This window comes from Poecile atricapillus, chromosome 15 (genome assembly GCF_030490865.1).
Source record: "Poecile atricapillus isolate bPoeAtr1 chromosome 15, bPoeAtr1.hap1, whole genome shotgun sequence".
NCBI classification, from domain to species: Eukaryota; Metazoa; Chordata; class Aves; order Passeriformes; family Paridae; genus Poecile; species Poecile atricapillus.
Genome location: NC_081263.1, coordinates 9,133,922 through 9,204,949, shown reverse-complemented (window position 1 = coordinate 9,204,949; position 71,028 = coordinate 9,133,922). Strand labels below are relative to the sequence as shown.

The 71,028-nt window shown below is 45.9% G+C and overlaps 1 protein-coding gene across 1 annotated transcript; it reads left to right on the top strand.

The window, feature by feature from the left end:
* Positions 1-15,758: 15,758 nt before the first annotated feature.
* RIMS4 (regulating synaptic membrane exocytosis 4) lies at positions 15,759-63,419 on the top strand. Its single transcript, XM_058850552.1, has 6 exons — positions 15,759-15,855; positions 46,505-46,646; positions 59,740-59,852; positions 60,498-60,599; positions 60,845-60,984; positions 62,905-63,419. The coding sequence occupies exons 1-6, from the start codon at positions 15,759-15,761 to the stop codon at positions 63,121-63,123; spliced, it is 813 nt and encodes a 270-aa protein (XP_058706535.1). The 3' UTR covers positions 63,124-63,419.
* Positions 63,420-71,028: the final 7,609 nt, after the last annotated feature.

Here is a 71,028-nt window from a genome sequence, read left to right as displayed (position 1 = left end):
GGCAGTAGAAAACATGAGTTTGCTTCTGAATTTTGGTGTCTGCAACAAGCTGTAAGCAGCAGCAGCAGCCCTGTGCTGTGTTTGCCTGGGAAGAGCTGGGCTGAATCCCTGCATGCAGAGGGGCTCAGCAGGAGGCTGCATTTAAGGGCCAGATCCAAACCACAGCATGCCAAGGACTGTTTATCCATCCCCCAGGCTGGAAATGGATCCAGAGGCAGTGAGTGGCTGCAGAGCTGGGGCAGCCACAGCCCCGAGCTGCTGCAGGGGATGGGGCAGTGCTCATCGGGGTTCAGAGCATCTGGGACATCTGTGCCATGCAGAAGGGAGTGACAGCTTGTGACATGGGGTTGACACCAGCCAGAGCAGCTCAGGGCAGGGCAGCAGAGCAGGCAGGACCCAGAGGGTGCTTAGAGGCACATTTCCTACCCACCGTGGGGTCTGGCTGAGGAAGGACATTTAAAGCACATCCTTGTTCCAAGGGGGAGGAGAAGAAACCATGGCAGAGGGGGAAAGAGCTGGTTTTGTTCCATCTGCAGTGCCTGGGGCAATAGATGGCTGATGTGTTTAGCTTCTGAATTACCCTGATGAGATGTATAAGCTTGTTATTTGTTTTAATTAATGTGAAAGAAACTGTTAAGAGTGCCAGAAAGTGTGAAGAGAGGGGGAGCAGAGAGGGGAGATGGGGACATTTGGAATTGAAGCATCCTATTAATATCTCTGCTGTTGAATGAAAGGTCATTAATGATCCAAAGAAAAACGAGCGTGGAGAGAAACAAGAGAACAAAATCCCTCTCTGCCTCCCATCACCCATGTTGTCAACAGAAAATCTTCCAAGCCCTGCTGCAGTCCTGCTGCCCCTTGTTCTCTGCTTTTTTTCTGCTCTTTTTAATCTCCCACCCTCCCATTGGTGCTGGATGGGGTGGGAGAGTTGGTGCCTCACAACACTGACATGAAGCTCCTAAAAACTGCACCCTTCTGCTGAGATCCAGAGCAATGTCTCCTGCCTTTGTTCCAGGACCCCACCTGGACACAGCAAGTCTTGATCTCTGCTGAAGACATCAAAACACCAGCCTTGGAGTGATGTTTGACGGGAAGAGGTGCTGCAACAGGCAGAAAAGCCTTATCTGGTTTATTTGGCCAATTTTTTCTGCTCTTTTCGAGGTTACCATGACCAGTGTGTGTTCCCAGCCCTGCACTGAAACTGTGCTTGCCCAGGAATTGATTTGCCACACCTGAGGTGGAAGCAAACACAGATTAAATTTAAGCTATTTGTTCAGTATCTCAGTTACGCAATTGGACATCACAGATTAGGGAAGGTGACCTCCTGTAGCACAGGGGGGATTTACCGACATGTTTGAGCAAATATTAAACTTCCTGGGATCCAGCACAGCTCAGGATAAAGGAGAAAAAGGAACTGGCTGTCTGCATCCCTGCACAAGCACCCCAGCAATCTCTGTCTTCCCTCAGAGCCTCAGGCTGGAGGACCCAGCATCTCCAAAGCAGGGCCAGCCCTGATTCCTCCCACAAGGAGGAAAAGGAGAAAAGGAAAGAAAGAGAAATGGAAGGATAAGGGGGAAAATGAGCCTTTGCAGGGTCTCAACTACCTGCTAAACATGACCAGCCCCAGGAGATGCAGGATTCTGTTCCAATCACCATCGCCCACACTCCTGACTCCTGAGAGCTTCATGGTGTTGGTAAATCCAAGGCTTGAGGCTCTTGCTTGCTGCAGGGAGGCTCCCAGGTCCAGGGCTGGTCCGTGGCTGTGGCAGTGAGTGGGGCAGAGGAGAGGACACAGCTGTAGGGACCACGGGAAGGTTCATTCGCTCAAGAGGCCAGCAACGGACCAGCAATCTAAAATTTAAATCTGTGTCCTTAAAAAAGAAAAGAAAGGCAAGGAGCCAGCCAGGATTGGTGGTTGCACTGCAAACTGTCAGTGTCTGTTTGTGAAAAGGATTCTGACTGACAGCAAAGTTGTCAGAGGCGCCTGACGTCAGAGCTGCACAGCGAGGTGTCGAGGTATCGGAGGGCACAACTCGCCAATGGCAACAGCAGCAGCAGCTGCCTCTGGTAGCTCTGAGCTCTCCTCCTCCTCCTCCTTTCCCTCCTTGGCTCGAGTTTGGAGCAGACAAGCAGGCTGCCCCAGCTCTGACCCGCCTGCTGCCTGTGGAGCTCCCAGGTGGAGGAGGAAAGGGGAGATGCTCCCTGGTGCCACATGGCTCCAGAGCTGTTGGACCCCTGAGATGAAGATATCCTGTCTCTATCAATGCCCAGTGCCACCTCCTCCTCCCTGAGCCCTGACTTCCATGGGCAGGGACAGGCTTGGCTCAGCCTGCAGCTGGAAAGGGAGTGGGAAGGGGAGCTGGGATCTCACAGCAGTAGGGTGCCAGAACAGGGTCTGCCTTGCACTTCCTACATCCCTCCCACTCCTCCAAACCTCACTCAGGGTTTTACCTCCCCAAGTGCTCTACAGTCCCTTCTCTGGCTTCAGAAAATTCATGAATATGCCAAGTGCCAGTGTAACACTAACCCTGGGCCTTCCCACTCTCCTTGCCTGGTTCTGTGTCACGTCCCACACAACCTGGAGAAAGCCAGGGCTCTACCTGAACAAACCAGGCAAACCAGACAGAGACTAAGCCTGTTTCTGCATGCTTTGGCACTGAAAAAATAGAGTAGCTCTGGCTCTGGCAAGAGCAGGGCAGAGCTGGGACAGAGGGGGAGGCTGGGGTGAAGGGTAGTACGGATGGCTCATGTTTGCTCTCTTGATGTGAGGTCTTGCAAATGGAAATGATTTTCCAGGAGCATCTGTTCCTCAGGCAGGGGCTATACCATTGCAGGCATCCACCAGAGACATCACTGGCACATTGTGCAGATGAATAAATCAATAAAAGCAGTGGCTACAGGAGAGGATTTGGCCTTCTTGTCTTGGAAACATCTGAGTCACCCAAGATAGTCATCCTGTGGCCTTGGATGAATTTTCATAGCCCTGAGACACCTGCTTGCTGCTGAAGTGGTTTAGCCCATCTGTTTAATGCTGTGCTAGCTGGGAAATTGTTTCTCTGCTTTAGTTTTAAATGATGAATTGTTGCCTGAAAGATTATCCTTTGTTTATCTCTGTTCCACTGACCCCCTTTGCTGCCTCTCCTCTCTCCTCTGCTTGGGTGTTGTAGCAGCAAGGGCAGAAGGAGCGGGAGATGTGATCATTCCCAGCCCTGAGTATCAGGCTGTTGATCTTTCCTCTAAGCCATCTCCATTTCCAGATAAAATTCTGCCTCTTGTCCAGTTCATAGTTTCTCCAGAACACAGAGCAGGGTCTGGCACTCCTGAGACTGGAAAGGAGCATCTGAAATGTGGAATAGCTGGGATGAAGAAGGTGGGGAGGTAAAGGACCCTGTGTGGTAACTGCCTGTGTCACTCCAGCACCCCAAACCCCAGCACTAAGGGCACCTCTGTGGCCCAGCTCAGATGATTTCCTCTGTTTTCCCTGTGTCCAACAGAATGGTCTCTAGAGCAGGATTTTGCCAGCTCGATTTGCATTTTAGATTAATTCCCTTAGACAAATCCTTGGGCCATAACTCTCTTGGAAGGGCCAAATATTTTCTCTCTGAAATCTGGCATAGCTTGCTGCTCTGTCAATGCAGGTGTGAAACTGTTAAACATCCAGAGCCAGCTGGGCCTCCGACCCTAAACTGATGGGAGCAGCAACCCCAAGTCCCAAAACCACTTGTGAGAGCTCCCATTTCATTTGTGTGTTCCTGAGAACTGCAGCCTGAATTCCCCTCTACTTCCTGACAACTTGGACCAACTCCTCGGGAACCAAGTTTTCATGCAAATAAATTCAGAGAGGAAACGAAGCCATTATGAAAAGGATCGAATCTCACTGGGGAAGATTTGTACAAGAATAAAGTGATGAAGTGACAAGATGGATTAGCCCTTAACTTGGTTAAAGCTGGGGTGGAAAATCTGCAGAAGGTCACAGTGACACTAAACAAGTGTCTTGTATTAAACCCAGCTCAAGTTTTCATGTCTCAGTAAAAGAGCTGGAGCATCTATAACTAGTAACAGGTTATTTTTGGCATCCCAACCTATTTTGTAGCTCCCAGGAGGACAAAACCGCTTCTCTTTGACTTTGCAAAGCCTGGATTTCTTTTTGTGTCGGCAGGATGCTGGGATCTGCATTTAAATCCTTCTGACACTGCCTGTCTTAACAAAAACTCACAGGTCCAGGCAATTACTGCTCTTGCTTGCTTTGCACAGAGCAAAGAGCCCAGTCTAGATGTGGGCTGTGTTCAAAATAACAACACAAAAGTAATGTTGGGTGATCAGCTCTGAGGAGATTTGAAAGACATGTAGATGTGGCATGTCTTGGGAACACGGGTTAGTGACAGTCTGGGCAGTGCTGGGTTAAAGGCAGGCTCAATGATTTTATAGGTCTCTTGCCACCTGAGTGATTCTATGATTCAATTAAAAGGTGTCACAGCTCTAAAAAAGCCTCAATCTTTAGTGACTGAGAGACACAGAGGTCCAAGGGGTCACTTTGTTATTGCCTCCTCTCAGGTCACAGGGGCTCAGACATTTGGTCAAGGTCACTTGGGAATCAGCAGCAGAGGCTGGTGCCAGAACCAGACCATCAGTGGTTTACGTGGCCCTGTCATCAGACAGGTTTCCATGACTCTCCCTCTTCCTTTGCTGTCCTTCCTGAGCCCCAGCTGCACCCACACCATGTTCCCACTCTTCCTGAGGCTGTTTGCCGGATGGGTGCCAGATCTCCAGTTCTGCCACGCATGGTGTGACATCTGCTCTGCCTTCCCTCCCGCTTCTCCCAAATGGAGATAGCCGGAAAAATATTTAAGCCAGCATACACACAACCATCAAAATCAAAGTACTTCACAGAATTTACTGCGTTTCATTGGAATTTGGTTTTGAAATGAAACAAACAAATAAAAAGTCTGGCAGAATCAAAACATCTTGTTTCAGTGTTTTCAGAAGAAAGAAAACCTTCCTGTTCTATTCTGAAAAGGCTTTTCACTGCTGAGATTGTTTCAGAAAATAGCTAAATCAAGCAGAAAGTAAATTAAAAAATCAAAGTCTCTTGGAGATGGACCCAGTTTCCGGATTTTTCTCTAACTTCTTGGCTTTCTAACTGGAAGCCAAGAGGAGCAGTGTCCCTTGGGCATCCCACAGATGCTGGTACACCACTGCTCTCCTCTGGCTCCCTGGGTGTTCATGGAGGGGACAGGGAAGAGCAGGGATGTGACCCAGGGCTGAAACCTGGGAAAACCAACCAAAATCAGGGAAACCCTACTATTGATGAGGAGCTTCTCCTCCTCTCATCAAGGACAAGCCTCCAGAATAAAGTTGTGCACTGATGAGAGACAAAGAGGACTCAAGATGTGACAAGAGCAGATGTCCTAGAGGTGTTCAGACAGCTCCTGCCTCTGTTTCCTGCTTGAGGAAGAACTGGGTGGGTTCTTCCATTGCAACAATGCACAAAACACCCACAGCAGATATGTGGGGACAGGAGTGTTCTCACACTGGGTTCTGTGCCAGCAAGGTGGGGACAACAGAGCTGGTGCTGCAGCACCCTGCAGCCCCCCCAGCAGCCAGGTGATGGGAGCAAACCCTTCAGAGCTGGGGTACAGCTCACAGGCTGCACAGGTTTCTGCTGCAAAGTCCATTATGGGAGAATTTGCATGGAGTTCAGGGCTCTGGCTTAACCCTGGTTTTCAGTTACCCAAACATCTCACCATTTTCCTGTGTCAGTATTTCACATTTCCTTCAAGTATTTGGATGTGTAGGCCCCTCTAACACTCGCTGGCCCTATGGAAAGCAGCCTTGTTAGGAAGCAGAGCCCCTGGCACAGGAAAGTTGGGCAGATGCCTGCAGAGCCATCAGCTGGAGATGGGGAAAGTGTGTACGGGGGGAGCACTTCCTCCTGTCTGTCCAGGGCTCCACACTGTGTGCATTTTGCCTTGAAAAACAAAAATCAGCATCTGCTCCAATAAGTGATTTGCCCAGGGCAGCAATGCATCTGCTGGAGAAGGAGCACATCTGTGCTCAAGGTAGAAGTGGAGCAGTCAGTAGAGCTGGGATGCTGCACAGGAACAGAGCACAGTCCCAATGGCCCTGGGCAACAGGACATCTCCTGGGTCCACACACCCAGGGTACATCTCTGCAGGAACTGACACATACAGGTTGAATCTGGCCCTTTGTTCAAGGAAAACAAAAGTGGATTGAAGGCACTGGACCCCTCCAGTGAGCTGGTACAAATGCTGAGGCGTGTGTCATCAGCCCATTAAGACCTTGGGCAGGTGCTGCTGGATAAACAAAGTCACCATCTCCTTTAGTGATGTGAATTTTAGAGAGACAGGAGAGAAGGAAACTAACAAGGTGTTTACAAAAATTTTAAAAAACCCCTAAAACAACAAAACTAAACCTGGACCTCCAGGGAAGGGATTGTGCTGTCCTCCCAGTCCATCGGGGATCCAGCCAGGAGCTGGAACAATCTGTGCTGATGCATTATGAGCAGTGAATCCCTCCTGCCCATATTTCTACATCCCCCACAATTTAACTGATATAAACTAAAAGCAATCTCAGACCTTATAAGACAAGGTAGTTATCTCTACAGCCAGCCAGCAGCAGATTTATTGACCTCTAAGATCCATTCAAACCATATTTGCTTTCATATGACAAGTGTCCTGTTTTATTGAAGCAGTTTTTCAGCAGTCCTGAATCACTGCTGCAACTCCATTTTGTCAGAGGCAAACTGAAGATGTTTTCCACTAGAGTCAAGGCAACTCAGCACAATATCTTTGTAAAATGGGGGACATCAAGCCATTAATGATAAGAATTGAAGGAAAAAGGGTAGATTTTCAGGCAATGATGATAAATACTTCAATAGCTGAACTCAAAAGTGAGAGAGTCTTTCTGGCAGCAAAAGCAAAATATGGTAAACTGTTTTACAGTACTTTTACTAAGTATTTGAATGAGTAGGCCTAATATTTTGAAGATTGGAAACGATCTGAATGAACTTGAAAATTTTTCCTTGTGAAAAGTGTGAAACGCAGCCTGAATTGCATTAGGAATGCTGGCAACCATACCCTGAAACAGACGGAAAAAAAGGTGAATGATTTGATGAGACTGCAAATGTAAAAAAGAGATGAAATTAAATGTGAAGAGGGGAATAAAAACAAGATGGGTGAGATAAGAAATGGAGTGATATATTCCAGTACTTGGGGTGAAATATAGTGTCAGTAAAAACATGAAAACATTATCTGGATTTTTTCACTGGAACTACCAGTGTATCTTTATAGGCAGATGATAAGAAATGTAACTCTGAGAGTACTAAAACAATCAATGTAAAACTATATTTCCAAGACATGCTTGTAGTGAATTTCATCGTGTGCTGCTTTAATTTTAAACTTCCAGAAGATACACATTCTGCCCAGTACAGAATCCCCTACATTTCCTTCTATAGTTTTCTATACTTAGAGATTTAAGAGAGGAGTTACAACACTTGAATGAGCAGTCTGTTGATGGCATATATAGATAAGGCATTTTGAAAGGTAGAGGATTTTTTTTTTATTTTATTTTGGGACTGTCAGAAGACAGAACAGAGTTGTGAAGTTAAATGTGAGCTTGCTGGTGATAACTACAACAGGTCACAGATCTCTGTTTATTTTCAAGCAGATGCCATGTTTTAGGGTATTATGATTAAACATGTGTTATCACTTAGTTGATCAGCACTGGTCTTGCTTTCAGTTTGTAGTTCCACAGTTTGAGTCACAGCTTTGAACTATTTGTCTTGTATAGTGTTCTATAGACAATCTGTTAGGGGCTTCTTATGTAACATTATTCCTCTCAAGTTCAGTGAAAAATGCTGCATCGTGAAGAATGTGCATAATGTATAACAAATTTAGCCCCTCTGCTAACTGCAGACAAGTGAATCTTCCTTTCATTTGGGGACAGAGTTATTGCAGCCTGGAGGAAGGAGGGAGAGAAAAGGCAAGGCAAAATGAGAGAAAGGGTTAAAGCAGAGCCATAAACATGGAAACACATTTTGCTAAACTGTTGTTAGCATTTGAGATGAAGAAAAGGCATTTTCTCCCTTCTCCATTGGCTTTTAGTGCCTTGCCCAGCACTGTAGGGCACAAAAACCCTTTAGGCTGAGACCACCCCCAGCCCAGGCCCAGGCACAAGATGGAAACACATCTGAAGTACCCTCAAGTGCTTGGAGGGATTTGTCCCCACAAGTCCCAGTTGTGCTGCAGCTGCATCACCCCATTCCATAAATCTGACAATGTCCATCCAATCCCAGAGCAAATCCATTTGCTACAACTTTTTCAGGTACTAAAGCCCATCTGTAGGAAGCCCCAGAGAGGATTATTTCTGTCCTCCTCTTCTTAGAGACTCAGCAGATTCATTCAAAAGGGATATTTCACAAACTGGTTGCCTCTCAGGCTGAGAGCTGTGCGCAAAGGGGCTGTGGTCCAAAAGTCACTGACTTCAGCAGCATCCATAGCCCTGATGGGCCTCTCCTGCAGGGGAGCAGAAATGCTGAGATGAGGCAGGTGGCAACGAGGAACATTTTTTCCACATGATTATATGTTCTGGCAACTGAAGGACCCAAATCCTAACATTAAAACGAAATTAAATTACCACTCATTGGGCTGCTGAGAGGTCTCTGCTCTAAGGGACATTTAGAGCAGAGATTGCAGCAAAACCAGCAGGCTGAGGGTGGTTCTCTCCCTCTGCTCTGCTCTGGTGAGACCCCACCTGCAGGGCTGCAACCAGCTCTGGGGACCACAACATAAGAACATGGAGCTGCTGGAGTGACACCAAAGAAGGTCTCAAAGATGCTCCAAGGCCTGGAGCTCCTTTGCTCTGGAGACAGGTTGGAAGAGTTTGGGTTATTCAGCCTGGAGGAGAGAAGGCCCTGGGGAGCTCTTAAAGCCCCTTCCAGTGCCTAAAGGGGCTACAGAGAGCTGGAGAGGGATTTTGGACAAGGATTTGCATGGATTGACAGGAGAAATGGCTTTAAACAGCCAGAGGGCAGGATTAGACTAGATATTAGGAAGAAAGTCTTACCTATGAGGGTGCTGAGGCCCTGGCACAGGTTCCCCAGAGAAGCTGTGCCTGCCCCAACCCTGGAAGTGTCCAAGGCCAGGTTGGATGGGGTCCTGAGCAACCTGGTCAAGTGGAAGGTGTCCCTGCCCACAGCAAGGGGGTGGAACGAAATGGTCTTCAGGGTGCCTCCCAACCCAAACTATTTTGTAATGTCAAAAAAGCTCCCAGATAGCCTGAGCCCCCGCAGCACCCTGGGCACAGAGCTCATGTGCTCTCATAGCTGGGTTTCTCCCAGTGAGGATCTGAGCTGGTTTAGTGCAGGAGGGATTGTCCAGGGCATGGGCTGAGCCCTGCTAAGGAATGCTTCCCAGAGAGGCTGGGAGATGTTCAGCACTGGTGGCTTCTGAATTCCAGGTAGCTCACAAATGCATTCTTAGCTAAAAAGCTGAATTTATAAACTCAGAATACCAGAAAGATGAGATGTCTGTGATATTATGATTCTGTGTTCTATTTTCTGTATTCCTTCCAAGAAATGCTCTAGTTGCACAGGTAGCAGAACTTCCCAGTCTTGGCACTGAATATTCCTGCTACAACAGTATTTAAATATTTCCTCTCCTTTCCTCTGTGCCTGTGTGAGTGCACAGGGGAATCAGATAGAGGCACAGCCCTTGGAGTGTCAGTGAGAGAAGCAAGCCTGAGTCTCTGTAAGCCTGGCCTGGGATGGCTGCCATACTATTAATATGTAATTTGGCTGGGTAGTTCTGAGCCATCTTAATTCTCCAGCCATCATTACTTTACTTGGTTATCATTCATACACTTCTATGTGCTAGTTTGCTTGGAGGAAAAGGATTGGACATTTAGAGTGGATGAGTCTATATTTTTGGAATTGGAGCTAAATTACCCACCAGTTGAAGCATTATTGTGTTTTACAATAATTGCCGATTAAAATTCAAATGCACTAAATTCCACCTGTCATTCCCAGCATTGTGACAATGCCAACACCGTGAGTGGAACGAAAGGACCGAAGGAAGTGGTTTGTCTGCTGAATTCCATCCTTTCATTTTGCCACAATCTGCCAAACTCCTCTCCCAATCCCTTGGGATATTTGGCACAAAATGTCTGCTCTGACAGACGCTTCATAGAATGAAACCCCCGTGGTTCAGGTTTCCAAAGCAGCCTCTGTGCTTTTACACCCATGCAGGACAGGCACCCACCTGCCTGAGCTGCACCCCTCTCCCAGGTGTGGTCATTCAGCCAGGTGCTTTAAAACACTGATGCTCATGGCTATTGATGGAGTTTCCAGATGGGCTTCTCTCTTTTTGGAGGAGCTAGATGGGCTGTTAGTGTGCATGAGCTCCTACTTAGTGTCTCTTTTTCTCCCTGCCACAGGTGTCCATTTCTCAGACTCTCTTGAACTTGCCTCTGGCTGCAAAACTTTTTTTGACTGGTTAAACTCCCCAGTCCTTTCCTTCTCCTCCTGTGCCTCCCACACTTCTGCATTTTTGGCCTCTTGCTTGCTTTTGATCTTCCATTCTCTTTTTCCCAGATCTCAAGCTTTTCCTCACTGTGCCTAGCCATCTCCCAGACGGGAGAGCTGGGGAATAGCACAGCCTCCGGGGAGATGGTTTATTTATTAGAAATCAGGGAAGTGGATGAGCAAGTACTTGCTCTTAACAGCACTTTCTACATGCAGGTGCTTCCTCTTCCCTTTGGCATGTGAGTGAATATTGCAACAGACAACGTGTCTGCAAATCACCACTACCCTGCACTTCATCAGTCTGGGTCTGCATTTTAGTTGCGAGAAGAGAATCAGCCTGATTAAATATCCTTTTACTTACCCTGGTTGGCTGAACCAAAAAAAGCCTGACTCAAACCCCAGCATTGAGAGGGACACAGCAGAAGATGGTCTGCTGAGTTATACTCCATGGGAGTGTCCAGCCCATCCAAACTCCTGCTGCCAAGGGTTGGAAGCCACTGAATGGGCTGAACCCATGCAGTTTTAGTAGATACCAACAGTAAAAACAGAATACAGCATGTGCTGTGAAGCCTTGAGTTCACTTAACTCAGGAAAACCCTGGCAAGACACATGTGAGAAGAAGGGCTAGTGAAGGACCCAAGGCTGATGGCTCAGCCTCTCATTACTCATCCTCTGGGCTCTGTCTCACTAGACATTTAGCACCTTTGTGGGCTTGTTTTCGATAGAGAGATGTGACTGAAACAACAGGATCTCTGTTTTTAGATGGGGTGTCAGGTTTAAGTAAGTGCAGAGCATTGTGGAAGGCTCCACACAGGTAGCAGCCTGGCTTGCTCCTTACTGCATTATGTGGCTCAGCTGTGCACAAACCAGAGCACTCCTGGCTTGCCGGGATCCCAGCCAACAAAGGATGTTGTAAAAACGTGTCTGGCTTATAATTTAATTTTGCTAAGGTTAGAACATTGCTTCTATTAGTGAAAAGCAGAAGGTAGTTTTGAGATTATGGCAGGAAATCTACAGTCAGTTCCTAGCTCCAACAGAGACTTTCCTTATACGCTGTTGGGCAAGCCAACCAAAACTCACATGCTTTGTACCCTGAACTTGTATTAAAAAAATTATACTTCCTTCTGTTCTTTGTCTTGGCTATTTGGACAGTGAGCACTTGGGGAAGAGAAGGGCTTTCACTCTGTATTTATATTGTGCCTGGTTCTCTGAGGTGTCAACCTGCAGTATTCCCTCTACACAAATAGCAAGAAAGAAATAAGTTAAAATGTGTATTGTTATGTAAGTGTACAACAACCAAGCCCAGTAAAGCACCTGTGGTGCTTGGTGTGTTGGGCACGTGAGCCAGTACCTCTGAGCATCACCCTGGGTTGATGCCATGCCATGGGACCACAGACCCTTCTCCGGTGTTTAGTCCCTGGTTCTGTGTATCCACGTTCAGCTCATCTCACCTCCTGCCCTCCAGCCTGCCCAGAAAGGCCAAGAGGAACTTCTAAGTGGAATCAATTAGAGCCCTGAAGAGCAGGCATGGTCAAGCCTGCATTTGTTTTTGGGTGCTGGAGCTGCCAACCAGGACCTGCCTGGCTCCAGCATCAGCTATGCTCAGAGCAGGGGAGGGGTAGCATGACCAACCCTCCTCACCCCTAGGAATGCTGTATTTACTCTGAGCAGATTTATACATGAGATGTGTTTTCACTAGGAAGGCTTGTTGCTCTGCTGCATTTGAGTTCCCAGCATGTGGACTATTTTTTGAGCAAGTAGTGGGCAGAGAGAGCAAAAAGAGCAAACATACACAAATCGGATAGTTTGGTTTTATTTCCAAACAGGCATACACAGAACCGTAGGGAGTACGAGAGGGAGAGGGCAGCATATCCTCTTGCTCCAGTATATAAATGAACTTCCTAGGCTGACCCAGACTCCTAAGAGTAGAGGCAAAAATATAAGCTACGTGACTAGTGGGAAGAGAAACAGCCAGCAGGAAAAATCTATCAGAGCTTTCCATGGTTCAATCAGTCAGAGCCTGCTTCACTGGGGAAACAATCAATTAACCACTTCCACTAGGGCAGCCACAGACGTGCTGTTCTGGAGGTAGTAAATCTTTGAGTTTATTTGTTCTCAGTTGCACTCTCAGCTTATTTACAACATCACAGGAATCTTCCTCCCTGTTTATCCTCACTTCTCCAAGTCCCTCCCAAAGATCTTCCTGTCCATGTTGATCAATGAAGAATAACTCTTACAGATTAATAATTTCCAGCTTCATTGCAAATCCCAATTTCCCTTAAGCAGGCAGCCAAAACAAACAGTTTCCTCCAGGCATCCGGAGGGCATTACGCCTTTAACTGTCCATCTGATTTCCAGCTGTCAATGCATTTTGTCTCACTTTAAGGCAGATGGTTTTGGTTTAGGATGTTTTGGCCCAACCAATAATCAAAGAGCCCTGCAGGACACATATTTGTCCTGGCCCTGAGGAGCAAAATGTAGCAGTAAAATGAGAGGCAGATGACACCAAAGCTAAGGGATGATGTTTAAAGCACTCAGCCCAAGCCACTCTGTGGCAGACGAGAGCAGGGAAAGACTCGAGCATGGCTGGTCCCACAGATACAGTAAAAAGGGAGGCGGAAGACAGCCTGGCAAAAAAAGGAGCATTTAGAGAATGTGACCAAGTGGTGCTGAGTTAGTGCAAGGGGTTCAGACTGTGTCTCTGGAGGAAGCTGGCAGATAGATGAGCAGGGAGAAAGGTGCACAGAGGTGGGTGGGGATGATCATGGTCCTCCTCAGCACCTCAAAAGAAGGTCTCAAAGCACTAAAAGCAGAAGGGTCTTCAGTGCTAGTATGCTGGTGAAGAAAACAGAGTGTTGGAGACAGAGATTAGCTCTCCAAACCACAGGCCTGTGTCTGCCATCACTGTGCTTTCAAGTTGTAGTGAAACAAGCAATTTAGATGGCCACAGCATAAAGCTGAGATTAAACTTCTATTCCCTATTTAATTTTTTTATTGCAGTCTTTAAATTAAAATAAAGCAGTTGTCAGCACTTTTAGGTAACTTCTGTGCCTGGCAACCTGGAAGCAAATTTTGATTCACAGATGCCTCTTGCTCCTCCGATCAAATGTGCTGGCAGGACTGGTAGACAGGAGCTGTCTTAACAGTTTTAATGCACCTAAATTTGTGGCTGTAGCTGCTGTTAATGCCTTGATTGGTGCTATTGAAATCTCTTCTTAAACATATGGTAATACATTCCTCGCTGATTCCCCTGCCTTTCAAAACTCAGACCTGGAGATATCATTGTCTGTAATAAGTTCATTCTGTTCCTTCTGCTTTACTGCCTGCCTGGCCTAGCTTTGATGAAGTAATTCATATAACTCACTAACTTCAGAGCAAGTTTTGATTAGTTTTTGAATTAAATAATGCATTTTCTTTTGGGAAGTCCTGCAAACTCATCTTGGCATCTGATATTCATATGACCTCTTCCATTCTGGATGCATCACCAGTAATGAAGAACCTGGATGTCAGGGCTGAGAGTGCACTAGCTGGCCTTAATTGCCCCAAAAAGCTTCATTTGAGCCTCACATTTACTCTCTCTGTCAGGAGCTCCATCTAACCTCCAAGCCTGGGGGGCTTCTGGCTCTTGCCTGGGCTGTAGGTGAGACTGTCTCAGACCTGTTCCCGAGCTGATGTTTGGCTTTCCACGGATGACTTTGGAGCTGGTGTGTTGATAGGAGCCACTGCCATCACCTCCTGCTGTACCTCCCATGGCAGGGACAGTCACAGGGCTGTCCCTGCCCTGTGCAGAGGCTGCTCCTGGCACCCCTTCCCTGGCAGCAGCCCTGCTCTGCCACGAATACAATACAGCTCTGGTAGGACTTGCTGTAGATAGAAGACTTTTAATGGATTGATTTATTAGCTGTTTGAGAATGGAGAATACAGGCTGTTGTCCTGGAGCACTCAACGTGTAGTAGCTTTAGCCACACTTTTCCTAAGGGAGATACTGGACTCTTAATATGCATTTTTGGATTAGCACAAACAGGCCTGTCATTTCAGTGGGATGCCATTTAGTTATCAGGATGTGGAGACAGACCAAGAGAACCAACAAAGGAAGAACATCTTCCTTTGCTCCCTGAGGGAACAGCAACCTTTCTGTGCAGACCACATCACTAGTGGAAAACACTCTGTCTAATACCATCCCAGGGTTTTTTTGCACTGAATAAATAAGACTTTACTGCATTTCCCTCCCCAGAGCAGGAATGGGAGATGCTGGGATGTCTCTGCCATTGGCAGCACCCGTGGATGGCTGAGAATCTTGAGCCACTAATTGTCCATAAAACTGTCGGAAAAGAAATGAGACTTGGGGAAGGATCTAAAATTGGCTCATTTCACAGAGCACAGCAGCTTCTATCCCAGGGTGTGCTGGAGAATGGGCTTAATGCTGAGCCACAACAGGCACCAGCCTTCCTATTTAATGTACACACCAAGGAAAACCTCCTGGTTTATGTGATTTCTGCCTCGGAGCTTGTATACATCCAAATAGTGGCTTTTGTATTTGGGGGAGGGATTTTTTGTGTGTCTAAAGAGAAGTATGTGGGAGAAGGCTGGGAGCCGGGCTGCTCCTCCATTCACACCGGGGTCACTTATATCCCCGCTCTTTGGGAAGAAACCTTCAAGGTTCTACACCTGAAAGCTACAAGGTTGTTTTCTGCCGCTTCCCTCAGTGAGATCAAAGCCAGCACCACGCTTTTCCCCCCGCACCCCTTCCTCTGGCTATTTCACTTTCTCAGATCAATTGACAAGCAAACCGACACCTGCCTTATCCCTGCGCTCGGGATGCGGAGGCTCTTTCCCTCAGGCCGGGCTCGGGGCAGGGCGGGGAAGGGGCGCGGCGGTGCCGGGCCCGCGGCGGGCGGGGGCCGCGCGGCCTCCCGGGGCCGGCCCGCGATTGGCGGGGCCGCGATTGGCGGCGCTGAGGCGGCGGGGCGGGCCGGGGCGGGCCGCAGGGCCGGGCGGCAGCAGGTGGCTGCGCTCCGCTCCGCACCGCTCCGCGCTCCCGCCCGCCTCGCCCGCCTCGCCTGCCTCGCCTCTCCGCTCCCCGCCGCCTCAGCGCGGCCCCGCCGCCGCCAAGACGCCGCGGGCCGTGCTCCGAGTGAAGAATGGGGCGGCCAAGCTCGCCAAGCCGCCCGCGGCCGCGGGCGAGACCCCCGGCGGCGCCCCCGGACCCGGGCTCTTCATGGAGCGGTCGCAGAGCCGCCTCAGCCTCTCCGCCTCCTTCGAGGCCCTGGCCATCTACTTCCCCTGCATGAACAGCTTCGACGAGGAGGACGCGGGTACGGGGGAGCGGGCTGGGGAGCAGCCGGGGGCGGTGGTTCCCGGGGCTGTGTGTCCGCCCGCCCTGGGCGATGTGGGCAGGCAGGGTGGGTGTGCAGCTGTCAGCGCTGCCCCCGACCCCGCCGCGGCTTTGGGGGACCGGGGGTTCATCCCCGGGGGTGAGCGAGGGGTGCTGGGGACTGCTGGCGAAGGGATGCGTGTGCCCGTGGAGGTTAAACCTGGGAGTGTGTTCCAGCGGTGGAACACGCTCCGGCTGCCAATCGATAGGAAACACGGCTTATTTGCAGATGGAGTGGCTCACACTCCATCCTCTGTGTGAGTGAAGGGCAGCGCTCAGGGAGAAGGCGTCCATTCTGCCGGGTGGTGTGTCCACTCTGGTTTATACACATCAACTCTCGGGCTAATTGTTCCCAGGGCTCGTTAGCGCCGTACACCATGCTGCTTTTGGAGAGGGGAATAAAGGGATTCAGTCTAAATGAGGGCAGAGTAAATCCCGAAAGAAAAGCCTTTCAGAATGGATGCAGTGATTTTTTTGCCGGCATCAGAAAGACCTTTCTGCTGTCAGACAGTTGGCGGTAGTCATAAAATGAGACCAGGCTTAAAAAAGAGGGGCATTGGCAGGGAAAAGTAGGAAAGGCATTGGGAGAGGAAGGGTGGTGGGTGCTGGAGAAGGTGCTGGGAGTAGAGGGCAGCACAGCCGCTGCGTGGGGAGGGAGGGTGCGGGAGTGGATGGAGAGCACTCTGTCCATTCCCGGTGCCTCCCTGTTAATTGAGGGGTGTTTTTCCCAGTGCACGCTGTACCAGAGACTGAACCTGTAAGTGAATCTCGTGAGTGGCAAATAATGAAAGTTGGTAACTACGGCGTATTTTAACACCGACTGTCATGGTTGCATCCCTCAAAATGCCGGCATGCTCCTTTGTCTAGTGGCTCATCCCAAGATGTGCAGATGCCAGCAGGAATACATCAGCCTGCCAGCTGCTACACCTGTAACGATGTTGTTTTTAAAGCAGTTGACGTAAGAATCTATTCATCATCTGTGTGATTAACCTAGACTTGTCATCAGCAAATCATGCAGGGGTGGCAAGCAGAGGATTGTCTCCTCCAACAGATGTAGTTTTAAAAATTTTTGTCTAAAAATCTGCTGATGATTTATTTGCACTTCAGATTTGGCTCAAATGCCAAGGAGCGTACAAGACAATAACGGGAGCTTTGGGAAGTCTCAGTGCTGTTGCCTCAGGAATGATTGATAGTGATACATGCTCAAGTATGAGAGCCCAACATAGTGCCTGGGACAGCATTTCATTCCCTGGTGTCCAACTCCTCCTGCTCTGAGCAAGGTGATAGTTTAGGCGAATGCTTCCTCTTCCAGCGCTTAAAAAAACTGCTTTTGCACTGAATTGTATTTATTCACACTTAGTGAATGTTCATGCATGAATGTTAATAAGCTGCTCTTAACACAACACAAGTACTTGTCTCTGAATTAAATAAATCTACAATTAAGACCTCATTCTCCAGCAGCTTGTGAGCAGATCCTGCCTGGGTGAGTTGTCTTGTTAGTGCAGCTGCTCAGGGTGGATTCAGTGCAATGGGGATGTTGCAGTGTTGCTCCTGTGTTTCGTGCCTGTGAGTGTGTGTTCAGACATGTATGAGCAACCAGCCAGGAAGAACGTGTGTGCTGCTTTCTACTTCTGGTCTTAAAACTACAAGTGTATAATTTTCTCAAGCAAATAGGTACCATGAAAGAGAAATTATAAGAGAAATGCTGAAACTATGCCAGGTAAGATTCTATATTATTCGGACCCATGTGCCCTTCTGAAATTGTGAGAGATTCTGACCAGTTTGGGTTGCAGCATGGTTTCTGTCAAAAAAATAGATCTTGATAGCTCATTCAGGGAGATGGATACTGCACTTGGCAAGATGTTCTCTGTAGGAGGTGGCAGAAAAAAAATGAAATTGATCCCAGGAGCATTGACAAAGTAAACAATCCTATTTCAAACAGACACATCATCCATTTTGTCTGAAGCTGAGAACCACATCTTTAAGAGAATAGTTGTCCTACAGAAAAGGGAGAAGAGCTGATAAATGGCCAAGCTTGAAGGAAATTTGACGTTTTCCTCTGAAAGAGGAAGACAGCCTAATGATCGCTTAAATCTACAAACAAGAAAAATTCTTGAGGTGTTTCATTTAAGTTATTATGGGGGGTTATATCAAAGGAGCCTAAAAGGAAATTTACAGGTGTGCTGAGAGCCGTGGCCACATTTGGGCAGTGGTAACAACACCTATGGCTTCCAGTATTTTGCCCTTTTAGTCTGGAAAAATGACTGCTTTTGGAAAATACAGAATATACTTATATGATATTTCCTTTTCTGCCGTGGCTCTTTTGCTTTTCTTTGCTGTTTACCCAGTGGACATAAGGTGAGAAGGCTCTCCTCATCTTCCACAATTCCTTTGCCTGGTACAGCTGCAGTGTGTCTGGATGGAGTTCTGGGCAGTGAAGTGGGTACAGATGATCTCTTAGTGTGCGGGAGCAGTGGAGGCACGAAAGCAGTGGGGCTTGGAGGAAGAGACAAGATCCCATTTTAGTGTTTCCAGAGCATGAGGGTGATGGAGTTTCAGATATGTCATGTCCGTGTGTCTCTCCGAAGAGGCGGATGTGGACTTCAGTGTACCAATACCCTTTTCATTCCTCAGCTGAGTCTACAAAGAAGATGCTCTGAGGAAATGCAGTTTTTTTTGCCAGCAAGTTGCAGTGGGGCTTTGAAATAGCCAAAATGCACTCAACAGTTCAAGGACTCGGGGTTAATAACTCTTTTGATCTCAGCATGGTAATGTTGCTGGCCTTTCTGCTGGCTGAGTGCCACTCTCTTTGCTCCACTGAGGTCCCCAGCAATGTCAGTGAAGTTTAAGGATTTTTAAACTGCAGTTATTATCAGAATAATTGTTGGTTTAACTTATGCAAATGTCTATCCTACGTTTCAGCTATGGAGTAGTAGAGTAAGAAGAGATAAAAGTCAGTCATGCACTCTTTGTGGGCACATTTCTAGAGTGCCTGTTTCTAACACAAATCTTGTGAACACAAATCTTAGCTGTTCTGAGGATCTGCCATACGCTTGGTCTTGGCTGGAATCAGCCGTTTGGAATGCTGATATTCCTGTGGGAACATGTCAGAAGGAACCAAACTGCTGAGGACTGAACTTGCCAAGTGGCAAGTGTGTGTGGGTTAATAACAGGATCCATGATGACTCTGGTCACCTGCCTTGTAGGCAGCTTGTGGTGCACCTGGGTGCAGCTCATAATTAAAACAGAGGGAATGGGGTGTACAAAATCCTCCTTTGACTGATGGTGGCCTTAGCACAGCCCTCCCCAGTTCAGGATGAAGGTAATCCTTAAGGTTAGTGGTGTGGGGGAGAACCATCTTGCTCCTTTTGTGGAACATGAAGTTTGGAGACTTGGCTAAAGCAGAATAGAAAATAAGGATTTTGTAAAGAGTAACAGCAACTGATTTAGAGCCCCACATGCAGAGCAAGCAAGCTTTGAGCAGGAGAGAGGAGGTGGTTCGAGTAGCTGGGACAGTTGATGTAGCAATGGTGAACATGCTGGGAGTTGGGAAGTCAGAAACAGTGCTCAGCTTTGGAGGGGTGAGAGCTTCCAGATGAGGACCTCATGTACTACAGAGGACAAGAACTACACCTAAAGAAAGACAGGTAGGGAAATGTGAAAAATCACTGGAAGGGATGGGGTTTCATTTCTTATGCCTAAACTGCAGGACCTGGAAGCACTTCTTGGGTCTAGGTGTGCGTTCCAGATGTGCTGTGGCCCAAGTGGGTGAGGCACTGTAGTGCACCAGCTCCTTTCATGCTACATCCTGATTTTCTTGGGAAGGACACCTACTAGCAGTAGCAGAAGGCATCTGAAGCGTGCCCTGACAGGGATGCAGATTTGGATGTGTGGAACTGTAGTCATGGGTCACACTGCAGATGCTGCTACCCTGGAATCCAGATCCAGCTTGAGCGTCTACACAAGGTTTTTCTTACATGCACAAGTGTGAGGAGCAGGGCTGCTCTGGGCAGGAGGCAGGAGAAGGTACAGGGCAGCTGTGAGGGACTTGTCAGTGTCCCCTCCCTGGTCAGGACCTCAGCACAGGGACTGTTCAGCTCGGCAGACCCCTGTCCTGGCTGCAGGACAGGAGAATCAAATTGTGTCTCAGCCAGCTGGACCAAGTGTCTGGCAGAGAGAAAATGGTTTCCAAAGTCAAAATGTCTCCTAGATACTGACAGTAAGCCTTCCTCGTGTCAGCTGCTCATTCAGAAAAGAGTTGAATTAGAGATAAAATTCAGCCCAGGCTGCTGCTTTCACACATTATGAAGTACTGGCAGAGGCACTGTGTTACGATTAATTGTTTTGAAGGGAAAGTACGTGAAATACTAATTTAATGGATTGATAAAAAACATTTAAACTATTGGGGTGTAAGAAGGGGCTGTGGCCATTTAGTTAGTTTAGAATACTCTTTAGTTTGTGTTTTATCTAACTTCCTCATAATTTTAAACATTGACCTTCTCTATAATTTCAAAAATTAAAATGCTACAAAGCTATTAAATAGAGAGAGCCCCTATGTGTGTTTTCACATTGCCATGAATATTTCTCAGTTGCAGCACTGTATTGGGGTACATATGGTTTAAAAGAAAATTATGATCCAAGACTTAACTAGTCCATTTTTACTTTTTTTTTTTTTTTTAAATATAGCCCAAGTGCGTTAAGTCCTTTCTGTGCTTACTTTGGTTTTCCTTCATCCAAAGTTAATTTTTGGAGCTCTGTAAGCCTCTAACCATTTTTTTTAAATTGTTTGTAAATTAGGTAACCATGCTCATGTGGCAGACGTGTAGGGAGCAGGAGAAATTATTTGCCCATCTGAAATGTTAGCTATTTTTTAAATCAATATTTTATAAATGAAAGGACAGTTTGTCCCTGTAACCCTGCAGAGACAGCCCCTAAAGGTCACCTGGCCATGCATTACTTACCCCAGGGTTGCCAGTTCTCTTGGTTGGTGCAGGAGGCAGCAAAATCCAGAGCTTTTCCCTCTTCTTGCACAGTAAGGAGTGTATCTTCGGCTGTAGGTTATCCTAGTGATTGTAAGAAATGCCTCTCCCTGCTGAGCGCATTCTAGCTCTAGGTAAACATGTTTGCTTCATAAATGGATTAAGTTGAAATAAAAAATGAGAACAATTCTGGAAGAGCTGCTGTCAAATGGGTCTTCCGTCAGAGGAAAGTGTATGAAAGGGACCAGTGGCCTGGAAGAAGATGCTGTGGATAAGACCTGCTGAGGCTGATGATCCCAGACCCAGTTATGAGTTAATCCAGTTCCTGAATCCAGCGACTGATTCTTACACTGTGGCTGTACCTGGTCAGGTAGAGCCGAGCAATTCTCTCTGTAAGGACCTGCCCTGTGCACTGGAGGCAGCTTTTTCCTCTCAGGTCCTGCTGCTGCTGCACCTGTGATCAGAGGACTGCAGTAACAGACAACAAGTTCTGTCTTTAGTGGCCATGGGAGACAGGAGCAGAGCAGGAGCCTTGAGAATGAGTCAGCACTAAGAAAGAGCAAGGGATTTGAAACCTTGTCCTTGTTTGTGTTGCTCTTGGTGTTGTGGCTGCACGTGAGAGCCGTGGTGCTGGGCCAGGTTCATGCTGTGCCTGTAGAAAGGCAAAGCAAAATGTCAGCGTCAGTCCCAGGGTGCTCGTGGTGTGTGGCAGAACCCAACAGATGGGGATGGTGGGACAGATGGGCGAGCACGGGGAAGGGTGACGTGGCATCGGTCAGCACTCAGCGTGCCAGGCTGCCTTCCCAGGCCACCAGCTGCTCCCCACTCCTGTCTCCCATGGGGTGTCCTGCAGAGTCCTCCAGCACGCCCCAGCCTGGAACTTCCACCTGTGCTGTGTTGGGAATGGTTACAAACGCTGATGTAAGGTGGGAGGAAGAGCAGTAGCTGCTAGTGCGGGGATCTCAAGTGCTGTGCCACAAAGTGCTGCATAGAAGTTTCCTTGCTATGGTGGTGGCTCTGTGCTGTCCCCTCAGCTTTTGCAACACACACTTGCAGCCATGGAGAGGCCAGTGTTGTGTCTCCTTCCCTCAAAGGTGGCCTGATGTACATCACAGGTATTCAGAGGATGATGCCGAGTTCCAGCTGTGTGGGCAGGGTTGTTGAGGGTGGGTTATATGTGACCCCTGCCAGCCACAGGAAAAGGGTATTTCTCTTATTCTGCTGGTTTCTGAGTAGAAGAATCTGTCCCTGGAAAGCTTTTTATCTAGGAGACACTGTTTTCTTACCGCTTCTATTTCATGTGCAGTTAATTCTAATGCAACATTTATTAATTCAAAAGCACTCTGTTCTCCAGGCAAAAGGAAATTATCTTTGCTCTGTCAAATTCTTGCATCAGGACAAGTTGTGAAATGCTGTAACTACTTTGCTTCAACATTTGTTTGACAGAATGTGTAGATCTGCTTTGTGTAGGGAGGAATTAAGTTTGATTGGAGTTGTTGTTTTGAGGAATAATTTATCTGTGCAATTGTTTTCTGAAGCATTATTTGCTTATATTTGAATGCCTTCAGTTAGATTAGAAATGGAACAATTTAATTTAGGAAATGGTCTGTAAGTCATTGATGGTTTTGGTGGGGCAGTGAGACCTGACTCACTCAAGACTCTCAGTCCTGCCGTCTCCTTCTCTCTCCCACAGACATCTGTTGAGAAGCACCATTAGCATATTTGAATAAGGATTTCTGCTCCTCTGCGGAAGTGTTCAACACATTTTGAATATCCCATCTATCCAAATGATATTCCCTTGGGGTTTGGTTTATTTTCTGGGAGGATGCTATAGTGTATGGCAGCACGTGTCACGAGTGGGGTTCTGCAACACAATGATCCATCAGTTGTGCCATTGCTGAAGTCATCTGCTGATGACACACAAATTAGACACTCTCTGCTTTCTGTCAAACCATGCTTGCTTTGACATCTGCATTTAAGTTATATCTTCGGCTTTGCTTTTGTAAAACAGCACACTTGTAAAGGCTGAGTAGCCCTGATACAGCCTCACCACACAAGGGTACAGCAAGCTACCTTTTAGTCAAATCCAGCCACAGTTAAATCACTGAGATGGATAATGTTCCACCTTCATGCCATCAGGGTGTTCTGTCAGCTTTGTCCGAAACACAAAGCACTCATACAGCCTTGCAGAAACCAGTCTAAAATGTTTGAGTGCTCAACAATTTGGAGAGTACACTGTGTACAAAGGTAAATGACACATTTTTCTCAAAACTGTTTTATGACTAAGAGGAACTTAAGGTATTGTCTGTGTCCTTACTCATGCAAATGTAGAGGTAGAGAGGTTACTTGGAGTTGTTCCCGAAGTAACTAATCTATTTCTAATCAGAAGCATAGTTTACCCTAAAATTTACCTTAAATCTGAATGGAAATAGCAGATTGCTCTTGCATTGCTCTCAGCAACTTGGGAAGCAATTGGTCACTTCTCTCTTCAAAGCAGCTCTTCACATTGCAAAAGTGTTCCTTCTTGTGCTGGTAATTCCAAGCCAGGAAATGACTGTAATGACAGCCATTTCTGCCTGGCATCCCTTTCCCTTCTTTTGCTGTTTGGACCAAAGAAACCTGATGGATGGGGTTTTTTTTTTTGTTGTTTGGGTTTTTTTTTTGTTTGTTTGTATGTTTTGTTTGGGTTTGTTTTTTTGCATAAAGCAGTTTTCCAAGAGTCCTGTTGGCCTTCTTGCTGGACTCAGGATCATGCAGGAGGAGCAGTGTGGACAGTGCCCGGGTTGCTGCCTGGCCCCTTGCAGTGAGCAGTATCTGTTTCCCACACTTTGTATGCAGTATTCCTGTAAATACACACTCTTGCTCTGGCTAACACTCAGGGTATGATCCATGCTATTTTCCAGATCATTCCCAGCATGAGTGCTGTTAGCTACTCATTCCCTTTCTGGCATTTGTATATTAATTTTTTCAGGGCTCTGAAATTACTGGTTTTTACATGTGCCTTTAGTGATTTTCTTTGTATTGATTTGAAGGGTTGAGCTATTTTATCCCATGGGTATTGGTCTGAATTCAATATCTGTTGTTTAGTCAGACCCGTGCTAATGAGATATTTGTGGGATTGGGAGGTGGGGTAAATGTCTGTGATAAGATGCTTTATCCCCTGGGTTCCAGGAATACAGCAAAGTTTGTGGATGATTTTGGGAGCTGGAGAGATGCTCTGTAGTTGAGGATCCATGGATGCAGTGCAGCATCCTTGAAAACCTTTGCTTTCAGTGCATCCAGAGTGGACTGTTTTGTCAGGCACCTTCTCATCGCTTCATTCTGCGATGCTCAGGTCAAGGGACTGCCAGGGTGTCATTCCCAGTTAGCAGCTGGGATAATAGTGGCTCTTACTGTGGTGATATTGGTGACATCTGGTCGAAGAGGTTACAGTCTCTCTGCCCAGGGAGCACAGGGCAGTGTCCCTCTCTGGAGCTGACCATCCTCTGAGGAGCTGCAGCTCAGCTGTTGGTGGGCTCAGATTTGCACAGTGACCCACCTTAGCAAGGCAGCGGTGTCACCAAGGGACAGGAGTGTGGGGACAGGCTGCCCCTCGCTCAGCTCCCTGGGCAGTATGGATGAGGCTGGCATTTCCCAGTGGTGACAGTTTCCCAGTGGTGCAGGACTTTTGCCAGCTGCCCACCAGCAGTGTGCATATTTACAGTTCACAGGGAATGTATCCTGCCACGTGGATGGAAAACATGTTAATTGTGTTGCAGCCAAGATGTCTAAGAAGATTAAGATATTTTTTTTTCCTGTTGTAAATCCAGCTCCTTGTTTAGCACTTCTCAGCATCCTGGGAGGATTGTGTAGGTGGGTGAGTTTTTTTTTTTTTCCTTTTATTTTTACTATTTACCTTTCCTTTCTTATTTTTAATGTGTGTCATCACAGCTCCAGTGAAAAGTTAGGAAACCTTCCCTCCAGATTTTAAGGTGGTTTCTTTATATCCATATTTGTGTTTTAATCAGACTGTCAGAAGAGAAAAAAAGAGAGGGCTTTTCCTTTCTAATGCCTGTCAGATTTCCAGCTGCTGTAGTTGATTAATTCCTGAAAGTATCATGACACCTCAGACCCAGTAACTTTCCCTGTCTCTTACATTCAGGTTGTGCTGCTGTCCCTCTGGCTGAAGCCCTGCTACCTCCTGCCATGAGACCTCACCAGTAGCCTGTGGGATTAGAGCAACTGCTGTGCTCCACTCCTGCAGAGCCCTTCCACCTTTGTAGCAGTTTGAATTAAATTTACAATAAAGGTAGACACTGCTCCAGACTAACTTTTGAAGCTTGTCAGTACTCTGCTTTCCCCCAAGATGCCCCAAAACAGAAGGAATTGCAGGAATTGCTGTCACAACCCACTGTTGCATTTCAATGATGAATTTGGTATGTTTGCCAAAAACCCAGGCATTTTTGTGTGGGTTGGTCCCCACACATCTGCCTTTGTGGATCACATAGTCAGTACATCCCCTCCAGATAAAGGATTTCTGTTTTAATATAAGTAAACAGGAAAGGCTTTGATCACATTATCTAATGTACCTTGAGATAAAAACAAGCATTCTACCATGAGCATAGTTCCTACAAGAGTCAGTGCTTGTTTTAAATATTGAATGTACGAAGTTGGGCTTTTTCAAAAATGCCTGTGAGTTTTGATCTCTGGTATTTTTTTGAAAGTGAATGGGATTTGGGGCTGTGTCTGCTTTTGACAGTTTAAGAAATCACCCCACAGCTCTGTGAGTGTGGGGCTGAGGCTGCTGCTCTGGTTGTGCAAAGCCAGCCAGAGCAGAGGAGCAGACCCTCCCTCCCTGGGATTCTGCAGTTCAAGGAAGTCGGTGGGGGAACATAGAAAATGCTGGTGTGGAAAGCAGGGCAGGCAGTGCCCAAAGTGGGCGTGCAGGCCAGCGCTCAGCCTGGCAGACAGCACGTGTTAAATCAGGGTGATTTATGGAACAGTTTCTGTTAAAAGCTTCCTCGTGCACTTTAGGAAGCGGAGCTGCCAGATTGGTCAAACTCCAATGCCCAGACAGTTTGAATTGGCTGCCGGCTGCAGTAACAAGCGTGGCAAAACTCGAACAGCCGTTTCCTCCTGGCTTTGCAGGCTGCCACATCGGTGCTGCTGCTCGCAAAACAGACAGTGTCAAAATGTTACGCGGTACGAGGACATTTCCATGGCAACGTTAGCATCCCATGACACCCGTTCTCGTACTGCGGTGTCAGCGCATGCTGTCGTTGATGTACTTTCCTCCTCCATCTGGGGCCGTGAGGAGTGCTGTGGTAGGGGATCATATGGTTTTCTTCAGTTATGGGGCTGAGGGTGGAAGAGATGCTCGCACTGGGCTTTTGGGTGTCTTAAGTAAGGCAGTGATTCCTTCTTTTAGCATAGCAACACTCTCACGATCACGATCGGGCTCAAAAGCACCTGGATTTGCTTTCTGCTGCACTGAGGATGCAGCTTTCCCTCCATCAGATGGTCGCTGCAGTAGCCGTGCCCTCCCTGGCATCAGAGGCACCCACACTCCTATCAGGCAGCTCTGAGATCACTCAAATTGGAAAGACACTCTGGTCTTGTTTTGGAACCAGTCCTTTCAGCTCAGAGAAAGCCTGTTGCTGATGTCCATCTGCAGCCTGCAGTAGTCTGCTCCCTCCTCCCCTTCCTTAGCAAGAGCCATCAGCTGCCCTGGGCACAGCTGCCCCACACCTTTGGGTGGAGTTTCCCCCATGGCTACCTGGAGGTTTCATCATGTCTTGATCAATGTTTTGGGCCTGCCTAAAAAATATTTCAGTTTTTGCTGCTACCTCTGTGTCCTGCCAGGATTTTCAGTATTCCCCAACGTTTATTTTTCCCGTTGTCTTCCTTTATTTCTGTCAGGTAATGTATTCCAAAATTAGCATCATAGTTTTTTTCCCCACATGTTTATTGGCTCTTTTCCCTTGACGTAGGGAAAGCTGTTCTCAATATAAGCTAGAGCCTTGGCAAGAAATAAAAAAGGTAGAGATGTTTCCTGTATGGCAGCCTGTGGACCTTCTACCAGTGCACGTTTCTCATTTCTGCTTGGCATTTTCTTAGAGCAGGAGAGAGATCTGGGGTTAGTTTTTGTGCATGTGAAGATTCTGCAAATGGCAAGGGCAAAGAGATGTTTAACTCAGGATTTGCCTACCCAGTGTGTACAGGCTGTGGGTGTGCAATTCAAGGTATGTGGGTACACAACAAAGCTGTTTTTCACACAATGGTGCTACAGCATAAAGGGATCATATATGATAAAACCATATATCATATATGATCTTCACATCTGGTCTAAAGAATCTGAGAGGGTAAGTGTGAGGTTTGAGAAAGTACCTGTTGAGGCTAAGGGAAGGAGCAGAACTTGATTTTTCAATCATATCTGTTTGTCCAGACCCACTTCTGAACTGTTTAACAGCAGTAGTTCTCAACTCTCCCACCTTGCCCAGTACTCTGCTTTGAGTTGTTCCAGAGTCCCAAGTTAATCATTCTATAAACTTGTTTTCCATCTGTTTCCACTGAATTCCTGGCATCTGCCTAGTAACAGGAGTAGTCTGTTCCTGTGACCTGGCTGCTCAGTCTCTGCAGAAATGCTTTTACTGCTCCTGCACAGGAGACGCTGCTATGTCCTAAACTCAGTTTTTCCCAAGACTCAATCCACGCCAAGTGTCTCTAAACCTGGCATCGTGTGGGCCCTATTTCAATATTTTTCTATTTCTGTCTCAGTACTGCCTGGCTTACCTACTAAAATGCTCTGTGAAATATTGCATGGTCGGTTGAGGCAATATCTGGCTTGTTGCTCTAGGAATAATACCAGGCAAATGATCCACAGTCTATTTTATTTGGTGAATTCGACTGTTTTCACAGCCTGTTCACTGCAGCTGTCTGCTGCAGAAAGGCAGCAAGCTTGTTGGACAGAGTAACTGTAAAAATAGGGAAGTCCTATTTCATACTATAATATTGTTTCATTTCCTGAAATTTAGAAATCTGTATATTTTCTAAAACATTTTTGCTCTGGAACTCTAAGGCTGGATTTCTGAAGATTACCCATACAGGGTACTACCTGCATGAAAAATGTTGGCAGAAGGGTTGAGTCCTGAAGCAGGGACAAAATGATGGTCTGAAAATGTTTCACTGAGCAAAATAGTAATAACTTCATAGGCTTATGCCAGTTTTGTTAAGAATGTGCTTTTATATACAAGCTGGCCAAGACAGGAGTGTTCTATGAATGTCAATTATGCAGATTAAAGCAGCATTTGGCATCTGATACTCAGTTAATGCTCAGTTAATGCTTTGGAAAATGGATTTTGCTTGCTTTAATGCTAAACTACTATGTCAGGAAAGATTATCAGCCTTTTATTTCAGTTCACAAGGAGGAAAAAGAAAAAGGTTAACATCTTGATGATACAAGTACATCTTGGAGGGTTTAGACATCATAAAAATTTGGTGACCTGTCCTTTTAGTCTCCTATAGTCATCAGATTTGAGAGGAAATTTCAGTCAAAAGTGAACATTTTAAAACTTGCTGATCCCAGTGGTCTAACAGTCAAGCTGTTTTTTCCTCTTGGCTTTCCTCTGCTTAGTTCTTCAGACCTGCAGGTGTTCAGTCCACTAAGGCTGCAGTGCAGAAAGGGGGAAAAGAGCTGCGGAACTAGGACAGACTTGGAGTATATTTAACAATGTTCTATTTCGATGTGACAACAGCTATCGAACACCTACAAGATTGCAAACTGTGATTCACTCGGAAGCTGATATAACTGATGTCACGTTGTATTAATAGCTACAGAATTGTAACTGCTTTTAGCAGTGAGATTCATTAACAGCCTCTACAAACACTCTTGACAATCAGTTGAAAACCTGAAAATATTAGGTGTATATAAAAATGGATTATGCCATAAAGGAACCTCCCTATGCTGCCAAATGTGTTTTCAGCAAGTTCTTGAGGGTGTTATGCATAATGACTCCTCTTAATCACTTTCAGTAGGTCTTAGTGATAGCAAAAGGTGTTTGAGGACTGATCCACACTCTAAATTAATTAGGAGCTGCTGATCTAGTGGGGTTGCATGATGTGTCTTTGGGGATTATGGTGCCCATGGCATTTTTCTTGGCACTTGGAAGCTGCACAGCCTTCCTGTATAACGCTGATGATACCTTGGGAGGTATTTGTTCCTTCACCTGTTTTAGCTGCATGCTTTGGCTTCAGTGGGTGTGACCAACCATGCCCAGAAAGAATAATCCAAGGGGGTTCTGCTCCCCTCAGCTCTGCACGCTTTCCTCAGTGTGGTCTGCTAGCCATGTCTGAGGAGATGGGCATGGAAGAGAAGGAAGTGTTCAGTTCTTCCTATCTTTGAAGGTACTGAATCAGGAGCTAACAATGATGGCATATAATGGCTCTCTTCAGCCTCTGTGAACTCTCCTTTGGGCTGAATGAGTTGGTTACTCTTTCAGGCTCTTGGTAAATTTGTCTCTTCTTTACATACATGTGGTTTTAAGGTTTGCATCCCCAGCATGATAGGTTAGGACATGGTTGTAGAAATGAAAGGAAGACTGAGATTTAAGAGAGGAAGTGTTCAGGGTGATGTTTGCTCCCTGTCGGGTTGTGTAGTCAGGTTTGTCACTGGAAGTGAATGTGTGGATGTGGAAAGCTGGGCTGACAGTTCCAGTGCTCTGGGTATTTCTGACAGTTGTTCTATCATGGTTGGCCACCTACTTCCCTCAGTTCCATCTTTGTGTCACAACTACCTCTTCTCTTCCTTTTGACCGTGAATAATTCCCTTGTCTTGAAGCTTTCAGGTGATGTCTGCTCTGTCTCATTCATCTGTCACCAGGTTTTGGCATCTCTCATTTGGAAGTGACCAACCATTTAGTGGCCTGTGACTCTCAGACTGTCATATGCAGACTTCTGGAGATGGAGTCTTCTGAGACTGGCAGGAAAGGTTGGCTCACAGCAAAAGGTTGGACACAGCAAAATTGCAAATAACAATCTTTTGGGAACAGTTCTGTCCGCTGAGGAAGCAGCATTCCGTATTTTGAGAAGATGGGAACCCTAGGCCTTTTTTTTCCTTTTTCATTGTTCTTCTTTACAAGGTTAGAAATCTTGTTTTTGAGTACATTGTTAAATGGTCATTTGCCCTTCCTCCCTAGAGTTACAGGCAGCTGTCCAGATAATTAAGTACAATTGATCATCTTCCAGTAACACTCTTTATATTTGAAATATCTCAATAGCAAATGATGCATTGGGCACATAACACAGCAAGTGATCAAACCACGTCTGGTTTGGCATGTCTGTTGAAACAGCCTATGACAGTTAAGGAGTGTAATTAGCAAGACACATAGAATGGGATTGAAAAAAGATGTGAAAATAAGCAGAAGGATTTGAAAAGGATTAAGAGAATAAATGACAAACCAGTAGTTAAATGGTGCAGGATTAATGACTGGAGAAGTAAAAGGTTGACTAAATATTGTGACGCTGTAATGGCTGCCCCAAAGTAATAGAAAAATACTCTGAAAGAATCCAGACCTGGATTTATGTTGACACATACACTGGCTCTGGATTTAGACCTGCTTCTTAGACTTGGTTTAGGTGAGCATCCCCTGAGATGCTTTCGTGGTTGACTTGGTGACCTGAGATTTCCTCTTCCATCTTTAACATTGGTGGTCAGCATCAAGATGTCACCACCCCACTGAAATGCTGAATCCTCTTCTGAGCTGTGGTACAGGTGGACTGGGCTGGCAGTTTGCAGTGTGTCAGTCCAGCTGTTTTGAGGAAAATCAGGCTCCATATTCAGAGCTTAAAATGAAACAGAGTTTAGTTTTGTCTCTGAGCACAAAGTTGCTTTGATTTCAATAATTCATCTCCCTCCAACTGCTTTATTGTCATTTGATTTATTAATGAGTTGGCTCAGACAGTGTCCTAGTGCTAGGTGAAACCAAGGGTTGTGCTAAGCACAGATTGTGTGAAAACCACACCATTTACCTGGAGCTGGCCTCTGAGGGACAGCATGGTTAGACTTGATGTGCAAGAGCTGGAACTCCCAAACTATAACCTTGTTATCAGCCCTTCCCAACACTCATTCTCTCTCTCTCTCATAGAATAACTTCACATCATGCTTTCTTTTTTCTAGGAGTGGATTGTGATGGTTAATTAGATAATGTTTGTAGAGCAGTGTACAAAACCTGCCAAGGGTCACTGTCCTCACTGGTATTATTAGTGCTAGAGGAAGACTGCCAGAAGGTATTGATTACTTGGTAAAAATAAACCCTTCAAACTTCTTTGGGTTTTATTCATTGCTGCTTTTTATCTCGGCATCCTGCAAACATTTCAGAGGGTGGATTTGTTTGCCAGAAGATCAAAACAAAATGTTGACAGCTACTGCTGCCAATTTGTAGCCTCCCGTGTGGGCGACATCAGAGGAAATTGTGCAGTGCTCTGGAAAGTCTTTTGAGGCTTTGAATCCCCTTGGATCCTGGAACTGTTGTTTGAGCAAAGCATCCAAGTGTCCAGGTGGGATAGCGCATCAAGTATCAAGCACAAGAGGATCTCTTTGGGGCTTGTGAAACTCTATTGTGTACAGAAGCTTGTATATACTTCCTGAAGCTGACATTTTGATTTGTTTAGTGAAGTCTGTCAATTAATTGAGTAAAGCTGAGTCTTTCAGGGTGCAGTGGGTGCTGTTGAGAGCACTGTGTCTGGCTGGTGGGAAGGGCTCAGTGCCCTCTGTGTTTTCTAGTTCATCTCTCAGCCGTGGTTTACACTTCTCACACACCTCACCGTGGAAAACAAAATGTCACACTTTGAATTCATTAAGCAGCTGTGACTATTGAAAGGGAAAGCTGTTCCATATGATGGTAAAATACAGGGAAAAGTCACGTATCTGTAGCAGAAAATACATGGGAAAACAAATATTGTGTAATGTTCAGAAGGGCTAAATCATGCTTCACAAAGGGAAATTTCTAAGGAGAATGGATACAACAGGAAGACAATTCAATCAGGGATATAGCTTATGTGATAGAAGGAGGATGTACTAGTCATTCATGGATCCAGAGGAATGAAATTCAGTAGTGACTTCAAGTGTGGCCTTGTGGTTTCTCTGATGAAAATGTGCACTTAGAGCAGAAGCAAAATGTTAAATCTTTCTCCAAAACAGGCCAAGGACAAAGCACAGACCTCGAAACATCTGCACATGTTCTGACCTAAAAATTGCTTCATCAGGGAAACTAAACCAGGCTTTGGTGGAGACTGCAAAGTGCTTTCTGTGCACGTGTCAGACTTGCAAATGGGTTTGCTTTGATTGTCACAAGTCCCCTTCGTGTTCATTCCAAACCATTAAGTTCCTTGGAATGAGTATTTGGGTAAATGAGAAGTTTTTAGGTGGATTGACTGTCATCCAGCAATCTGAAGAACTGACTTGTCATGGAGCAAAGGGCACATCTTGTCAAAGCTGGCCAGTGGTGCTTGAAGGTCCAGTGCTGGCCTGGCCTGGCCTGCCAAGCTGCTTCCTCAGGCACAGAGCACCTGCTGTGGGCTTCACTGACCACTGAGGCTTTGGTAAGCTTGAACAAGTACCAGCTGCTTTTCTTTTAAAACTCAGGATAATTCATGAGCAAAGGAAGAGCAAGAACCATCAGCAGATGCTGTTGACTCATTCCCTCACTATCTGAGCTAGTTGCTGAGATTTGTTCCAGAAGTAACTGAGATGTGAACAAGTCTCACAGCTGCCTGCTGCATGAAGTATGAGTGAAAATGATTAAAAAAAAAAAAAGGTAGGTGACAGATTTACCTTCTAGCTGTTTGGGTACACGGCTGGTGAAAGGGAAGAATGGTGCTAGTGCTGAGAAATGGCAAAGAGGTTTCTGTTATTGAGATTTCTGTTATTTCGATATGTCACAACCCATCAGTAGCTTAAAGATGGAGAAAGAGCTGTGGGAAATGGGACAGTAAATACCTGCCAGCACAATTTTAATGCTCTTTCAGTTGAGCTGTTTAAATGTAGTTTCCTGTTTAAGGAAACCACAGAGTATGGATTTTAATGCTTTTGCTGCTCGGTAGGTTCTCATGTGGGCATTGCAAAATCATTCCTGATGGTCCAGACACATGTGGAGTGAGAGGGGAGCGGCAGATACTCCACAGCTGGGACAGGGCTTGCACAGACCATGCAGGGCACTCAGTTTGCACAAACTATAGAGGAGGAGAGCCTGGAAGCAGCTTAGGAAATGGATTGGAAATTACTGCAGTCTGAGGACTGTGATCTTGCTTCTCTGTTGTGGCAAAAAGGAAGGAGTAAGTGATTTTTATGTCTGTCAAGGTGTCTGGAGAAAGTCAGGGAGATGGCAAGGTTTCTTAGGATGCTTCTTCAGGATGCTGGCCCAGCTTCCATTGACTTGTGGATTAGGGACATTTCTCTGCTTTTCAATTTTTTCCTCATTGATTTCATCCAGTTTCTTTCTGACCTCTCATAAATGTCCCTGAGCACCCCAAAGTCCTGCAGTGAGGAGATACCCAGCAGTGCCACTTCCCCTGTCGCCTCATGAGGATGTCTGCTAAAGTTGGCTGATGAGTTCTTGGCTGTGGGTTGCCACAGAGCTGTGGCAGGGCAGACCCTAATTATAGTACATTATGCTGGTTTAATGACAGTAATAGAAAGTCAATTTATAGGCAAGAGCAAATTGCCTTTTTATATGGGGAGGAGGATAATTCCTCCCATGTGTTGCATTATTAAATTTGTAATCTTCATTTCTAATGCTTTTCAAAAGTGAATATTAACAGAATCTAAAATGCAGCTCATCAATTTATGAGCTGCAATTTTTTCCCCAAACTCTTCAAGTTCTACAGTTTGTCTTAAAAGGTGAACTTGAGCAAGGTCAGGGTTTTTTTTTTTTATTTTTTTCGCTTAACTTAGTAAATGAAAATCCCTTACTTGCTACCTACCTCTGGATAGGCTTAAAGGCTCCAAACATACTGCATTTTAAATAGCAGTAATGGATATCTATTTCCATTCTTGCTGAGTGGAGAGTTCTGAGTTCAGGCTTTTTCCCTGGTAATAAAAGACACTGGAGAGAAAAAAATGACACGTTTTCGTATGTCATTTGCTAGTGAGGAGGCTGTTGTGATGCTCTTTTTTGTTGCCAAGGAAACAGAGCCCTGAACTCCTGTCTCTGCAGGCAGGAGGAGGAGGAGGAAAGGATGTTATTTCACTCCTGAGCTCGATTTGTAATTGTGACTTGTGATCAGAGACTGTGAATGGGTTGGAACTGAGGGTCTCACCTTCAAGTTCACTTTCAGAATTGTGTGTCCTGCCTCCTTCTGTTTGCTTCCCTGTTGAAATGAGTGTGAAGGTGGAGCCTGCTGGGGTGGGTGGCTGGTATAGGTCGCTGGCACAGTTACTGTACAGCAGAGTGAAACGGAGCGCTCAGAGCACAGGTGGTGATCGAAGGGGATTGTACTTCTCTGACCTTGCCAGTAACATCTCGAGAAATCCCAAGGTTTCCTTATGTCAGTTGTTAAATGTGAGAACAGAAACATGAAAGTTACCTGCAGGTATCACAGGGCAGGAAGTGACAGTGGTGCAGGTGCTTCGTAAGCATGGTGTCCTCTCCTGACCTTCTTCCATTTCTGTTGGGCAGTCGTCTGCACATTTTATAAAGAGATTCCCAAACTTTTTTGTGGTTACATTAAAACTATTTTTTCACTCACACACTGCCCTTTAGTGCATGTTTGATCTCACTGAACTGTCAGTGTTGCCTGCAAGGCTGATGCTGGCTGTATCACAATTGCTTCTTCATCCGTTCTCTTCTCTGCTCTCGTAGTAGAGAGAGATTAGCAGGGCGCTCAAAAGCATTTTGTTCATCCTTGCTCCTTCTGCAAAATTTGTTCAGAGATATCTGGCACAGATCATGAGGTTTTTGGTGAACTTTCTGCCAGATGTGTGTCATGGGGTAGCCATGCTGCAAACAGGCATTGCTTCCCAGGATGCTCTGCTGGTGTGTGGCTGTGAGTGATTAATGCAAATTCCATTCAATACAATATTGAACATTGGTGTGCCCCTTCTTCACAAAGGACTGATTCTTACTGCATCTAGTTGCTGGAAATTGAGAAAATGAGATTTTGGTGTTGTTCCTAAAGTGTATTAATCTCCTGTATTAATTTATTTATATTAATCTGATGATTTTTCCTTCCATCCTCAGTAATCTGCAGCCAGGCATGATATTTTGGTTGGTTTCCCAACATTCTGCAGTATCTTTCAAAAGAGATGAACACGTTATGTTTATTTTCCAGCCCTGGCCAAAGGGCTTTTTCTCCTCTACTGAAAGCTCAATATTCTGCATAGACAAACGGTGAACTGAATTTCCCAAAGGACTTCAAGTAATCTGGGATGTTTTTCTATCTGAGTGCTGCTTTTGTGCATGCAGCAAGCAGATGTAGGAGGCAGTTATGTGTCTGCCATGTTCGTCTGTGGGAGAGTGTGTCACTCGGATGAGAGCTTGCATGTGTCTCCTCAGGATTTGGGCTGTGAAAATTTTGCTTGAATGTTTTTTTCTTAGGTGTCTGCTAGTTAAATTCCAGCGCCTCTGTTCTTGGTATTGGATGGTGTTTTCCATGTGTAATGGCCTGACTTGTCCCCAGTTGAAGATATTTATGATGTATGATTGGCAGGGCTGTTTGCAGTGATACAAACTCACTTTGATTTCTTAGTCACCGTGAATGACTTAGCATTGTAAAGAACCATTGCTCCTGTCCTGCTGCTGGGCATCGAAGCCTGACCTTCCCTTCCAGCTGTCATAAGATATCTGCAGTGAAATTACTGCAATCATGAAGGGCAGGGTGCTCTCCTTTCAGTCCACCCAGGCAGAACCCGGCACTCAATCCAGAGCCTTGATCCTGGATAGGGATCTATGTGAGAGAAGCAGTATGAGCACAGTGGGTCCATTTGCAGGCTTTTGGGAAATGCAGTCACTCTCTGAGCTCTCCCTTCAGCACCACAGGTGTGCTATAAACAGAGGGTTTTGTACAGCTCTTGGTACCATTTGGGAAGAAAAGGGTTCCATTTAGTGCACCTGTGGTGCTTGCCTGGCACAACAGATGCTCCATAGCCATAGACTTGTCACAGGATGTCTCCACGTGAATCAAAGCAGTATGCAGAGTTAGAGGGGAAGAACATGCTGGCTTGCTTCCTCTAGGATTTGCTGCAGGTATTCCACAAAAGCACCTTTGGTGAAGCCTGACTCAGGTAGTTGTAATATCTGGTGAGATTGTCTGGAATTAGGAACTCAATGCCTGGAATTGTTTAACTTCTCTGGAAACCAGACCATCAGCTCCCCCATCTCTGCTTCCACAGTGGATCAAATAATTGCTTCCAAATGGACGCAAGTTATTAAGCAGTGTGTATAATCAGAGTCAACTCCTTGTGAATTGATCATTCATTTCCTTAAGGAAAATATGATGAAGTAATTATAACTCAAGCTAAACACAAATCAAATGCTGTTCTGAACGCAATTCTGCACCAGGATTCTAGTTTATGAATGATTCCAGGGTTCTGTGGCTTCGTGCCTGTTAAGGAAATGGGGCTGTGTTTTTAATTGTATTTATAACCAGTGAACAAAAGGTTGCATGACTCATTCATTGTGCCAAGACTCTTGCTCTCTGTGCTCACACACACGTGGTCTTGACAAAGCTGCTTGCTCCTAAAAGAGTGTCAATAGGACAGAAGAAAAGGGAAGAAATCTCATGAATAAAAATGGCCTTGTCAACTGCTTCCTCTGAATTTTGTCTGTACCAAAACTAAACTTTACCTACTGTGTAGTAGCTGTGGTTTTGAAGGAGGCAAATATTTCTTCAATGCTTAAGCTGCTGTCTTGACTCCATTCCCATCATTACTATGTAGCAGATACTTTCTAGTTTCAGCCAAAGCTGGGGGAGAGGTCCAAGATGTGCAGACTCTAAAAATGCTGGAAAAGAGGGCTCTGGGTAGAGAGACAGAGAGAGATAAACTAATGCTCCTGGGAGAAAAGGCCTGAAAAAGCTAATCTCAGTTTAAAGTTCACCTTGTGGATGAAAGCAGACCACTGGAGCTGAGCATCCAGTGTGGCAGAAAGGTGTGTCAGCACCTCTGGGAAGTTTTGGTGGCTTCAGGAGGCTCATGACCTGAGTCCTCTTCTGCAGCAGGAAAGCACAGCTTGCAAAGAGGCTGCTGAAGTTACTTTGTTCCTGCTTCCCAAAAGTTCCCAAGTGAACAGCTAGATGCTGGGCTCTGCTGGGAGGGGCAGTTGGTGAGCAGGCAGGTCCAGCGGGCTCAGGAAGGGCACAGCAGCCTCATGCTGAGTTTCTTGGCTTAGTGAAGTGTAGACAGGGCAGCTCTTTCATCTCACACCACCCTTCTCTACAATGGCTCTTTCTAGTAGCTTTATTTTTGTGAATTCACCTCATTTTTGTGATCCTTTTCTAAATCAAGAGGTTTTCTGCAGCTCAGGCTCATTCATATTTCAGAACCTGGACTTAAGCAACATCCTCAGTTATAAATAGTGTGAGATGGATGGCAGAATTAGGACATTAGGGTGCTCTGGTTCAACTCTATTGTAATTAAGTAGAGAGCTTCACCTGGCCTTCACAACTTCTGTTGGTTAGCTGGAGGACTTCCAGCCACACGGACACAAATTGGCTCAACCTCTAATTCTCCTTGTGAGTTAAGAAGAAGAGAGACCTGGGATGGTGCTGGCACACTAACCAGCTACTCATTTTCTACTCTGATGTTCTCCTGATACCCACATCTCAATAGCTGGCAAACTTCTAAGAGTTTGGAACTGAGAGCACTTAGAGCACCACTGGTTGTTGATTCTATGTATGACACTTCCCTCAGCTTTCTAGGGAGTAAATATTACAGTGTAGTGGTTTAAATAAATCATTTAAATTAATTGCTTGTGCCAAATGTACATGTTCTCTGAGTGCATCAACTAAATTTTCCTTGACTTGGTACATACTTGGACTGCAGACTGCCAGGGCTTCCCAGGTGAGCTGATGTCAGAGGGGAATTTAGCTGTTGGTGAGGCTTAAAACGCAAAATCCAAGAAGTGGAAAGATTGAATCCCCTAATTGCTGTGCAGTGAGAATGTGTGTGTATGTCTGTGGTTTATTGCACTATAAATAGCATAGTAATATTACATTTTTAAGTCATTAACCCTTGCCCAAGCACAGAAGCAGCAGATGAAGAAGGGCCTGGGATGTGGGATGTGTCTGTCCCAGACAGCTGGCACAGCACCAGCAGTTCCACGCTTGTCTTTCCCTGGAGACCTGGGCTACAGACAGGGCAGTGTTCAGGTTTCATTGCTAGGTTGCTGCAGAAATATTACAGCAGCGAATTTTCTGGATTGCTATGGACATTTCATTTAATCAGACTCTACTGCAAAGCCTGGCAGATTGGGGGAAGAGAAGGGGGCAGGCAGTGTGTTCCATTTTCTTATAAAAATAAAAATGCAAAACCAGCCATCAGATGAAGCTATTTGGATCCTGCTGCAAACAAAATAGAGACATGGAAAGAATTCTGAGCAACTGGGTCTAGCTGAAAAGTAGTTGCCATTAAATACTCTGAAAGAACCAAACGTTTTTGTTAGTGTTATGGTACTGCAACTTTTTTTATAGTGAAAAGCTAAACAATTTTTTATGGTAGTCAAAAACTCCATTTGAAAGTCATTGACAGTGGAACATATGTGTTTACCTTTTGGCTGTTGGCTTTCTCTCTCTTGACAGGAAAAGATCTCCAAGTGATTTTCCTGGCTACATGTTTGTTACAGAACTTTTTCTTTAGACACTTTTTAATGAAAATTTTGGCCATTAATTTTTTTTTTTATATCGATGAATTATCAAAAAGGCCAAAATTAAAAATAGCATCTTGGGAACTATTTGGTTTTACCCTTAAGGAGGAGGAAAAAAATGTTTAAAATATGAAAATGGAACTCATAAAGAAAGGAAGAAAAATTGATACTCTACCCATGGCACAGCCAAGCTACAAGAGATTATAACATCTGCTGGGGTGGAGACTTGCTTAAATACAGGCTCAGTTGGATTTAAAACAAACTGCAGCACAGGCCAGCATGGAAGAAAAATGCTGCTTTAAATGTCTGAGGAGTTGGGGTTTGAGCTGAGCTGTCGGGGAATTAGGGAAGGCAGCCTCAGAGGCTGTTCATGGAAATAACCCTGTAAATACTTTTTGGTCCTCTTCAAGTGGTGAGGGGGAAGAACAGAAACCCCTGGGTTCAGGGGGAATTGGTTTGACATCCACACATCTGGGCATGGGTGTCAGCACTGCCTCTTGGCGCAGGTGAGGACAGGCCAGTCTGAGCTCTAGGATCAGAGGAAGCTTTCCTGTGCTAAAATACCCATGTGGATCAGCAGTGGGATGTATTGTGCTGCAGTGGGGATTTGGAGGTGTCTCATTGGCATCTCCAGAGGTTTCCTATGCAGGCAGGGTGTCCTGGCCCTGCTCTGCATTCAGCTGGATTCAGTAGCTGTAATAGCAATGCAAATAGTTGCTAATTTTACTATTTTTCTGGCTCTCACAAAAAGAGTTGACTGAACTTTCCTAACCCTGTGAATGTACCTAACCTCCACAGATTAAGAATTAACATGTTGAATTAATTTTTTCCATCCCATAAAGATTCTGTGCTTAATTTGGAAAGAAAGGGTGTGATTTTGTTGGTGTCTGAAACTAGGACAGGGGAGTGAAGCATACAGCCTGATTAGTGCCCCTGCTTATCCCCAGCCATTTTCTGTCATTCTGGTGGATTACTCAGGCTGTGATGATAGCCTGGCATGTTCTGGAGCACAGTACAAACTGCCTCTCTTTAGGTGCTCATAATTCACACTCCATTAGGATGTTGATGTAGGGAATGCTTGGCAGGATGTCAGGGCTTGCCAGGCATGATGAGATTGAGTTCATCTCGTTAAACTGCATTCTGAAGTGACAATCCAGTATTTATATGAGCAAAAGCAGCCCCTCAGGAGAGCATCAGGGCTTGCTGTGAACAGAGGTACCCCTGTAAAGGGGCCTGTGCTGCCCACCCTGACAGCCGACAGCTCAGCGTGTGCCAGGCTGTCACAGCTGCTGGGTATTCATGCAAGGCTGTGGGAAGACTTCTCTTTTTCTCCTTTGAAGCTGAACAATGGAATTTTTATTAAACTCAGAACTGATTCACGGCATACAAGTCTTAGTACGTGTCACAGGGAGTCAGCATCTGACTAAACAGAATTTATTTTTTTTAATTTTTTTTTTAACATTTCAGAAACATCAATGCAGTGACAAAGTTTCAGGTGGAGAAGTTAACATGCTGACTCTTTCCTCGGAGTACCTGAAAATAGGTAGGAGATGAAATGTTCAGTGCTTTAGCAGTCTGATGGGGTGCTGAGCTGAGACTCCCACTGCTGCTTTTTACCCACAGACATGCCAAAGACCAGCTGATGGACTTGGGGACCTTCCTCACCTCAGCAGGTGATATTATCCAGATGGGTACTTGATGTTTTCCCTTTGTTTTCAGCCCCAAACTGACCCGCTTCATCTTTTCTCAGGGGCAGATCTTCATGGGGAAGAAAGATAAAAGAAACTCCTGGGGTCAAAACCAAAGAGTGAAGTTAGTGGAAAATGGAAGGGCTTGTGAGCCCATGTTTGAGCCAAGGGTAGAGCAGGCAGATTCAGCATGAACTGAAAGGAGATAGCTCTGGGCAAGTCTCCTCTGCAGGCAGTTGGGTCCTGTCCCAGCTCTGCTTTCTACGTCATCTTCAGCGTGGTCTGAAGGCTTCTTTGACTCAGCCAGATGGGTTTTTCTGTGTTCCCTTGCTGGACTTGTCAGTTCTTCATGCTTCATAAGTGCAGGTTTGTATTTTGGAGCAAAGCAGGCGGCTCATGTGCTGAGGAGCCCAGGTGTGAATCCAGAGAGCAGAGTCTGCCCGGGTTGATGCCCCGCAGCATGTTTGGATGGGAATTGTTCCATACTGCTACACCTGGGTAAGAACAGCAGTGGGAATGCAGTCTCTTCACTCAAGCTTGGACTAACTTTCTTGGAAAATACACAATGTTATATTTTCCAGAGCTTTGCAATAGGAACAAGTGAAAGTAAGCATCCAGCTGATTTACCTTCCTGATTTTCCCCCTGGCACCTCAAGCTAAAATTTTGGGAAAGTATAACAGCTATCCATGCTGTTTTGCCACACCCTTGGTGTCTTGGGTGGCCCTTGTTGGTGTGTCCATGTGCTTTGGGTGCCACTGTGCTCAGTGCTTGGAAGCAGTTGGGTAATTTAGGAGCCAGGCTGATTGAGTTGAAATTCAGTCAATGCCTAATCTCAAGGCTAAATCAATACCAATTAATTCTAAAGTACAGGAGGGTCTGTAGCACATGCATCATGCTGGTTTCTTTTTGTGATGGTAGCAAACTGTGATGGAGGAGAAAATTGAAAACAAAGTGGAAAATAGAAAGATGGTAACAAGTGCTTGGGTGAAGGAAATGGAAGTGGTGAGAAAGGAGACAGTGCAGGAATAACAGTGAGAGGGGCATGCTCTGTCTCTCAGAAATGCCATCAATAAACATCTATTGTGGAGTAATAATTATATAATCATGACCTTGTGCTGAGCTATTGCAGGACTCACAGATATTCCAAGACTTTCTGGCCTCTGAGTATGGACAGCCCTGTCAGAATCAGAGAGGAAGAGCTTTGAAGAGTTGTGTGTGGGAGTGATGTAGAAGAGAACATGAGAAGTCCTTTCCTTGGGGCAGGAAAGGGAACAAGGCCGCTCTGATTTTTCCTACCCCCATAATTTCAGGCAAATCCAGCTCTTGGTGGCAGCTCTTCTGTGGGAGTGGCACCATCCTTGAGAAGACCTCTCGGTGTGGTTGACAGCTGAAAGCTTGGTTAAGGGAACTGTCCAAAATGTGCTCTGCTCTGCACAGGTCACCTTGCTCATCTTCATTTGTTACCGGGCTGTCTGGAAGAAACTTTTGGTTGGCTGGTCTGATGTCACTCAAAGATGATGGGGAACATGATAATGAGATCTAATTAATAGTGAACAAAATGATGGAATATAATTAATAACAGTCAAGAGGAATGTTGGGAAAATGGGTCTTGTGAGAACAGAATTTTCTCAAAGTTTTAGAAGACACAGATATCTGGGTAAATGTGGCAAGTATGTTAGGGTTTTGTCCTAGAACAACATGACCCTAAAAATGGGATTGTGATAAATGGACTAAAAACTTGCTTCACATATCAAAAAGCAGTTGTCAAGGAAAAGCCTCGAAGGCAGGAGGGCTCTCTTGAAGGCCTGGTGGTGCTCAGTGTTTTCATTTGATTTGGAGCAAGCATGAGTTTAAACCTCACTTAACTCACAGGCGATGTGGACATTAGAAAGAGAGTAAATAGTATTGAGGGTGAGAGAGCTGTATAAAGCTGTCTGGAGTTTTGCTTGCTTTCTCTTCAAATAAAATTCATTTTCTTACATATTTTTAAATGTAATGTTCTGCAAGGTTGTACCAGCAGGACAGGCAAGGGACTGCACAGCCTCCAGGCAAGGTGTGATGTGACCAGGAGCTTACTGTGGTCTTGGAGGATAGCAGCAGAAGTAATGAAGATGAGAATATAAGCTGATTTTTACCTCTGTATGCATTTCTGCACTAAAATGTAGACTTCAGTTCTGTTCTCAAAAGGGTGTTTAAAACCTGGGGAGATTGTTATAAAGATTCAAGGCCAGGAGAAAAAAAAATGCCAGAGTGTGAGAGACAGAGAGATCTCAGTCTGTTTAACTTGTCAAAATAAGATTGAGAGATAGCTCATCTTCACTGCAGAAAAGTCTTTCTAATGAGAACACTTAGCAGCTCTTGGGGCAGAGAAGGGCACTAAAAAAACCTGATGTGTGAAAGCTGAAACCAGGCAAACTTAAGCCACATCTCTAAATGTCAGGTAGTAAAATAAACCGTGCAGGCAAATGGCAGATTCTTCATCTCTTGATATCTTCAAACCTGGTGTGCACAGTGCTTTAGAAGATATTCTTTATCCAAACATAAATTGTTTGGCTGAACAGAGCAAAATGGAAGCACCTGTCAACACTGAGAACTTGGCAGAGTGACTGCTGGGCCCTTCTGGTTGTTGGCGTCAGTGAGGTGTTGTGTATCTTCATCCTGGATATTTGACCAAAAAATTTCATCTTCCCAAGGTCATCTTGGAGTAAAATCCTCTCTTAGTGATGTGTTGAGCTGCAGGCTTGACTGACTGCTTAACCTCTGTTGTTTGCTGCTTAATTGGAAGAGGTGCAGGGAATAAATCCGGTGACGCTGCAGAAAATGTCGATACTGCTCTTACTTGTTTCAGATAGCAGTGACAAATTAAGGCAAATGGTTTTGCCAGGCAATACGCACACAGATGCATATAATTTACCTTCTGACTGGCAAAGGTGTCGAAGCACAAAGATTTCAGGAAGGGGAAGAGGCACAGCCCTATGCCATGCTCCACACTGACCAGAGAATGAGTAATGGTAGATGACTGTTGCTTGTGAAACACTTTTGGCTCACAGATGAGAAATGCAGTGTCATCCATATGTATTTCCTTTCCAGGTGTGCTGTCCCTGGTCTGTCCTCCTCTTCCAGCTGATGGGGCTGGGTAGTTTAGGAATTTAAATCTCCTTTTTGATGGCATCTCTGGTGCTTGTGGTGATCTCTTACCGCATTTCAGTCATGCCTCTGGCTGTTGTGGTTTGGGAGCTTGCCTTTTTGGCAAAACAAATTATTCCCCTTCTGTTCAAAGGAAACTTCTGGCAAAAAGAGACTGTAGGGACAGAAAGGTTGGAGAAATGTTTCTCCAGAATAATGAGAGATCATTTGTAAGATGCAGGAGTTGCTGTGCATCTCCGTCTGGAAGAAGATGGAGGAACAAGGATTTTTGTCCTTTATTCCCATTGTTTTGTTTTACAGAGATTCTTGATTAAACTTTTGCCATTTTTTCCTTTCCTTTTTTTTCCCCTTTTTTTCTTTGTAATTTTTTTTTTTTTTTTTTTTTTTTCAGTCTGCAAAAGCAATCAGGACTAGTAGAAAATGACCCACCCAGCAGTAGTGGAAAGCTGTGCATGTGGTGCTCTACAGCTGAACTCGCCCCCATGCCAGCTAAATATATGGTACAGTGCCCTGGTGCTCCCACACTGCTGCCTTTCCTTGCCTTTGGGCCCTTCTGCTTCATTTCCCTGCCTTTCAATCAGGAGATGGTTGATGGAATAGAGCAAGCACCTTGTGCTGCTCCAAACCCTTGCTCTGTCCCAAGCCTCTCGTTTGTTGCCAGCTGTGGATGAATCGTCTTTTAATTTTGAGTGTCTCCAGGCACATCTCATTAGATAGGGGAAAGAAGAGATTCTTTTTTTAAACAGATGTTGCATGGCTGGGCAACAGGGCATTTTTAATTTGTTTCCTACATTTATGGCATTTGATGCTTTGACTGACTGCTGGCAGAGCTCTTGTGAGGACTAACCTCAGAGGGCAGGAGGATGAGCGCTCTGAGTGCACACGTGAGGGAGGGATGGGCACTGGTGCGTGTGGATGACTCGGAGATTGTTTGTGGAGGTGAATGCAAGACAAATGAAACAGACCATCAAGTCTGCCCACATGGCTGTGGGATGTGCCCTCAGAGGAACCTACAAACCCCATCAGAGGCTCCAGTGAGATGCACAAGGCTAAAGAGGGTGAATCAAAGGGAGCTGCTTTGCACTGGTTGGGAAAATAGAAAAGCTTCGCTCTTGTTGATGCCCATATTGTTATTCTTGCCTGAAGGTTTGGATTTTGAAAGCACATGAGAAATATGTTTTACATTTGTGTAACTTCCTGATTTATACAATGTGCTTCATGCATTGCTCTAGGCGCACAAACAGTACGAACTGTAGTTAACATTAACCCAGAACATGCAAATTCGATCCCCTTAGCTCATAGGGACATGTGTACACAGGCTGCACCATATGTGGGGACGGCAGCTGGTACAGAGCCCTGGGCTCAGCACGTTTACCTGGTTGGAAACCTCATGATAGTAGAGGAAAAAGTACTTTACAGCTGTATTTATAGGAGAATTTTTGTCTTTGCATTTCCATGTAGATATAATTGGAGAAGTGGGATAGGAAGCATTTCTGATATCTTACTGAATTTTTCTTCCAAAGTCCCTCTTCACACCAAGATCTAAAGAAAAATGTTTTAGGTCAAGCATACTGCTACAAATAAGAGTGTATTTTAGGCAGGTTATTACAGATACCCTCATATTTCCAAAGCAGTTCAGAAAGTGATTCACACGAAGTTCCACCTGAACACTAGGAAGAACTTCACTGTGTGGGTGCACTGGAACAGGTTGCCCAGAAAGTTGCGGAATCTCCCTCACTGGAGATATTCCAAGAACCGTCTTGACGCAATCCTGTGCAGTGTGCTCTAGGATGACCCTGTTTCAGCAGGGAGGATGGATCAGATCACCCACTGTGGTCCCTTCCAACCTTACCCATCCTGTGATTCTTTGAAAGATTTGCTTTCTTTAATATTTGGCGATCCTGAGTTCTCCAGACTCAGTAGCTGGGTCATTTCTCCTCTGGAGGTGGTACTCAAAAAAGCTGGAAGGTTTCTGAGAGCACTGTGGGTCAGAGGTTTGTTGCCTGAATCCAGGGTAATGACTGGGTATCATTAGAGGATTTGGATAATTTTTGCTTTGTTCAGAAAACTTGCAGCAGATGTGTTTCAGGATGAGTGCTCTATGTGGGATGAAATCTGGATCTTCCTAACACCAGCTACAGCAATTAATAGTAATGGTATTCATTACATATTCATTACATAACATGGTTTGTTCTGAGAAACAGACTGCTTGAGATGGAGGATGAAAATAGCAGCTGTTAATTTCAGAGGGCTGAGCCTCTGAAGACTGCACCCAGGAGGAACCAGAATCCACTTAATTCCCTCTATGCTGTGGCTGAGGGCGTCTACCAAGGGGAATAGTCCTCTCCAGGGTTTTCCATTGCTGGTGCCTTTCCAGTGCCACCAGGGATCATTTTGGCTGTGCCCAACTATTCCTGTGTGGCTGGTCTGGGAGGGCTCCTGCTTTCATAACACCTCTGGTGCTGCCTGGCCTTTTCTTCCCCCCTGCTCACTCAATGTCCACTAGGACCTGCCACTCTTTGTGCTGTTCCACACAACCTGAGGCAGCAATGTGGGATTTGGGAAAGGCTTGGAGGCATCAGGCTGTAGAGCTCAGCTGTGCCCGTGGTTGCCGCTACTGTGTTCCCTGACTGGGTAGCTCTGGGTGTAGCCAGCTGGTGTGGCTGCCTGCTCAGTGGATAATTAATTGGTACAAATGGTTGGAGTAGGTGGGGAGGATGTTCATGCTCTGAGTATCTGCAGGGCCTGGTATGGCGGAGCAGCGAGTGTGTTCCAGAGGTGGCTCAGGAGCTGCTGATGAAGCAGGGCTGAGTAAGGAAAACATTGCGTGACAGATGCCAGGCTGGTCCTCCAGAAGACCTCCTCTGTTTCCCCTTGGCTCTGTCAGTGCAGAAGGCTCTGGGAATAGAGGCTGACTGCCTTTCTCCCCTTGTGTTCCTAGATGGTGATGGTCGGAGACTGAAAGGAGCCATCCAGAGGAGCACAGAAACTGGCCTGGCTGTGGAAATGCCCAGCAGGACTGTCCGTCAAGCCAGCCACGAGTCCATCGAGGACAGCATGAACAGCTATGGATCAGAGGGAAAGTAAGTCATCAAAAGGGAGCTGGCTAATCACTCATGGGATGTGCTGTCCCTTTATGTATTAAGTTTCTTCCAGCACGATGGACATTGTGTTTTCCTGACTTGCCTGTGCTGCAGGTGTACTGCCCACCCAATTAGAGCAGATCTCTGTGTCTGCATAGCTGGCACATACTCGACTGTTTATATACTTTTTTTAGTGTCCTCATTACTCTGAGCTGAAGCAGATACCCATTACTTTTAACCGCTTTGCCTTTGGATGAGTAATTCAGGGTCAATAGCAGAAGCTCATTACTGCTCGTAAATTATAAGCCAGTAGTTTCTAATGTTGCATAATAGTCCATTTCCCCTCTTCAAAAATAACCCTTTGGTTTGGGGCAGGCAGAAGTTTCTAGGTGCTGAAAAGGCTGAAAGTAATAAAATACATGATAGCATAGCAGAATTCTGATATCAAAATACGTATTTTGGAGCCTGTGTGTGCTTTGGTGAAAAGCTTTGTTTCATCTGAGTTACAGTGTCCTAAAAGAATGTGTTTCAGAAAAGATTTTTGACATCAAGAGAAGTTACAACACGCTTGCATTTACACTTCATAACAGAATGCAAAGCAGGGGATCTTTAGGCCAGAACTTTGGGACCTGACTTGTCTTCAATTCTGGCTTTTGTATTTCCATTACTTAAAGCCATATATGGAAATTTAATAATTTTACTAAGATGACTGTTCATGGCAATCTTTGGAAGCAAAAAACCCACAGTATTTGAAAAGAAAGCAGTTTGTACCATTCGATTTTGTGCTTTCTAGGTGTGAGTCCAAAATGTTTCTGTACCTAAAAGGTGTCTGTTTAAGGCAAGGACCATGCTTGGCATCATTCTGTATGCTCTCTCTAGTCCTGTGTGATATTCGAGTACACTGTACAGCTAAAATGCTGAGATAGTCCAAAGGCACTCTCAATTAATGTGATTCTGGTGTTAAATAAGTAACAGGCTGTAAATGAAGAGAGACTTTCTTTAGCTTTAGAAGTAGGCTAATCCTGGAAAGGCATCATAGATCTGTGCTGAAGGTTCAAAATAGTAATGAGGCACAGACTGCGATAGCAATCTTGTCACTCAAAAGCTGTGATGTACCTTATCTCTTCTGTGAGCTGCTGTCTCCAGGGAAATATTCCTGCTACACCAGCACAGTCCTGTGGCTTGGAGTTCTGCCTCCGCTACTAGATGCAGAGGATTAGTGATTAAGTTCAGTCCCTGGGCAATGAGGAGCAAGAATCTGCTTTCATGCAGAGCAAAATTCTTTCCTTTTTATATCTACATAGTTTACCCTCCTGGGAAGGTGTGTAATTCCCTGAATGGTCTGTGTCCTCTCACTGCATACAGCAGCTGCTTTGTTGGGCTTTCATGGAGGGGGAGTATTTCTGCCAACAAAACACTGCACCCCTACAAGTGCTGTCTCACCTTAAGTCAGGTGATGTGTAGCTGTCAGCTCAACAGAAAAAGGGAAAAGCCTGTCTTGCAATCCAAGTGTCTGTATTAGAACAAGCCTAATGTTTGGTATTCCAACCTTGAGCGCTGCCAGATCATCCTTGCCAGCACCTCGGCCAGGGATGGGGTAGTTTCTTCTCTGAAAAGTGTGATTAAGTGGTTCCTGGATGCTTTGTTCCTAGGTGGGATAATTAATCTCTTCTGGGAACCCGGTGGGAATTGCAGCTATCTGTCTGAGCCACAAGTGATAAGCAAACAGGGCTGAGAGTACAAAGAGCTAAGAGGACTCAATTCTCTTGAAACATGGTGGGAGGGGAGTTTCTCTGCTTTCTTTTCCTGCAGCAAAGAATTGAATTGTTTGGGGAATAGCTTTGAGGAACAGAAATGTGTTCTCCTAAATCAGATTTCTCTTGACCTCTCTTGTTTGCTGTAGCTGTCTTCCCAGGGAGGCAGAATGAAGATTCATATGTCTCTGTTAGATGTGGCAAGTTGATTTTCTTTCTAATAAAAGCTGGGTTTGCGACTGGTGCAGACTGGTGCAGGTCAGAGTGTTCAGCAGTGACTGTCGAACCCCTGGTTTTCGGCAAGGCAATGCTGTTCTAGTTCTTTCCACCCGTGCATCCCTTTGGTGTGTTCACACCTGGAAGAAGACGGTTTCAAAACCTTTCAGCTTCTGTGTGGTTTTTATAATCCTTATCAATTTAAGGACTAAAAGGACCCTTCCAAAGGTGGCACGCTGAAGTGATCGAAGATTTGGTGAAACTGTGGTGCAGCAAATGCCTGCCCTCAGCCATACAAACTGCTTTTAGAAGGTGTTGCTCACTGACTGCTTTTTGTTTGTTGCAGGGAGCTGGTGGCAGCTGCCACAGCTGCTCTGTGCTAGTGCAAGGTATCACAGTCTGAGAATATTCTGAAGTACATGGTTTTGAGCAATGCTGTTTTCATGTGAACACCAGAGTGCATAAAATCCAGATTTTTTTTTTCATGGACAGGCTTATTATGCAGGGACATACCTCTGAGATATGCTAGGCCTTCTTTTGAATACTCCCTTTATCTGAAGATGAAGTAAACTGGAGACTAGCTGGGCTACATCATGCATCTCCTGGAATTAAAGCTCATACAGCATGCCAGGAAACGCTGACCTTGTCAACACACTGCTTCATGTAAATTTTTGCCAGACAAAAAGTCCTCCAACCTTCTTACCCAGATTTTCTATTGCACAGTGGTCGTGCGCTAGTATAGGAAATTAATATAATAAAACTCAATGTGGGACTTTATAGAAGGAGAAGTAGATATTTACTCTGAACAAAACTGTTTTCAGTCATTCCCATGTCCAGGTTTCATTCCCTCATGCTCTCTCCATCCCAGGCAGGCACCAAGCCTCATGAATCCAGGTGTTGGAGCCAGGCTGGGTAGGGTTCTGCAGGGCGGACATGGGACATCATCTGTGAAGCTCTCACTGGGTCTACTGAGTTGTTCTTCACAACAGACTGGCTCTTAGACTGCTTTTCTTACACTAGGACTTACCTGCTATTTTTGAATGATCTTTCACCTCAGGGTCTTGCTCTTTTTCCATCTCTGTAGATCTCAAGCAGCACTGCCACCTTTTAGTTCCCTTTTTTGGGGGGATCTTCATGGCTACAGTCTGCCCTCAAACAGGATTTGCAAGTGATGTGCTCTCTAACCTTGTTGTCTGTTCTTCCCCTGTCATTGGAGAACAGATCTGCTGCAGCCAGGTTGGTTGTGCTTTCACATACACAGATGTTTCCATTCATAATTCATCCACAACAATCTTAGCACTGGTTACGAATCTCTACAGCAGTGAATATTTTCTTCTATGTCTATACTTAAAAGATCTGCTTGAGAAAACAGTTGCCCACTGTAGTAAGTGCCTATGGGGTAGTCTCAGGACACCAGGATTGCTGCAAGGATACAATTCCGAATATAGGAATAACTCACAAACAGCCCTGTGAGATTCAGCAGAGTCTCAGCTCCATCCCGGCTCTTGCATGATCTACATCTTGTTTTGGCTGGGTTTTGCTGCAGCTGCACGAGACCATGTACAGCATTCAAAAAGCAGTAGATTCTGGACTTGCATGTAACTTGTTCCTGCCAAACACTTTTCTTCCTGAAAATGGAGCAGAAAGATAAAAATGGCCCTGGAACAAAAGCCTGCTAGCTGCCGTAGAGCCTAGTGAGTGGTACTCATAGCGTTTTTGTTCTTGCTGGCTACTGCTGAGATGATTAAGTTCTGGAGAGATCAGGTGATTTTTACCTTAGAAAAGCACAGCAGGTGGTGACTAACAAAGACTTGGAGGATTGTTCTCATATTATCTGAGATGAGTGTGCAGGTCCAGCAAGGAAGCATCTTGTTGTTAGCCATCTCACCTCTCTTCTCCATGGTGAGGGCAGTGCAGCCTGAGCTCTGCCCTGTTGTGCCCCGGGCAGGAGGCAGGACACAGCCTGGCACAGGTGCCACCAGCATGGGCATCTCACATCTCTTGGCTTCCTTCTGTCCCTGGTACCAGTTCTCCTGCTGGGCTGATGTGAGCCAACACTGGGACTTAGGCTGGGCCAGCTGCCTGCCCTTCTCTGCTTCACTGTGGAACAGTAATTAACAGGAAGCAGGAGAAAATACTGGCCTGGGTTGTGACCACACGGCCATGGGAAAATTCACTTCCCTTCACCAGAAATTATCCATCAGCATTCAAGAATGACCAAAAGACTTGATTCCTGAATGCCTCATTCAGGAGATTCGTGTTGCAGCTATTCCCTGAATGTTTCTTTTTTGACTTCCAAAACCAGGAGGCTTGTAGACGCTTTTATAACAGATTATCTTCAGGCCTCTTTTTATCTGAGTCCTTTAAAAAAATGTGATGAAACGTGTTGTTAATATCAGTTCAGGCTGTAAGAAATTGGTGTCTTTTGACATGGAAACCAGGAAAGGCTGGATAATAATGGAGATTATTTCTGTAATGTATCAAGAAATTCCTTAGCCTGTTCAGCAACAGCACATCCTTTTGTGATGGCAAAGCTTGACCAGCACAGCTTGGAAAGGATGTGACCTTGAGAGCTGTAGTTACAGCAGGAAATACAGTGAATCCCACCTTCAGCAACCTCTTGGGAACAGACAGAATTGCTCACTGAAGACAGGTAGCTATCTTTTATTCAGTGCATCTGAGATGACTAGTGATTGCTAAAAATGGAGCTAGCCTGGCAAGGTGGGGAAGGGAGTGGGGGAGGTCTTTGTACAGAATTCACTGCGTAGTTTTTATAGCACTGTTTCAGTGGCAGAATTCATACAGCAGAAGGAATGGGATACGCGAGCGGAGTACAATGTGTTACAGCACATAAGACAGCACGTCACAGTGCTAAAAATGCTACAGAAAGTGGAGTGGCCCAGAGAGAAACAGAGCTTGTTGAGAGGCAGAGTTGGAGATCTTGCTTGGCAGAGGAGGGGTGTGCAGTTGGTGGGGTTAGGGTAGGTTTGGGTCCTGCAGGGATAGATTTGCATGGAAAACCTTCCCAGCCAAAGTGAAGGCTCCTGCAGCGTTCACATCGACTTTGACAGGTTAAGGGGCTGTGTGCCCAGTCCCTGCACAGTGCAGTTGGATGCATATTCTTCGTGCACACCATAAATATTTGAAAGATGGAGTAATGGACATTGGCAAGTTCTGCCTTCCTCCTTAGCTGATAGATAATCTGCTTGGCTCCTGCCTGTGAGATGCGATTTAAAAGACGTTAACATTCAATATGGATGAGTGTGATTGTTACACAGAACATTACTGCTCCCTGAAATTGGAGTTCTGATAGGGTTTTTTTAATGCTTAAATAAAATAACTCTCAAATATGTTATCAGTCTCAGAGGAGACTTTCCCCTCCCCATTTCTTTTGGCTGAAGGAATGTGTTGCTGTCCCTGTTTTTTGAAGATAGAGCTGGAGAGTTTAGCTTCCTGTTAGATGTAGATGTGGGGTGTATCTATTAGCTCAGCTGTGTGAGTCAAACCACTGAGATGCATGGCTGTGTTTAGGCAACTTACTTATTAATTGCAAGTTTATTCTATGAGAGGACCAAAAAAAAAAGTCTTTTATTTACAAGAACAGAACAATAGTCTCTAAACCCTGGGCCCAGACATATCCCGTGATTACCAGACACAGTGGAGCAGCTCTTCAAGAATGCATCACCTCAGGAGACTTGAAATGATGGCAAATAGGTATTTGTGTGGATAGTGTAAATGAATCCATGGAAAGAACAAGACAAAATGTTACCTTCTGAAAATAGTTGTTGTCTGGGTGTGCTGGGGGTGGCTGTGTTGAAGCTGTCTGGCCTCACCACCTCGCTGAACCTGCAGCAGTAGAGCAGCAGAGCTCGGTGGGAGTCAAGGTGTGCAACTTGTGAAACAGAGACAGGAATGGAGATGTGGTCCAAGGGGGAGAGCACACAATTCTCTTCTCCTGAGAGAGCTCCTGGACAAGAGGGTGTTACACCCAGCCTGTGAAGGGGGGTGATGACTGCCTCGCTCTCTATTTCTTCTGCACAGGCACAGCAGTGTGTGGCCATTACACACTAGTACAATCAAGGATGTACTCAAAGTCTTATAAGATTTATAAAAAAGTATGGTATCAAGAGGAAAAGAAAGGGAATGTGTGGTCTGTTTTTCAAACTGATAATTCACAAATGATGCTCAGGACTGATGTGTAAAGAGGAAGGACTGGAAAAAGATTGTGAAGGAAAAAGTAAAACAATGCACAGGAATAAACTCTCAGGGAAAGGAATTTAATAACAGGTTAGAAAAGCAGCTGTCATGGAAGGAGTAAATAAGGCTGCTCTGGCCTTGGGACGTGGGTGTGGGCTGGCCGACCTGTGGAGATGCATTCTGACCATATTTCCTGTGAGTATTACAAGATTTTGACAAGCTGATTCTGCAAATGCTTGCAACAGCATAATGGGATACCTGGCATACAGAGTCCCAGAAGCAATTTAAAAATAGATTTGGAAAAGAGGTCAGACAAACTCCGCACGGACAGGAAGAGAAATTAATGATACATTTTCCCTAAATGTGTCTGCCTTTGCACACTCTGCATGCTAATCTGTAGCCACCAGCGGGCGGGAGTGCGGCGGGGACTGAGCAGAGCCACATATGCTGTGTGAGAGGGATCAGCACAGCTGCTCTGCATTTTCTGCATAGCATTTTGCATTGAAATCAGTGTTGTCCATCTAGGCATTCAAATCCTGATCAGTTTACAGCAAACTCTGAAAAGCTGGTTCTCTATCAGTCATATATAAGGAGCAGCTGCTGTGCCATGAGGGAAGCGACTGCATGATTTGCACACAGAGGGGAAGGACACGGATCTTTGCAAGGAGCAGGTCAGGAAATGCTGCTACCCTGAAAGAGCAGAGAAGCAACCAGCTGGCAAAGAGCCTTTAAGCCACTCTTAAATTACTCTACAGAGGACAGATTTCATACACCCTGACCTAAAGCATGCAGCACAAGAACACAGTCTTCAGAGGTTGCACAGATTTCCTAAATAGTCAGGATTAGGAATGTTATGTTTCAAGGAGAAGGTCTGGGCAGTTTCAGCCCCAGTTTGAGCACACAGCTTCTATGATCCATAGAATGTAGAATATGCTGAGTTAGAAAGGACCCACGAGGATATTCAAGTCCAACTCCTGTCCATGCACACCCCAGGAATCCCACCCTGCGCCTGAGAGTGGTGTCCAAATGCTTCTGGAACTCAGACAGGCTCGGTGCTGTGACCACTGTCCTGGGGAGCCTGTCCCAGTGCCTGACCACCTTCTGGGCAAAAGTCCTTTTTCTAACATCCAGCCAAACCACTGACTCAGCTTCATACCATTTCCTCAGGACCTGTCACTGGCCATGAGAGGAAGGAGATCAGTACCTGCCCTTTTGCTTCCTCTCATGAGAATGCTGAAGACCACAATGAAGTCTCCTCTTAGTCTCCTCCAGGATAAACAAACCAAGCTGCCTCCAGTGTTTCCCATAAGGCTTCCCCTCCAGTCCCATCACCATCCTCACAGCCTCCTTTGAACTCCCTCTAATAGCTTAATGTCATTTTTATGTTGTGGTGCCAAAACTGCCCCCAGGACTTGAGATGAGGCTGCACCAGAGCAGGGCAGGACAATCCCCTCCCAGCTGCCAGGACATTGCTGACTAACATTCAACTTGCCATCAACCAGGACCCCCAGGTCCCTTTCCCCAGTGCTGCTCTTCAGCCTCTTGTTCCCCAGGCTGTCCACACAACCAGTTTTATTCTGCATATGAACAAAAAGACAGAAATGGTTTATGGGCTCGGATTGGAGGGCTGTTCTCACCACCGGGGTGCTGGTTGGTACCTGCTCTGCATGGATACAGCGTGCGGGAGCTGCTGCCAGGCTGCTGCGGGCTCTTGTCTCCCTCTCGTGGCTGTCCCTGCTCTCCCTGCTGTCCCAGCTCGGGGTGTCCCCGCTGCCGAGCCTGGAGCCTGCCTGGGACACGGCTGTGCCTGCTGTCTCTGGTGCCAGGGATGCTTCGGGCACAGCCATGGCTGTGTGATGCATTAGGCTGGGATGGCGCTTGCAGCCTGTGCTGAGCCTTGGCTGGAGCTGGTGCCTGTGCAGATAGTGTTAACGTTCATGTGGGTTTCTGCTGCACTGGTGGGCTCAGAGATCCTGGCCTCAATAGTATCCAGTGTAATCTTTCTGCTGTCCCTGCTCAACTACCATGGTCTGAGCATCCTCCAGCAAAATGTCCTTCATTTGTCCTTGACACGCTGGAGGCATCGCTGACTTCCCTGTGCTCTCCCTCTGCCTTCCGGTCAAAAACAGCATTGCATTCAACTTACGACCAATTCCACAGCAAATCCATAATCTTTAACTCTGTTAAAATCATTCCAATTTGGCTGTGGCAAAGAGAGCCTGTAAACCATGATTAGTGAAAGCAAAGGGCCAGAGAAGAGATAATTAATTTCGCTTTGCTGTTCAAAGGCTGCACTGCCCTCGCTTAGTGGAGGATTTGTGCCCTTTAGACAAAAGGCTGACAAGTGTCACCTGTTAATCTTTTCTGTGTGCAGCCCTTTGCAGCGTGAGATGGTCCCATCACAGGGCCCTGCTGGCTCTGACAGCTGCTATTTGCAAGTCAGCTGCAAAGCGCTCCCTCTTTATTCCTCTGGCTATTTTTAGCATTTCTCTTTAGATGCAGTAAAAAAAAAAAGACATCTCCTATCGGTGATAACCAGGTTGTAGTGATTGTTCCCCTTCAGGGAGAGACATGTTGGGCAATGGCAAGGGAAGGGCTTTCCAGGATCACTCCAGTGTGTGTGAAACATCTGCTGGCTGTCACCAAGGTGGAGACACCACTGTCACCTGCAGCAAATCCCTTCAGGAGCCTGTCTCCAGCACATGCAGTGTGTGCTGGTTCAGCTGGAGAGCTGGCTGCTGGATCAAGGGCAGGTCAGAACAGCTCAGTGTATGTAAAGGGCAGCCAGGAAAGGTCTGCCGAGCTTGCAGCATGCTCCACAGTGGCAGGGAAGGGCTCTTGGGAGCATCAGGGCTGCATTTAGAGTTGAAAGAAGTCACAGTGTTCCCTGGAGCTCTTTTCTTCCCTGTTTTAACTGCAGGACAAACGAGTGAATGGGGGAGAGCCTGTCCCACCAATCTTGCTGTACATGTTCCCCTCAGCTCACCATCCCAGCTTCTCTCTGAGCATTTGACAGACAGCTCACCAAGCTGAATTTGAGCATCCAAAATTTAGTCTATTCTGCTGAATGGTTCCTGCTGTTTTTAATTCACATTCATACTAAATTTTTGCTGTTTTATTTTTCTCTTCCCTCTCCCTTCAAGGGAGAAGCAATGGCTTTCTTGGAGATAGCTTATGATTTTTCCAGACAGAAATTGTTTCCATTCCAGGATTATTGGCAATACTCAAATATATGTCCAGGAATTGGTCAAAGCCAAGATTTAGAGCTGCTGCTTCTAGTGTCTAATAAACCAGCACTGCAAAAGGTCAGCCTCTGTGCAATGTAGCAGCCAGTTCTACCAGTTAATGGCATAATCTATTACAGGAGTAATTCCCTATGTCTTCCCTTCCCAGTCAAATATAACAGCAGTGGGGAACATTAACTGTCTAATCTAATACTGAGTTTCTTATAGCACTAGTAAACCCATTAACTAGGGCTGTTATCCAGACTGATGGAGTCTTGACCTTGGCCTGTGTTTCTAAGTGAGCTTTGCCATTCCCCTTGGGATCAGCAGCTTGATTCAAGCAGCAGCTCTGCTGCCCTCCTTGCAAGGGTCTGTGCTGGTGGCCCAGCCTGGGTGTCCCTGCAGCATCCAGCCCTCTTGCTGTAGTTTGCACTGCAGAGCATTCATTGTTTCAAGGTCACCCAGAGCCCTCTGACTTCTGAATTTATGGAGGATAACAGCAGCCTTTGCTTTCCTGTAAACATTTCCAGTTGCCAGTGGTTCACCTTTAGCCCAACAGCTCTTGTTCTTGTGCTTTTTAACACTGTCCTTCATACTCTCCTGCTTTTTTCCTCTATATCATTGATGCAGGCTGCAGCATCAGCTGTTCTGTTACCAGGTGCTTTTATTTTCTCCAGAGCTGTCCCAGCTGCTGGCCAGAGCCATTGCTAGCAGCACTCACAGATAGCATCACAAAACAGCTTGGAAAGGACCTTAAATATCAGCTGGTTCCAGCCCCACTGCTATGGGCAGGGACACCTGCTGCTAGACCAGAGGAGGGGTGGGCTGGTGTGAGAGCACAGCTGCCTTCTCTCCACACAGGCACAGTGCAGAGGAACACTTGGCATCAGCCTTTGATGTGATTCTCTCCCTGGCAGGTAAGAGGAAGTGGTTTAGTGAGTGTTCAGGGTCCAGAGGGGTTTCTTTCCTTTGCTGTCCTGCAGCATGCAGGGTTTCTGTGGGTGGTCTTCTCCCACCTTTGTGTCTCCTCTGCAGTAACATGGCTGGACTCCCCCTAGAGAGGAAGTGCTCCAAGACTGGTTCTGGGTGTGCTGTGAACTCTCATAGCCCTCAGCTTCACTCAGTCCTGGCCTTCCCCTCCTCTGTCCCAGTCCTCAGCATCTTGCTAATTAGCCCAAGCATCTGTTCTGAGCACAGCAGTGAACATTTCCCTGAACGGCTGTGAGCTGTCTTGCCAGATTGTTATTTACGTGCTCGTTCAGGTCACACACTCCCCAGGGCAGCAGTGAGACCCGAGTTTGGCCCATTTGTCTTGCATGAGTTGAAGAGAATAAAGAAAACATTTACCTTCTGGCTGATGGTCCATTCATCTCCTGCTGAATCTCATGTCTTTGTCTGTCAGGTCTCCTTTTTCCTGCACTATTTTGAGTTCTCTAGGCACTAGTTTTCATCCTTTTTTGACTCTGTGTGCAGCCCAAAATGCCTGAGCCAGCAGGGTCACGGAGTCTCGCTGGTCCTCATGTGCACCAGGACTCCCTTTTTCTCTCCTTGTATGGGAAAATCACGAGCCTGATAAAGCCTGTCTGGCTCTGGGCTCCCTCTTCTTCTGCTTCCCCCATCCCATGTCCCTGCAGATTTGCCAGCCCTGGGGCTCTCTCTGTGCACAGTTTATCATGGGGAGCCAGGCCACAAATCCAGCCCCTCTGCCCTGGTCCCAGAGACTGCTGCCACAGCGGGGCTGACAGATACCAGGTGGGTGGTGGGACAGGAATTGTGTGCCCACAGGGAGCAGAGTGTCACCCTGGACATTGGGCATGCACCTTGTGCTGCTAAGGTGTTGGTGGCAGGAAACTGAGAAAAATGTTAAGCCTTCTCTGCTAAGTAAATGCTACTGTTTCTGTTGTATCTCAAAGTACCACCTGGAGTGTTGGTGCAAACAGTGGATGCAGGGTGAAAAAACACTGAACCCAAGCAGAGCCACTCCCAAGCTGGTCACCCAGGATTCCAAGACTCCCTCATCCCTTTTCACAAAGGTGACATTCATAAGGAGCTCAAGGGCAGGTTTTTCCATGCTGATGGCTCAGCAGCTCTCCCTGTGTAGCAGCAATAACCAGGTTTCTCAAAGAGCCAGGTCAGTGTAGGAGGGAGGTGCAGCATTCCATGGGAAAGTTGGGCCATTTAATGCAGGGAGCTAAGCCACCCCATGAACCCGTGCTAGTGACGTGTCCTCTTCAGTCCCCACGTGTGGTGAGATGCTGAGGTGTGTGTGCTGGCATCCTCCTTCCCTGTCAGAATAAATAAATACTCCCATGGGGCTGAGAGCAGGTCTGTAAATAGCTAATGAGAGCTGAAATCCCAACCTGAAATTAACACACTGCTGGTTGAATGGGGCTGGAAAAGAATTTCTTTTCTTTTGAATGTCTTTTAAATGTAACTGGCTTGCAGGGGGCATCAGCAAGTCTTTGTGGCTGACTGAGCTGTGTGAGAGCCTGCGGTCCCCAGCCCACCCCGCAGGCAGGGCTCCTCTCTGCCGTCACTTGTACCCAACGTGCAGCCTCCTCACAGCATCCTTTGTGAGAAACGGATATGGGGAACAGGGGGCTGTATCATTCCGTGGCTAATTGCCCCCCTCCAAGGACTTTTGGAGAAGTGGAGGAGGTTTGTAATTGCGCCTGACTTTGGCACGCAGCAGGCAGAGAGCAGCACCCGGCACGGCAGCGTGGGTATCCCGGCACAAAGCCCCTGACATGTGTCTCAGCAGCTGTGTCATGGCTTGGCAGATGCCCGTGGGACAAATGTAGGTGTCAAATGCTGGCCTCAAGCCTCCTCCTTACCATTTGCAGCAAGTTCTTCTACAACCTCCAAAATAGCTGCGTAAATCAGGGTACAACTGGGTAAATCTTGATTTATGTCAGTGTACCACAGGTTCTGATGCTTTTGTGTTGCTATGCATATGTCCTAGTGCAGTGACCAGCACCTGTAGCTTGCCATGGGCCAGCCTCACTGCCTGGTGATGAGATCTGGAGGCTCTGTCATACCAAGAGCTTTTGTTCTGCTGTGGTGACTGTGGCTGAGACGCTACTGGTGTTTGAGGATGTTGTCCTGTTAGCCTTGCCACCCATATTCAGATCCTCTTTGTGACTGCAGTCATGGAAGCAGATATGAAAACCACGGAGTGGACAGTGTGGAGGCTTCTGGTGTTGAGCAGTAGGAAATGGGACCCTCTGATCAAAAAGGAGATGTGTGTGTGTGTGTGATAAATAAATAAGGAATTGATGCTTGCCCTGCTCGTCTCACTTTTAACTGCTGCTCTAAATGGATTATTTCCTCCCCAGAAATGAGGTCTGGGAAGTGATGGATACCAAGAGATATCTTACAAGCAGTTCTAGGAATCTGTTACTTGAAGAGGTGACAGGCCAGATATGAGCTGCAATGGTAGAGATTTTTCTTAGAGAAAATAAGTTATAGCTAAACAAATACTGACCAGCTGGTGACTGCACCCATTATTGGGCTTTCTGGATAAGGAAAGAGATTTTAAATGTATTCCATGTAACTAAACTGTGTGGAAATCATTGAATTTTGCTCAAAAAAAGGCTTCCGTAGATGTCATTCATTTTGAAGATATATTAAATCTGATTCTTTAGTTACTGAGTTGCTTTAAAATGCAGATTAACTACTTGCCAAAATAATTTTCTTTTGCAGCTTGAATTTCAGTGGAGTCCATCTGGCATCTGCTGGGCAGTTTAGTGACTTCCTGGGGAGCATGGGCCCTGCACAGTTTGTTGGCCGTCAGACCTTGGCCACCACCTCCATGGGTAAGGAACACAAGGGAATTGGGTGGCTTTAATTGAGTCTTGAACAGACAGCTCCAACAAGCCACTTAATAATGTGTCCAGCATCTGCTGATCTAACACTGTCCTGCTCCATTTCTCTGTTAAATCAAGTGAGCTTGGCTGAAAGGTTTTGCTGACTGCAGCAAATGTGGCATTAGGAGGAGAGCAGCAGCTTTGTGTTCTTGCTCCCTCAGCTCTGAAAGGCATAGACTAAGTAAAATGCAGCTAAAATCCCAAAAATACATCCTGTGGGGTTCTTCCTCTCTAAGGCCCACCACTCTCTAAGGCTCTGTAAGAATTTTGTTACAATCCACCATAACTGCATTTTCCAAAGCAGCCTCCAGTCCTAGGTTGTTCCATTTGGGAGAGAAGAGAAGCTTGCTGCCATACAGAGTAGGAGACTGAGCCACCAAAGCTGTTTTAGAGGGCTCCCAGTCGAGTTTGCTTTTGAAAATGTGGCCTGGAATCACTGTGGAGCTGCTCCAGAGTAATACAGGAGGAAATCAGGCCCATACAGTTTGTTATAGCTTGTGTAGGAGGGACACCAAGATTGTTTTTTAAACATTTTTTTAACCTAAGGATGTATTATTTTGAAAGTCTTCTATATATTTTGACATTTTGGTTTAGGGGACGTGGAAATTGGCTTGCAAGAGCGAAATGGGCAGCTTGAAGTGGATATCATTCAGGCTCGAGGACTGACACCAAAACCTGGCTCCAAAACACTGCCAGGTAGGATGCTTTGATCTACTAAAGTACTTCTCTGAGCCCCCACAATGCTTGTGAATAGGGAAAATTTGAATTTTTGCTTGGCAGGACTAAGCAGCCTGTGTGTGGTACTGAAAACAAGGCTGCCTGGGCAAATCTTTTCCCTGCTGTAACTGCCTTCTTTAGAAACACCTGAGACATGGCACTCTGTCTTTTCTAAAGTGAGCATGATGATTTTCTTCATATGTGACCATGTTTCTTTTTTCCAGCTGCTTACATCAAAGCTTACCTGCTAGAGAATGGAGTGTGCATTGCAAAAAAGAAGACAAAAGTGGCTCGCAAGTCATTAGACCCTTTGTACAATCAGGTGTTACTGTTTGCTGAGAGTCCCCAGGGCAAAGTATTACAGGTAAGATGAGCAAGTCTCAGGTCTGGCCCTTTCTCTCTTTCACCTTTCATGGAAGATACTAAGTCCTGTCATGCTGGTTAATTAACACAGATGAGAAAAAGCCAATGTTTTCATCAAATCAAATGCACTCGATCTGAACTTAACAAAGGGAAAGGAATCCCTTTTTCTTTGTACTCAAGCTGATGATTATTTGACACCCTGCCAGGTACCATGAATGCCTACCAGGAAAGGATTGATTTTTAAATTTTCTAAGTTCTTTTTTTCCCACCCACTTAGGAGATGGGTGGTACCTATAGGTGCTAAATGATCTTGCAGCATGGGTTGCTTTCCATGTTTACACACATTCAGGGCACTCTGCTTTGCCATCACCCAATCACATATCCTACCCTTTTCTACCTCTTTTCTGCTACTGCCATCCATTTTCTGCCTTACTGATATTTTCAATTCTGTACCTATGTTTCCAGAGCAAAGAATGATTTGCATTGTTAAACCATATAAAAATAATTGCTATCCAATAAAGCCTGGCTAAAACCTATTTGTAATACTAATGTAATTAATCCATGAGTTTCTATTCTTTACCTCCACTGGCATATGAATTTCCAGCTAACCTGCTGGACCCTTTTCTTTAATGACTTCTACCTCATTTACCTTGATTAGAAGCATTTTCTCCTTATGCAACAAGACTTTACATTTGACTGAAATAGAGTGGGACCTGGCTTGGTCTGCTCTTGCCTTGCATGGGTTTCCTTACCTGCTGCCTTGCTGCCAGGAAAGGCACTTATTCCAAAAATAAATAGAGGAGCTTGGCTTTTTGCTGATGGCCATGTCACCAAATTCAGTTTGTACAGTGGCTTGCTCCATCTCCTGCTGGCCTAGAGTGTGAATTTTTGGTTTTTGATTGACATTCATTATCTCTCCTACCTCATTTTACAGAAAACTGTAGTGTTGTGGTTGTTAGGAGCCTGGGGAAAGAAGCTGTCAGGATTAGCCAGAGATCACTAATTGTCATCATAACCCATCCTACTCATCCTCTCCTCTTCAGAACACGGACTCACTCTGCAGTCAGTCGTCACCTTTGTCTTGAGCCACACAGGGCCACCTGGCCACGTGCAGACCTCCAGCATGCCTAAGCCCATGACCCTCACTGCATCTGTTCTTCCACCCACTGGTCTCCATCGTGTCGTAAGTGTGATTCAGCTTTCCCTGCTCCTCTGCCAGCTCTTTCATTAGCCCTTCCTCTGTGTCTGTGAGCCCTTCCTCTGTGCCTGTGAGCCGTTCTTGGCCGTCTGCTGCTTGTCCTGTATGTCACTCATGTGTGCCCCTCGTGTTGTGCCCCTGGCTCCTGCCCTTCCTCCAGGTGAGTGGCCATGCCTGGTCTCCATCAGCCCCGTGGCATGAGCACTGTGTGCAGAAGTTAAAACATGCTCTTCTCCTCAAACTGTTGGCTTTTGGCCCAAGTTGTTGCCCACCTTTTTTTCGTTGGTTTATTTTTCCAGATCAGGAGCTCCTCCTGCCCTTCCCCCCCAGGCCACCTTTTGATGTGTCTGTTATATGCCAGGGCCAGATTTCACCTGCAGGTGTTGGACTGCAGCCCTGAGAATACTTTCTGCAGGTGCTGCCCCTGCCCAGCAGAATTGTGTCTTATCCACATGCACATTCACCTCTGTTACATGGGGGGTGGAAAAACAATCCATTAACATTAGCATTTGTAAACATGTGCTTAAAGTAAAAAAGTTGTATCATCAGCAGAGCTTCATGTCACCTTACTCTACCATGTTGGTAGAGTAAATATTTCTGGTCTTCTCAGGCTGTAGTAAAGCTCCAGAAAGTTGGATGAATAGAAGGATTGGTCAGACTTGTGCTTCCCAAGGAAGTGTGAAAGTTGGAGGATTAACTGTGCCCCCCCTTCTTGTCCCTAAGGTGATAGTCTGGGGAAACTATGGACGCATGGAGCGCAAGCACTTCATGGGAGTCGCCAGGGTTCTCCTGGAAGAACTGGATTTGTCAACTTTAGCAATCGGCTGGTACAAGCTCTTCCCAACTTCCTCGATGGTAGATCCCACTACAGGCCCGCTCCTGCGTCAGTCCTCACAGCTTTCCCTGGAGAGCACAGTGGGACCCTGCTGTGACAGGTCTTAGTGAGTAAGGAAGGGGGAACTGCTTTTGTTTTTAAACATGCTGTCAAGGTTTTGTTTGCTGGAACTCTGACCTCAAGCGCAATGCATGTTCAATCAGTTCTTGTGGAGCTGGAAGAGGAGGATAAACCAGTGACCTTAGACAGAAGACGAGGGAGAGGGCACTGTGCCCTCTCTGTCCGAGGAGGAGGTGCCATGGGGCATGAGTCCTAGTTGTCAAATTAGACATACACCTCTTATTTCACTTCTCTCGCTGTCATTCTTGGACCCTTGTTTCAGATCAGTATTAACCCTGGAAAGTTGCAGCATTTGAAAGAATTTGGGGGGAGTAAGGAATGAATTTCTCTCAGCTGTGTGTCTTAGAAATTTCTAATATGATTTCTTTCACAAGAAAGTACCTGAAAAATTTAGAGGTCATCGTCTAAAAAGAGCAGGAACAGAAAGTTTAAGAGGAAGCATTAGGTCTTTTTATAATGCCTTTCTTTCTGAGAGGAAGAAAAAGAAACCTGCAACTCTTTCTTTAGAATCAGTTCCCTGTCACTGAGTCATGTTAGCTGTAACACTGTCGTTGCTGTGTTTTCAAACTGTGCCAAATTACCAGCAAGTGTCTTTACTGCATTACGTGTCTAACACTGCTGATGAAGCATACTTGGTGGGAGAAGCAGTAGCGCCTACTTAGAGCAGACAGTTTAAACAGAGTTTGAGTTTAGCAGGCTAATTAACTGCAATTTTGCTCAGAAAAAACGCCCAAAACACTGGAAGTGGGAGCTGAACATCACACTTGCAGCTTGAGGTGTTTTGTATTGTCAGATAAGACATTCTGCGATTTGCTGACTCCCTTACTTGTTGCTGTGCATCCTTCAGTCATGATGTCTCCTATCTCCTGCTTTTTTCCTTCATCTCCTTGGTACTGGTACATATCTGCTGGAGATGCTGCCCTTCCTTCCCAGACCTGAAACAGGACTGTTTTATTCTGCCATGGGAGAGGAAATGGGGGGTTCTGGGGGAGCAGAAGAGAGAAACCTCAGTTTGCCACCTGAGAAGAAGGTGCTGGAGAGCCCATAACCTTTCTTGTGGAGAGAGGGGAGCTTTAGGCAGTCCTGGTACTACACAGACATTGTCAAGTGTCTTGCAAGAGAAGATGTGATCCCCAAAGTACAGAGAGGTAGTGAGCGAGGAATGTGATGACACAGTGGTCACAGCACATGTGTTCTGTTCATTAAATGAGTAAAGCACATTTGCTGAGCTGTGGCAGCTGCTGCCAGCAGAGCCACGAGCTGGAGGAAGTCCTCTGGATCCTCCAGACAATTAAATTATCCAGAATCACAGAGAATCTCCAAAGATTTTCTGTTGATAGCTCTGTTTTGGCTAGGTTTTGTCTTAGTTCCTAAATGAGGATTTGATGAGTGCTGTCCCAGAATAAGCTTTTGGAGATGTTTTACTTTGTGGTTTAAAAGTGAAGGTCCCATGTCCCATATAGGAAAGAGCAGATTCTTGGCCTGTCATAGAGAAATGCTGAGCATTTATTTCTGCATGTGGACCTCAGCTTTTTTAGAGTAAAAGCATGAGTGTTGAGTGGATGGTAAAAGCAGTTGCTTTTGGTCCTAGCTTGTCTATGGCATTTTAAATTATTTTGAGATAAATTACAGGATAGATGCAAAAATTATATAGGCCTTACAATAATCTGTAAAAAATTCTATAATATAAAGGAGAGGGAAGGAGGACAAGGGACATAGAATGACTAGTTTTTTTTGAGTCTTCAATGGCAAAAGCCTCAACATTTCAGATAAATCTCTTAATTTCCTTGATCAAATATGTCTCTTGCCTCTCACTAATTATTTTTTCTAATTGTATTAGAAAATTTCTATATATTAGCTGAAGAAAGTTTGTTGCATGCTGGTCAAACTATGTTGTGGCGCTCTCTCTTTTATTTTTATTTTCAAAAAAGAAGCACATTTACTGTAATTCAAGTCAGCATCTTTTCCTCTTGGTATGTAGTGAGTACTAGGCAATATTGTACAATATGTGTATGAACTAGAATAGAATAGGTAGATTTAGTGGTTTGTAGCACTGGATCTTTTAATAACAATGACTTTAAAAGGACTGTGTGGAGCTACAGGTACACGCCAGACCTGGCAACAGGGCTTCTGTCTTCAGTTATGGTGAAAACTTTGTATTGGTAGGTAGTTTGGACATTATCTACCAGTAAAAGCTAAGTTAATCCTGAGTTTCCTGTGTCCAGTGAGATGAAAACAGCATTTTTGCAGTTTTTAATGGGGAGTAGGAGACTATATATGCCAAAAATATTTCCCCAGAAAACTTTGTTTAATGATTGTCTGTCAAAAAGCTCAGTTCCTGTGTGCCTGGCAGATGCAACGTGTCTCCATTTCCTGCCCCTCTCAAAGCTCTGCAGGCTCAGTGATGATCAATTTAGTTACCACAGGACTCCTTAACACCAAGGACTATCTTCCATCTGGTTTTAATCATGCTGAAAGGTCACTGTCAGGGTAAAATAAAGAAAGTTACAGTTCTAGTTTTGTTGTTTTTGTTACCATCTCCAATTCTGTAATTTGGAGGCAGTTTCACAGTCTGCTCCATCCTATTTTCTTCTGCATTTTTTACGTGGTTGACTGTGGTCCAGTGCTTCTCACTTTTGTTCTACTCACTCCAAGTCCTGTTTCTCCCCAGTAAGTGAACACTGCAATCCCTGGCTGCCAAGCACAGCCACATGAGCTGGCAAGTGCAGGTGACTTTCCTTCTCAAAGCAGACTCACAGGAGCCCTTCTGCGAGTGCCCACGGGACACAGAGTGAGGCCAGGGGACTTGCACGGTACCCAACAGTTTAAATTCTGGCTTCACTCATACACGTGATTCCTGCACTGGCTATGGTGTATTGTAGTCAAAAAAGAACTCTTCTATTGCCCATCAATTTAAAACTCCCAGTGTAGCATCCAATACAAGTCTCAGGCTTGGAATAGCCTATTTTTTATAAAGCCTAACCCACTTTTCCCCAAAAAAATTTGGCTGGCCAGTTTGTGTCTAAGGTGATGTGATGTGAGAGTTGGGATTACCAGTGTGGTCATGTGTAAAGCAGCATTTTGCCATAGTGATGAGCAGTTGAAAACTGAACTTTTGTCCCCTTTGCAAGTCCTGGCTGAGTCTTTTCCTGTGCCTGAGTCTTGCTGTTGGTTACAGTCAGGGAGGGAGAGAGGAAGAGCAGGAGACTTATATGAAAGTAAAAAAAAGGTGTCACAGTATTTTTTGGTTGGTGAATAAATGAGGGATGAGACTGAGGAGAGATAAGTACCTGCCCAACTCAGGGTTGAGTCTGTTCCTTGTGCATGAGCTGCCACATTGTAAAGGTAATGGGAGCATTGCTGGTCAAAAAAACCATGGAGAGCCAATCCCTAAATGTTACCTGCATTATGGAAAACAAGGAAATCCTGATGCTGAGAGCAGAATGATCTCTCCCTGGTGGGAATCTGCTGCACACAGGGAGAGCAGCCTCACATGTGGCTTTGTCCTCTTTGTGCTCTGAGCAAAAAGCAGCCATGACCATGGTTGGTCCTGGTTTGTTCAGGCAAAAAATGTGATATTTTCCCAGTCTCCTGGTGTTTCTTTCCCTTTGCCCCAACACAGCTGGCATGGCCAAGGTCTTCACTCTGCAATTCAATCCATGGGTCCTCATCCTGCAGCCAGAGCTGCTGGAGCATCCCTTTGCACTGCAGGCACTGTGGGCAGAGTAAGGGCCAGCATTTCTTGGGCATGGATTGTTTCAAAGGACATTGCAGAATTATTTGCTTTGAATGAAAATATATATTTATTGTTGCTAGCTACCAGATCCTTTATCATTGTACTGTTCTAAATTTGCAGGTCTTCTGGAGTATGAATATCACAAGTTCCTGTAAAGGAGCTGTTTTTAAGATGTTGAGGCAGTTAACAGAATCTCAACCTAAGCATGTTTAGTAATGTTTAGACAGCAAGACAACTTTTTTATGAAACTCATTTTAAGTTAGTTTATTACATGCTGTTGGTAATATTTTAAAACAGGAAAAATATTTTTCTTTAAAGACAGAATGATATGTATGTTTTTTAACAGGTAACATAATTTAGTGTTTTCAAAAATGTTTGATGTTCTTGGTATGAAGTTTACTCATTCTTTTGATTTCTATGTTCCTTGTTATATTTTATCAACCTTTTTCCAAAAGAAAAGAGGCACATGTAAATAAACACCAGAAAAGAGTCCTATAAGAAATTCTGTTCAAACTGGCCATAAAACTATTAGTAAATATTTGTTATTGTTCATTAACTCTCAGCTACTTTGTTGAAAGAATTGATGTTGTATTTTCAAGATGAGAACAACTTAGCTAGTTTTGTCATAATCCTGTACTCTGTATAAAAATCTTTTTATAAACAAAGTCTAATAGGCTACCAAGCAATAATATATTCCATTGGGTGTGCACAGATTGTGATTTGCAGGCTGTAGTACATATTGTTGATACAGTTTATAATTGTCTTCAATCTCAACAACACCACTTTTGAAAAAGATCCATATTAACTTTGACTGTAAAAAACAAAGACTGGGCTGTTGCCTTGTGAGATATATTCATCCTATAGACTTCTCTGTGAGTGTCTGTGCCCATCGACATGAGATCTCTCTTAGGTGAAGAAGGAAACAGCTGTGGGTGACTTCATACTACAGAGGTAAAAAATAGTTTCAGTATAAACTTCATGACTGTTTCAATCTCCTGTTTTTCTTAGGCTATCTAGTATTTGTAACTTGACGAGAATGGTTCCCACTGCCACTGTAGCCCTGATAAAGCAAAAAAGCCTTTGCACTCTGGGGCCACTTGAGTTCTGCCTGACAGCTGCCTATTTTCCTCAAGGAATAACCTGGGGCAGGCTAAAGGGAGGGGTTTTTTTCAGTGCTGCAGATGAGGCTGCTCTTCTTTAAAGGCTCTGTGGGTTATTTTGTCCATTTCATAGGTGGTATTTGTCCATTTTGTTAGAAAATTCCACCCAAGGCAGAGAGGTTGCACTTTTGCAGGGGATCACAGGGACCAAGGTGTAAAACAGGCACAGGCTGTTCTGTGCCTTTCTTCAGTGCTGGGCTCTCTCTGATTTTTCCAAAGTGGCAGGATCAGGATACTGGATTTTAAGTCAGCTCCATCATTGTTGCAGTGCATAGAATAAAAGAGCTTCAAAACAGCATCCCAGTCCATTGCCTGTGGATTCCTCCCAGCACTTCCCGTAGGACAAGTGTCCATGTTGTTCTCAAGGTTGCCAGGCTGTGCAGGCAACAGGTCCCAGTGGTGCTGGGAGCCCCAAGGAATGCTGGAAGAATTCCTGGTTTTTGTGAAATGCTTTGAAGAGAGAGAGAGAGATGAGTAAATGCAAAGTGCCATCAGTAGAGGAGTCCAGGGCATTTTGTGACCTGGAGGGAGCATCTAAAATGAAATTGCCGCTGCTGGATTTGAGCCAAGCATTTAGAAAAGAGGATGATGAGTGAAAAGTGAAAGGCTTTTTGTGCTCACCCCAGTGCACGCCAGCCAAGGTGTGTGTCTGTGAACACGGTAATTCCACAGGGAGTTTGTGAGTGATTAGGTGTTCTCAAAATGTGGCTTCAGCTCTCACTGCCAGATTCCTCTGCTCAGTGGCCATGTCCCAGTGACCAAGCAGCCTCACGTGCATCCCCAGCTGCTCACCTGTGACAGCAGCAGCACACTCATCCCTGGGGAACCTCAAGCTCTTCCCACAGTACAGGCACCCTCTGCCCTCCCTTCCCCGCAGTAGCTGCTCTTATCCTGGTGGAGGAGAGGAACCGGGGTGAGTTTCTTTGTAGCATTTGGTTCTTTGCACTTTAGTGGCTGAAACAGAAGGACCCTGCACCAGCCCTTTCCAGAGCACCAGCAAACAGAGGTGATGACCCAAGGACTTTCCCTTTGTGACTTGCCAGTAGCTAAAATGGCAACCAAAGCAGTATTGTTAATCCCAGCTTGGCCAGGCCCATGGACAGCCTTGGCATTTACTCTGGGCGTGTTATGTGGGCTGAGCCCCCTGTGTAGGGCAGGGAAGGGCTGTGTCTGACAGAGGCCGTGTGGGCACACACTGTGCCCAGGCAGCTGTGAGCTCCACTCACTGAGCCATGGGGAGCAGAACCAGCCAAGGAATGAGTGAGGCACACCTTGCTGGAAAAATCCCACAAGCTTTGCAGGAGCTGGTTTCTATAGTTTGCTTGGGCACCAAGTGTTAGGATATCTGCCCACTGGGACTCCAGGTCCCACAAATGCCAGCCTGGAGCTTCAAATCCTCTTCAAACCCTTCAGCAGTTTTTTTCTTTGGGGCTGTTGCTCCTGACCCAGTGCTGCACTCTGGTGATTCCCTTTTGACCTGGAGCTGGTTTTGGCTTTGGAGCCAGGGAAAGTGAGGTTTGAGGATGAATCTAAAGGCATGTTCCCCTAGCGTCACCACACTGGGATTGTTTTCCTCCCGCTCCCTGCACGGTGAAAGGGCATCCTAGGGATGCAGTGCCTCCCCTGAGACCCCCTCACACAGCACTGCCATGGCCTGCCACCCACCAGGGATGCCCATGTCCTGCCAACGTTTTGTAGCAGTCCCGCCTAAAAACTGCTTCCTTTCCAATCCTTGGAAGGAGCCAGGGGTCTTCTGCAGGGGCTCGGCAGCCCAGGCAGGCGGGATGTGCCACTACTGACAGCCAGGAGAAGACAGGGAGCTGCCTCTGTGCTGGCCAGGGAGCTTTCCTGCACCTTCCCTTTGCTTTCCCCAGCTCCCTCCATGGGTCCCCACTTCCCTCTCGACACGAGGCCTTATTCCAACCCGAGGGGACTGAGGCTGCCCACGGTATCTCTGTGCACTGACACATCCATCTCCCGCTGCCCGCCGGGAGCCCCGGGGCAGTGCAGCAGAGCTGGCCTCTGCTCGGGGTTGGGGCATCCCCAACCCATCCCTGCTCCCATCCCACTCTGCCACCGTGCTGGAGCTCTGCCTCCTTCCCCACTGCCAGGGCCTGGCCACTGTAGGGAAATCTGCTTTCACAGGTTAAACCTTTTTACTTCATTCATTGCTCCACAAAAAACAGTAAATTTGCAGGCGTGTTACCACACTCCTCTTGCTTTTGCCTAGGAGTGGGGGCAGCTGAGATCTGCTCTTTTTGGCCTCTGTAACCCTCAGTAGAACTTCCTGGAGGTTTTTAACATCATTTGGTGAGGTGTAATCTCTGTGGAGCCAGAGGGAACACAGGCAATGGAGCTGGGCAGCCTGCTTGCCCAGGTGGCGAGGGGCTCGCGAGGTGCCTGGGCTGCCTTGGGTGGAAGGTGGGACACGGTCCCGGCAGCGCCGGTGGGACGCCGGCCACTCGTCTGTAGTCAGGAGAGGATTCTGCTATACTTTTTTCCTGTCTGTAGGTTTTATTCAGACAATATGTAATGATTGAGTGATTTACAATTCAGTGTTAAGCTAATGAAAACGTTGATAATGGTGATAATAAAACCTTTTTTTTCCTACGGTGTGTTGGAGGTTTTCTGTGGAGTGTCTCTGCCCTCTCTGTTGCCACCACCATCATCTTCAATCTCTGATTTCAGCTGGACCTTTCTCCTTGTGCCTGTATGGAATGAGAGCAGCCTGGTGGTGCTGTGTGGAAGGGCTGTCACTCCAGCTCCCTCAATCAGCCCCAGCTTCAAACCTGCATTTTCCTGAGCCACTTCTGGATGTAATTTGGCTTCTCCAGGCACAGAGCTGAGCTTGCTCCAGCTTGTGCTCTGCTCACCACCCCAGCCTAAAGCTCCTGCTGTTTTCTGTCCAAGAGCCTTCATGGCCAGCCCTGGCTATTCAAGGGTGATTTTGAAACCCTGGAGGTGAAGACTTCTGGCAGAAAAAACACCATCCCTGG

Bases quoted from the DNA above. Each gene is read 5' to 3' on its own strand.
- RIMS4 (XM_058850552.1), top strand. From the start codon at position 15,759: ATGGAGCGGTCGCAGAGCCGCCTCAGCCTCTCCGCCTCCTTCGAGGCC. The intron at 15,856-46,504 runs GTACGGGGGAGC...TTGTGTTCCTAG, and splicing joins CTTCGACGAGGAGGACGCGG to ATGGTGATGGTCGGAGACTG. The intron at 60,600-60,844 runs GTAGGATGCTTT...TCTTTTTTCCAG, and splicing joins TGGCTCCAAAACACTGCCAG to CTGCTTACATCAAAGCTTAC.